Source organism: Diplotaxodon limnothrissa, linkage group LG6 (assembly GCF_057381915.1).
Source record: "Diplotaxodon limnothrissa isolate DT_005_m linkage group LG6, D_limnothrissa_male_GT1.1, whole genome shotgun sequence".
NCBI lineage: Eukaryota > Metazoa > Chordata > Actinopteri > Cichliformes > Cichlidae > Diplotaxodon > Diplotaxodon limnothrissa.
In genome coordinates this window covers 2,041,141-2,113,229 of record NC_140601.1, presented here as the reverse complement: position 1 = coordinate 2,113,229, position 72,089 = coordinate 2,041,141, and the positions used below count along the sequence as shown (strand labels likewise).

Here is a 72,089-nt window from a genome sequence, read left to right as displayed (position 1 = left end):
TAATACCGAGGTGTTCGTAGTGTTGCTTATTTTCCTAAAGCAGAGGTATGAAAAACTTGTCAGTGGCAGCTAAGATTAAATTGTTTTTGGTGTTGACCGATGTGCATTTGATGTCCAATATGACTACAGGATCACTGAGTAGGTAGTAGTGGAAAAGAGCAATAAGAGATTTCTTCACAAAACTTTGACTTTTGTAGTTTCAAATTTTTTTGATAGCTTTATGGTTAGTTTCACCTGTTAGAATATAAAAAGTTAAAATTAAGTTTTAAATGCAAAGCAGATTAACTTTACAGTCAGTTTGGTAAAAGAACTGGTTTTTATATAGCGCGTTCTACTTCACCTGAGCGCTATATAAGTGCTTTCTATCTAACACTCATATGCATTCCTACTCCAATGGATGCATGGGAGAGCAACTTGGGGTTAGCATCTTGCCCATGCAGACTGGGATCGAACCATAAAGCACTGTTTCGATACTCCTGACACATATGGGATCACTACAGGTTTCTGCTTGGGCAGCGGTTGTCCTTCTCTCCTGGATCAGCTGGAGCTTTCTTTAGGAGCCTTTCCAGCTTTGACAAAAGTCCAGCTGGGATAACCACATTTACTCAGAGCCTTCTTGATGTTCTTCTGCCTCCCTGGCCACTGTGTCTGTGGGGATGGTGTTCGCTCTGTGTTGTAGCGTCCTGATGACGCCCAGTTTGTGCTCCAGTGGATGATGAGAGTCAAACCTTAGATACTGATCCGTATGTACGGTACACGTCAGCTTTTAGATGTCCCCCATTACTGATGGAAATCTCACAGTCTAAGAAGGCTAACCTGCCACTGTTCATATCCTCCCTGGTGAATTTGATGTGTCGGTCCATCGAGTTAATGTGATCCGTGAAATGTGGAACGTCCTGAGATTTGATTTTTACCCAGGAGTCATCCACATATCTGAACCAATGGCTTGGTGGTGTTCCAGGGTAGGATAGCAAAGCTTTTCCACTTCTTCCATGTACAAGTTGGCCATGATGGGTGAAACTGGGAGCCCATGGCACACCCATGTTTCTGCCTGTAGTACTGACCCTTGCATGTGAAGTGGGTGGAATGAAGACACAGTTCAAACACACTTGGTGGATGCTGAGAGTGGTCCTGTTGCTGAGGTTGGTGTCATCCTGTAATCTCTTACGGACTACCTCCAACGCTTCTGTGACTGGGATGCAAGTGAAGAGAGATGTAACGTCTAAAGTCTTTCATCTTTAATAAAATGATCAGCGTTCTGCTCTACCAGGTGTAACAATTGAGTTTAACATCCAGGCATCCATGAAAACTGAATGTATGACATTTAACGGAGTTAGAAGTTAGCAGGGAGTTAGCTCGCTAGCTTCTATCTAAATACAATATAGCATGTCCTGACTGCGGGGTTTTGGAAACAAATTAAAATGTACAGCTCTGTTATCACTTCCAGCATAAATGAATACAGAAAACTAAACAGCAGTGACGTTTGTAGGGTTACTGAAGTTTGGCTAGCTGGTATATAATGATGTGCTACGTGACCACTAGCGACACAGCTATGTTAGCATAATATAAACAAGCTAACTTTTTTTTCCACTCGATAAAAGTTAACGTGAGTGTTCCTGGTGGTCAGGAACAAATGTAATCGCATGGTAGGATGCTGTAAAAGGACCAAACTTCAGCCAGGAGAACAACTGAGATAATCCATCCACAATACGAGGTTAGTCATTCATATACTGCTGCATGGGCTGGGCTGTAGTTACATCGTAAGGCTTTAAAAACTGAGCTTAAATAAATGATTAGCGGTAATAAAAGCCGAGGGAGGTCAACAGTGGTCGCTGACTGTTTTAGGAGCTTTTTGAGATCAAATAGAAGAAAATACAAAACATTAAACATGTTAACAACCAGAGATGGGCAGTAATGCGTTACTTGCAACAGCACTCGCTTGTTTTTTCAAGTAACGAGTAAAGTAAGGGATTACTATTGCAAAAACGGTAATTAGATTACCGTTACTTTCCCGTAGGAACGCTGCATTACTGCGTTACTAAAACCGTGATTTTTTGCGAGAATGTCTCATGACAGTGACGTAAGCGAGTGCGCCGTTAGTGACAACAGCTGTGTGCAGATCAACAATGGATCACATATTGATTGTGGGAGAGAGTATGAGCGTGCAGCGTTTAAAGCGTGGAAGTACTGACCTTACTTTGAGTTTGATTCCATAAAAAGTGACAAAAACATTAGTGTCCGCTGTGCGTGGGAAGAAAACTTCTTTTTACAGCGAAAAAAACCCCTAAACTTCCAACAAGCACCGAGTAGCTACGACGTAATGGGAAACTCACAGAGAAACTCGTGGATTCTTCCACTGACCGCGGCACACCTGCACCAGGGTAAACCTCCGCCTACCCCACTCCTGCTTTACAGGTGAAAATAGAGCAACAGGACCGCTAGTCTATGACTTTATTTATTTTCTGCTGTGTTTTACTTGCATCTATTTGAAAGACTGAGTGTAAACACAAAAAATATTTTATTTTATGTGCAGAAAATAGGTTTAAATGTTAAACTAATTTCTTCCAGTCAGAGAATGTTGCATATAATTAAATTTTTGCTTGATGCATAAAGTTAAAAGATTAAAACTAATAAAACAAGTTTTAAAAAGAGACTTTTCCATTTGATTACATTTTGTATGATGGATTATGCAGAAAAAGTAGAATTGGGCTGAAAGATCTATCGCTTTATCACCTATTCAGGTTGTAAATCGTGTTTTTAAAAAGTAACTAAGTAACTAAGTAATTAATTACTTTTGAAAATAAGTAATCAGTAAAGTAACGGGATTACTTTTTGGGGGAAGTAATCAGTAATTAGTTACTGATTACTTTTTTCAAGTAACTTGACCAACACTGTTACACAGCAGGCTAGAATATGCGCTGAGCCTCAGCACCCAGTACTTGGACATGTTTTCTTTATTAAATAATGAACCAGACCCCAAAAAGTAAACAGCTGTTATTGCTAGGCAACGGGAGCAGCATTTGGTGATGCAGCACCTGACATTCCTGACCATGTGGGCGGAGCATGCATGAAATGGAATGTTCAGTAGAACTGTGCAACACAAGCACTTAGTTCCAGCATGTTTCATTGTATCCAGACACAGCTAGAGACACATCTACAGCAGCATCTCTGTGCAGGACAAACGACAGCTGACGAAGAAACATCGAAAACTTCACTTCACTCCTCTACAATACGTTGGTTCCTTTGTTTAAAAGGCCAAAATGAATCAGGGGAGAACGAGAAGAGGATCGGCGAGTGCTTCACCTCACAATACAGTACAGCTGATTAACCTGCAAGAAGAACTTCAAATGATACAGGCTGAAAATATCAAATTAAAAGAAGAGGCAGAAAAATCAAGAGGAGAAGCTAAAGATTCAAAGTTTGAAACTGAAGTAGTATTGCAGGAATTACTGCATGTGGGTCTCAAACTTAAAGGAGAGAAGATGGGAAAACAACAGGCAGAAAACCAGAATGAAAAGATGAAGAAAGAACTGTTGGAAGCTCAAAAAGCATTGGAGGAAGAGAAAAGCACAGCACAAGAAGCCAACAATAAATATCAAACTGCAAAGAAGGAGGCAGGAAATGTGATGCAGGAATTACAGGAGGTGCAGGAAGCTTTTGGAGAGGGAAAAAGGAAAATGCAGTTGGCAACACAAGAAGCTGCAAATGTAACAGCTGAAGCTGAAACACTAAGAAAGGAATTACTGCATGTAAAGCAACAACTTGAAGAGGAGAAAAAACGTAAACATGAGGCAGAAAATGAGATTGAAAATTTGAAGAAAGAATTGTTGGAAGCTCAAAAAGTGTTGGAGGAAGAGAAAATTAAAATACAGGAAGCAAAGAAAGAAATGGAAGATACAAAGAGTCACACTGAAAACATGAAGAAGGAACTGATGAAAGTGCAAGAAGAACTTGCAGAAGAGAAAATTGAGGTGAAGGTACTGAAGAAAGAAATGACGGTGACCAAGAAAGACTGCAAAGACGCACTGAAAGAAATGCGAAAGCACAAAAAGGAAGCTAAAGAGCTCCTCAAACACAAAGTGAAACTGGCCAAACAGCAGCTGAAAGAAACATTTAAAGATGCCGAGGAGCAGCTCAACAAGACCTTAAAAGAACTGAAGGCAAAAGAAAAGCAAGCCGAGGACAGGAGGGGATTCTGGAGCAGACTGCTGAGAAAGAACTGACCCAGCAGCATCTCAATAGTTTCTTCCTCCTCTCTCCACCTTTCTTTCTCCCCATCCTTCTTCTTGGGACGTTTGTTTGTTTTTTAAAAACTCTAATCTAAATACATGTACTGAAACACACAAATAAAATTGCCATAACTTGACCTCATGTTGCCTGCTTCTTTTCTTGTGTGTCTGTGGATGTAAAACAGTAACACACTTTCTGCTCTGTGTCTTTAATTGTAAATAAATGCAATATGTTTTCATTTTAAAATGCAGTGCAAAAAACTTCTGCTCTAAATCTTTTTTATATCAAAAAGCTTTTTTTTTTGCCTGTTGTGGAAGTTTTCCATTCAAATAAAGGCTGCAGACGAGCGGTGAGCGGTAGCTAACATTCTTTAATCAAACACACAAAGAACAGACAACCAAGCTTGATGAAGTCCCTGCATGACCGCGGGACAGACGGTCAGCAGAGTCTGAGCCCAGCATGGCTCTCAGTTAAATACCTTCTCCAGGAACAAAAGGCAGTACACAGCTGTTTCACACCTTAAGCTTCACACTCCCTTGCTGCCTCCCAGAGTCCTCGAAGACACAAAAGACTCTTCCTGTGGAGTTGTCTGCTTCCCCCAACTTCCTTACTACACCCCCACCATCTGTCTTACTGTATGAGTGTGAGACATGTTTAAATCCAGTGGCACCAAGGCATCATACAATAAAATAATGTGATTAATACATAAGTAAAAGAAATTCCTATACATGCCCCTTCCTGATTTCTTATGTTTTAACATGGTTGTTACACTTACATGTTTCCAAATGTTAACACAGATGTTCAGAGTAAATACAGATTGTAGTTTTTTAAATGATGATTTCATTTAGTTTGGGGAAACAGCTCCAACTTTACCTCATGTAGAAAAAGTCATTTCCTTCTAAACCTAATAAGTGGTTTTGTTATCTAGCAAGAACTACAATCAAGCATTTGCAATAACTGGTGATGAGTGTGTTACAGCGCTGTGGAGGAAATTTGGTCCTCTCTTCTTTGCAGAATTGTTTTCATTCGGCCACTTTGGAGGGTTTTCCAGCATAGGCTGAGTTTTTAAGGTCATGCTAAACCATCTCAATCTGATTGCAGTCTGCACTTTGACCAGGTCAAAACCTCCATGTTGTTTTTTGAGCCATTCAGAGATGATCTTGCTGCTGTGTTTTGCATTATTGTCCTGGTGCACTTGAGCTTCAGGGCACATTAAATGAGACAAGTGAGACCTTCAGGTTTTCCACATTTTCTGGATTAAGGCCCTCATCGTGGTTCGATTCCCAAAGCGCTTGAAATGCCTTTGTAACCCTTTCCAGACTGATAGAGTTCAGTGTTTCTTAGCTGTTTCTTTAGACGTCCACGATGTTGCTTTCTGAGATCTTTTAGTCAATATTAGATTATTCTGTTATTATATGTTACCTTATATATGTAATCAAAGTAGTTGAATTAGAATACTGCTGTAGATCATATTATACCCTTTAATATAGAGTGTGTGAGCTGTATGTAGTTTAGTTCTCATTATACTTTTGAGTTAAAAGAACATTCACTTATTAGTTTATTAGATAAGTGTGCATCACTCTGTATCCTTGATCTGCTGTGAATGTGTTACATGCTTAATTGTTGAATCATGAAGAGAAGATTGTAAGCAGGAGACTCTGTGTCTAAAGACAGGGGAGACAGATAGACCACATTCCACACCCCCACCTTACAGAAAGCAGAGAAACAACTGCCGAGGTCATAACTTAGGCGCTGTAACAGAGAAAGAATGTGATGTTTTGGCTTTTACGACTAGCTGGGGGCCACTAGAGACTATAAAAAGCTGAGCAACCCGTCACCATTTTGAGACTTGCTGTGACCCTCTTCAGGCAGCTCTCCCCATCATGATGGTCCTTATGCTCTTAAGTGTTGAATTGTATGGAAATAAATGATTGTTGATTGAGCATTTATACACCGAGTATTGTCCCTCCTTCAGCCCAAAGATTCAAAGAATTGGGAGATTTCAACAACTTGGTGCCGTGTGACCCGGATCTTTGGTGTGCTGAGGAGGTGTAGATTTGGCCTTTGGTGAGATCGTGGGGCGAGGCGAACAGAAGGCCGGCCTAAAACAGAAAGGTAAGCACAGCCTGTTGTATTATAAATACCAAATGTGCATATTGGGCTTTCCAAATTAATCTGTTCGCTGAGTCACATGTATTTTCACATTAAATTTGTCGGTGTCTGGTTTTTGGCGCGAGATACTAACAACATAAGTTGAGGCTGAATTCCAGTGTGTTAAATAAACTGCTTCTACCGAGAAACTAATAAGATACTACGTTGAGCTAGTTGCAGCCACTTTACCTTCCACATTTAATTTTGTCTAAGACTGGCTTCTGTAGCAATAATACGTTAGAATTTATTCTGAAGACGCAGCCATTAGTTCAGTACATTGAAGTCGAGGTTTGAAGTTTGTTTATGGTGTCGGTTACGTCCTGGCTCTTGCCGGCTATGAAATAGAAGTTGATTTAAGGAAAAGCAGATGCTGGCTCACGGTGCGGTTGAACGCTGGCAACGCGAGAGCGAAACACGTCCGTAGGTTTGGTTTATGATACGGCGTGTTCCGGTGGTACGGCCGTGAAGTGCAGTAGTGGTTGGTGCTAGTTTTAGTACATTGAACAGAGGTTTGACGGTGGTTTGTGGCGTCAGTCGAGTTTTAAGGGCTGCGGTCATAAAACAAAGTAAAATTTTACTTGCCAAGAAGTACATAGAGCAAAACCTGGTTTATGGTATCAGTATAACTTCGGGGATGCAAGCATCACTTTTATGATGCGACTTTGCCCCATTGTGGCGGTCATAAGCGCAGAGAAAGGGGTATTTTGGTCTATGGTGCAGTGTGCTTCAGAAGATCTAATAGTTGAGCTCAGAGGTTTCTGTGTAAAATTCCCGCTGAGGAAAAGCGTTGTGTGTGTGTGTGTGTGTGAAGGCGCGCTCTGAGTGAGTGTGTGCGAAGCTGCGAAGCGCGCTCTGGGTGCTGTCTTGTGTGTAAAGCGCGCTCTAGGTGTTGTTTTGAGTGTGAGTGAGGCGCGCTCTGAGTGTGTTTCTGTGTGTGAAGTGTGAACACAGTGACAGTGACGGTTGATGTGTTTGAATAGGAGGACATTAGAGCAAAGACACATTTTAGGATCAAAGGTTGATGTCTAGTGTACCTGTGGAACATTTTGCCTATGGAGTGGCGACCCTCCTGTTCGTGGACGCGCGGGCAGGACCGGCGGCGTCCGGATGCCGAGGTGGTGACTTGGGGAGGTGAGGGCCCCCGCATAGCTACGGAATAACACTGGGACCGCAGCGTAATCGCGGGTTCACATTTATTCCGGACTAGAACAAGACACATTTTGCGAACAAAGGTTGAGTCTAGATAGTAAAAAATAAAAAAGGTTGAATTCCTCGTTTCAGTGGTTGAAATTGTTGTGTGCCTGTCCCCTGACGAGTGTGAAATTAAATAAAGAGGGAATTTGGAGCCACATAGAGATAGACGGGCTTAATTGGGTGTATTACTCTGTGGTGTGACTTTTTAAAAGTATAAAAAAGGAGAGAAAGGGTGAGAGGTGTGTAGTGGAGAATTGTGGAGGAGTAGAGAGAGGAATGTGGTGGGAGACTGGCGTACAGTTTACGCTGTCAAGGTAGGCGTGTGGCCTGCTTATCTGTTTAAAAGTGATGAAAATGAAATTAAAATAAATCTCTTAGTGTGTTAATACAGGAAGCTGCGGACCTGGACCAACTGCCCCCACAAGCACAGCGGTCGAAGCAAAATTATAAGTAATGGGAACCACACCCAGCACGAATCAGCAGCTGTGAAAAAGACAGCAGCGAGGAGAGAATTAGAGGAGAAATTAAGAGAAGTTTTAACACATAAAACTGGGGCCAACGGACTTGTGGAGGTTGGGAAGGCGTCCGGAGCATCACAACAAAAGGTGAAACAAAAACACACACAAGCAGAGAAATCTGAGAGAAAGGCTCCTTTTAAGGTAACGCCTAGTTTGAGAAAAAGATAAAATTAACCTGCCTGCCTACAAATGCACATACACGCAATGAAGAAACAGCTTACACTCATGAACACGTGAAGATTTTCCAGCAAGGCTAAAGCAGCGAAACTTAACATACACCTGTTGTTAAAGGATAAATACATTACTGACAAATAAACTCTCTGGGTTGCAGGACAACAATTTAACTTCAAAGAAAAAGACACTGGTCTGACCAACCAGTGAAGACATGACAAATTTAGGGGTTAAAAGATTCAAATTGTGACATGTTTTCTGCTGATTGATTGATACAAGTGATTACTGAATGAAAGAAAATTTCCTTTTGGGCTTTTAAACATGATCTTAAGAATTTTAACAGGTGCATGTTGTCCTGTCAACTTGGTGGGTTAGGAGTTGATTATATCGGGAGAGAAAAAACAAAAAAAAAGGGGGAGAGAAGGCTGACACAGGGCCTGGCCCCGGTGTTTCTCCCCTCTCGTTGAAATACAGCCAACACATCATTTTCCTGTTCGTTTGCTTTTGTTTTTGCCTGTTTTTGTTTTTTTGTTTTTTCTCTATATATATTTAATTACAGGCTGCTTTGCCGGCCCTGAAAGCCGAGGCTGACTGGACTCCTGCTCTCCCCCATACGTGACCCTGACCAAATGCTGTAACAGCTGGACCCACAACAACGACCTGAGAATGTCAACAGTGCTGCAGGAATGCGATCTCATGCAGCAGAGACGGAGAGCACTAAACCTAAGGCCCGTTTCACTACACGGGGGAAAATTCCCAGACAGCTTCAGCTGACAGAGCTGTGACGAGACGCCCCCCAAGCCCGAAGGAAAAGTAAGGCTGAGCAAAAGAATGCTGACCTTGATAACTCTGCATTTACACTGTGCAGGACAGTGATGGACCAACACGGATGATCGGGCAGCAAAAAGGGCGTGACCGGGACAGGAGGAGTAACTGAGGACAGAAGGCACCTCAGAATGGACAAAAAACACAGAAGAAGATGCAGGTTTCACCTGCGGTGAACATCGACACTGGAGAAAGGACTGCCCCAATTGGGGTCAGAACCAGGACGGACTGAATTTTGAGCAGCAGCAGCAGCAATGGTCGCAAACAAACTGAAAAGGAGGAGGGCAGGACCCCAGGGCATGCTTCAGGCAGTGGTTTACCCAGAACACCAGAACAGGAAAGTGATGAACACACACACACACACACACACACACACACACACACACACACACACACACACACGCTGATGCAATGAAGAATGCTTTGCTTATGCTGATATGCAAAATGCTGCACACAAACATCCAGATGCATAATTTTTATGAGGAGCCATTGATTACCATTAAATACTTAGAATGTGTTATATGTCACTCAGAGGGCATTTATGTAGATTTTAGGAATAAGGTCTAAAACGGTTTGGTTATGAAAACAATGTCTGTGCGTGATGTCTGTTTATGGCTCAAGGCCTTGTCTGAATTCTTTGCTGTGCTTCACACAGCCCTGATGAGGAACAGTGGCACAGAGTGAAAATGATGAATTAATAGTGTAAGTTTAGGTTGGAGTACGGCATTTTCTGTGATTGAGATTTAATTCAAGGAGGAACAAAAGGTTCTCATTCCCACACAATATTGTCCCAACAGGAAGCAAAACGTTCCTGTGAATTTCTGGTTGATTGTTTGGTTTTGTTTAGCGCTAGCTTGATTTTATCAGTGAGCTTTGGCTTGTGTTCTTTCTCGTAAGCGAGAGAGGGATAGTTTTATGCTTGGACATGTCTGCAACGGGCCCTAGTTTGTGTTATTTTAGTAGTATTTTGTTGGTTATGTCTGTTTTCATTTTTGTTACAGTGCACTGAGATAAGAAAATCTGAGAGGTGTGATCCACCGGTGGTGATATGTTGATATTTTGTGAGTTCATGATTTAACAATCAGCTCTTTAAACCAGGCCTGAAAGATTGAAATTTAAAGCGCTATGAAATATTCTTACAAAAACAGTTGCAAAGTGTGTTTCTCCATGATTGTAATTGGCTTGGGAGAAATTCAATTATATGGGACATTGATCACATGAGAAGTTCGGAGTCTAAAAGGATTGCACCGAGTCAATCCGGCCCAAAAAACAACAAGGAATTGTTTTCCTTTAAAATGATGACGTCATCTTGCTGGTGATGGATGCTCGAATAGGTTGCGCGTGAGACTCCATTATCAGCAACATCTGGTATGAATGTGTGTGGAGGTATGCATGTGAATGGACTGTGATGGACTGACGACTAAAAGTTTTGACTGACTTGATACTGAGACAATGACTGCACCAACTTTAGGATTAGTAAATGCCAATAAACAATTCACCCAGCGGACAAGAGAAGGGTGGATGCTTCGTTTTGTTTGTTTTGTTTTTTCAGGAGCAGGAGGATAAGAGAGACTGGAGGAGGAGACTCTAGCTTCACATAAGTATGAACTTAACACTTTGGTTGCTAATTCTGAGTTACTGATGGTTGCATTAAGAAAACTGTGCTAGATTAGCTGTGTTTTGATTAAGGTATCATGTTATATTATTGGGAATGCCAAATGCTACAGTGGAGAAAACTATTGATATCACTCATGACTGGAATATGTCACTAATTAACCATAGCAGGCCACTGTAAAAAAGTCAATTAAATTTTATAGAGGAAAATCGCCAAAACTTTAACAATACCTATGAATGACTTGCCACATTCAGAATAGAGATATGCAATAATAAACATTGGTCCACGTGATTTAGGTTCTCATTTGAAATAGTAAGTTATTAGATGTAGAATATAATTGACAGGGACATTTGATAGGATGTGGTACTGAAAAAGAACAAGAGCAAAGTAAATAAAGAAAATATTGTGTTTAGTTTGGATGAATTCAACTTAAAATGTACCATTACACTCAGAGGATCAATATGGAATAAAACATATGCAAAATTTGTAGGAAGTACATGACTGATAACTGTTCTGTCCTGAGCTTTTGTTTCTATAGCACCCACTTGACCACGCCAACAGTTTCTCGCCACCAACAGGGGGTATTTGCAAAGAATAGGGAGGAATATCATCACAACTGGGAAAGGTAAGCCCTGAAGGGGGTGATAACACCATAACTTTCACTTATGGTCAAATTCTCAAAATTTGACCCCAAACTTGAAAATTCTTCAAACATTTAGAGACAGAGTGGATAAACATAATGTCGCAAACCACATAAGGATGGAGCATTTGAATCAATAAGATGGTGAAATAACACGCAGTAAAATGTGGATCATGTTGATTATGTTTATTCCAGTGTGCAGAGGAGTCAATTCCCTTCACAAAGTTTATAAATTCACTTGAACCAAAATTAGGAGCACCCGGTGCTGCAAGAGTTAATAGTCACAATACCCAAGGATAAGCACAAGAGCATGACTGATATGATGGGACTGGGATTTTGCTACACTTAATTATTGCAGACACAACTAAAACTATAACTGAAACTAATCAAAACTAAACTAAACTAGCAAACAATTGGTAAAAACTGATTAAAACTGATATAAAATTGAAAATCTGAAGTCGAAGCTAAATAAAAATAAAAACTAATGAAAATTGCAAAACTATTACAACCCTGGTCCAGACTAAGATGGCGTTGGACATCTTCAGGGCAGAAAAGGCTTGGTGTGACCAAGGTGTGGTTTGGCTTGTTGTATGTACATATCAAAATGTTACAGCTCTGGATGGACCAGTTACCAGGGCATGGAAGGATGACAGACTTTATTACATGAGGAGAAGGGACATTTCCGGGATTGAGGATCCTCTGGGATGACAAGGCTGGAGCAACGGTACTCGAGAGAAGAATTTCTGATACTTTCTGAGATATGATGTCACCAACCTTCTCTTTTAATTGTCTAGCTCCGGTGAATTGACACATGGGAGTGTGTCAAAAAGGGGGAAGTTGAGTCCGAACATCAAACAATGGTTTTATGAACATCTTATGACGTTATTTCTGTGTTTAATAAATTAGCTATGGTAAAACTTAAGCTTATAATGTGTTAGACTTAGAAAGGGTTCACTAATTTTTGATTTCTTTTACACACACATAGATTATGATTAGAATAAGTCCCTGGGTCAGAGAGTCCTGAACATAATATTTTAAACCAAATTTGAATCATTAGAACAATAATGGGTAACAATATTAGATTATCAAGGCTAGGGAGAGAGGTGTTTTGGTTTTCTGTTTCTTGCAGAGAAAGGAACAGACACCAGACGGGGACACGGAGATGTGAGGACCCTTCACAGCAGAGACAGATGTAGGGACTGCCGAGACAGCAACTGGGGTCAAGTGTCATGGCGTTTGAGCTCCTTGAGAAGATGGATCCCATAAACACAGCAATAACCATGAAGGGGTTGGCGAAAACCAGGAACACCAGACCAATGAGGTTCGAGAGACTCTTGGCAAAAAGGGGGACACGGCGGTGATCCCAAAACACACAGATCCTTGTTTGAAATCGGGGCAGAATAATCCCCAGAACTGTGCAATGACTAAAGGGTGGTCTAACCCCGGAGGTCGAAGAAAGAAGCTGAGAATCACCCAACTGGAAGACACTGGTAGCTGCAGCAATAAAAATAAAGGTTAAAAGCTCCTTAGACAGAGGTTCTAGTCTAAGTACATTTGAAAGGTATAAGGTGGCATTAAAAAGGGGGTGGAAAACTGGAGCACTTTTTTTCTGCCTGTCCCATTTGGTCCTTTAGCCGTCAGAATTCTTGTCTGAAGACCAACAAGGAGACCCAATGGATTTACTTTCTCAAATGGATCATCACGGCCTTGCCGTATTGGTCCATTTGATCGACCTTTGTTGTTATTATTTATTTTATTTTCAGTTGTTACAGACGGGACAGACATGACTGGGGAATAGGAAAGGGAGAAAGAAAGATGAAGGAAAAGGAAAACAGAAGGGAAGAGGGACAGTGAGAAAGGAAACTTCAAAAGAGAATGAAGAGAAAAAAAATCTCCTGGATCATCTGTTGAGAGAAAGAGAAGAGAAAACAAGGAAAAAAAACAGAGCAACATACTAAACACAACACCATCACCAGTAGCGGTTTTTGATACGGGTGACATCGTGGTGGGGAGCGGTATCACGGGCATCGGCAAAAAAAGAAAAGAAATTGCTCGTACTCATGCTGTCCCGACATCAGCCAGCGCATATTGGGAATGTCACAGGCACCGATTAGTTTTCTGTCGCCCATTTGCTGGGAGTAAGGGCGCCCTCCGTTTGCGAGGTGCGCCTGCTGCTGGCGGAACAGGGAGGAGAGGGCGGGGCAGCGGGGAAATCTCTGGCTGGCTGGAGCAGCATCTAATAACCAACTCGCAAAATAAAACAAAGATAAAAACAAAACAACAAACACGAAAACACCAGACATTATGACACAGACTTATAATTTGTGTGGTGGATCATAAATTTGATTAGTTTTGAAGTTGTACATCTCTGTTCCTTACATTTCATGTCATGCCCTTATTAATGTTTTATTTGTCGCTTTGACTGTTTTCGAATAGAATATGCAGTGGGAATATAGAGGGAGATAAGTAGTGAAAGTTTTGCCTGGGTTGATTGTGCGTCAATCCATTGTTAATGCCTCAGGGCTCCAGTAGGTGGGTTCGCACGCCTCCTCCTTCACTCAATACAGACGAGTGAGAGTGAGAGCTGTGTGTCTGTGCCGTTCTTTCACCTCTCCTCACTATTTCCCCTGTTTAAGCAACATTTGCACCGATGTTTTTTCGAAATTCTATACACGAAAAGTGAGCGCGAGAGCCCTCGGTGCGCCTGCTCGCTGCTGAAGTCAAAGTAAACTTTATTGTCATCTCCGCTACATACAGTCCAGTATATAGAGAGATGAGACGACGAGGCTCCAGTTACAGCAGTGCAAGTAAACAAACAATAAATATAAGAAGAGTAAGAAAATAAATATAACTTTAGGACTCGGGGTAAAGGGATCAAGATCAATTTAACATTTATAATTTAGTGTTTGATGATTTAAAGTCTAACACACAATCCCTCGAAAGGGGAGGTGGGGGGGGGGGGGGGGGGGGGGAGCTGCTGCTTCCAAATAGAGCACATTTCATTCATAATGTTGTAAATTATGTATTCATGATTTGAATCCTGGGTTGTGTGAAATCCCAGAAATAAACCCTAGACAAAGTGAAACTGTGAACTAAGGTGTAGGTGTGTTAGGTTATGTTGTGGTGATCCTCATGTTGGGGGATTTGTGTTCATACTGGAGTGCAAAATTAAAACCAACGTAAGATGGACAAGAAAAGTTCAAAGCCATCAGGTGCTCAGTTTAGAAAAAAGAGAAAAGAAGAGGAGGAGAAACGAGCAAAAGATGCAGGTAAGCAGATGTGTGATTGGATAATGGCAGCTCATCCTGAACCAATCAGAGTCAGAATACTTTATTAATCCCTAAAGAAATGATGTGGGTTACAGTTGCTCCAAGAAGAAATCAGAAAACAGATTTTAATATTAATTAGTCGTTGTCAGTTGTTGATTTGTCCTGTTCTCACTGTATGACGAATTATGATGGCTGTTCGGTAGCTGTTTGCATACAATGCATACTCTCTCTGTCTCTCTTCATATGTGTGTGTGTGTTTCTCTGGTAAAATTCAGTATGGTTCCGACAACAGTGACAACAGTTTTATGTTAATGTACAATTCTTAATATGTTTTGGACTCCAGACCATCACAGACTACAGGACCACCAAACCCTCCCCCGCATCCTCTGATGTCTCCTTCCTCAACGAGCTCAACAACTTTTATGCTCGTTTTGAGCGAGGGAACCCCACAACCACAACCAGAGACCACCAACCTCTGACTCTCTCCCCCACCGAGGTAGGAGCGGTGCTGAGCAGGATCAATGTCCACAAGGCTGCAGGTCCTGATGGCATCCCCGGGCGTGTTCTCAGAGCATGTTCTGGGGAGCTTGCAGGAGTGCTCACAGACATATTCAATCTGTCCTTGGCCCACGCTGTGGTACCGGCCTGCTTCAACTCCACCTCCATCGTCCCGATACCCAAAAACTCCAACCCATCTAGCCTCAATGACTACCGCCCAGTAGCACTCATCCCCATCATCACTAAGTGCTTAGAGCAGCTGGTCCTAGCACACTTCAAATCCTGTCTCCCCCCCACCCTGGACCCCCACCAATTCGCATACCGCCAGAACAGGAGCACAGAGGATGCAGTCTCCATCGCACTGCACTCTGTCCTCTCACACCTGGACAACAACAACACCTACGCCAGAATGCTGTTTATAGACTTCAGTTCAGCATTCAATACAATCCACCCCTCACAACTCATCAGGAAACTGACAGACCTGGGCATCAGTTCCCTCATCTGCAAATGGTTACTGGACTTCCTGACCAACCGCCCCCAACATGTCCGGCTGGATAACCGCTGCTCATCTACCATCACAATGAACACCAGTGTACCACAAGGCTGTGTGATGAGCCCTTTCCTCTACTCCCTCTTCACCCACGACTGCAGACCTGCTGATGGTTCCAACACCATCATTAAGTTTGCAGATGACACCACGGTGATTGGCCTCATCAGTGACAACGATGAGGCCGCCTACAGGGAGGAGGTGGATTGTCTGGCTGAGTGGTGCGACAGAAACAACCTGCTGCTTAACACCGAGAAGACCAAGGAGCTCATCGTGGACTACAGGAGGAATGCTGACCCACATCCACCCATCCACATTAAGGGGACGGCTGTGGAGCGTGTGAGCAGCTTCAAGTTCCTGGGAGTCCACATCTCCGAGGATCTCACCTGGACGACCAACTGCTCCAAGCTGGTCAAGAAGGCTCACCAGCGCCTCTTCTTCTTGAGGACTCTGAGGAAGAACCACCTGTCCTCAGACATCCTGGTGAACTTCTATCGCTGCACCATCGAGAGCATCCTGACCAACTGTATAACAGTCTGGTACGGGAACTGCTCTGCCTCGGACCGGAAGGCGTTGCAGAGGGTCGTGAAAACTGCCCAGCGCATCGCCGGAGCACCACTTCCTGCCATAAAAGACATCTACAGGAAGCGGTGTCTGAAAAGGGCTGGGAAAATCATCAAAGACCCCAGTCACCCATCACATGGACTCTTCACCCTCCTGCCCTCTGGGAGGCGCTACAGGAGCCTCCGGACTAAGACCACCAGGTACCGGAACAGCTTCTTCCCCACAGCTGTCAGACTCCTGAACTCTGCCTCCTGACATCTGACCCACGTTAACTCATGGACTGAACATACACACACCCACAATGGACAACTGTACCCTCAAACACAATAATAACATGGACTGAACCACCACTCACAACCACTAGCACTTTATATAGCCTCTGTAGAAACTATCTACACCCTCACTTATCTTAACTGCACTACTGTATAGCTCTGTGTAAATAATCATTCTGTACATTCGATAATCTTTAATCCTACAACTGTTTACAACTTGCATAGTTCCCATTTCTGTATAGCTGTATATCCCAGATTCTGTAAAGTTATTTATTTCATATTCTGTATAGTTTTTCATATTTATATCCTGTTCATATCCTGTACATAGCTTGTACTCACTACAGCCTGTACATACTTATAGTTATAGAATATTCACAACATACTTCATACCGTGTACATTATAACATACCATAATAGACCTATTTCTGTAATATACTCACATATCTATATTATTGCTAATATATATTGTAATATATCTATATCACTAAAGCACTTCTGGATGGATGCAAACTGCATTTCGTTGCCCTGTACCTGTGCATGTGCAATGACAATAAAGTTGAATTCTATTCTATTCTATTCTATTCTATTCTATTTTATGTATGTGCCTGTGTGTGTGTGTGGGGGGGGGGGGGGGGGGGGCAGGCAGTGTTCGCCCAGAGTGGCAAACAGGCTAGGACCGCCACTGCAGGGAGGTGTTTCTGTCTCTGTCATTCCAGGAAAAGGTCGGGAGTGAGCAGAGTAGGAGGGAGACATCAGGACTGCTGCGTTGATTCCAGGAAGAAGACAGTCATAATAATAATGTGTTGTTGTTGGTAGGGCTGTTCATCACATCAGTTACAATGATGATGTCATTTATAGTTTACAAATGACAAAATGTTTACATAAAATCATGACAGTGTTTACATGATATCACCCACTACTAACATTACTTTATTTACTGTATCTTTTGAAAAAAAAAATACTGCTATTTATACAGCAAAAGACTTAAGAATATTCAACAGGAGCAGGTTTCATTGTTCCCTGGTTTTATTATCACACTGTTCACCAAACCTTCACCATCTTATCCAGGAGGGTCACCTCTTCACCCTCACATGGAAGAAGTAATCTGATTGGCATGGTGGTTTGTTTGAAGCAGGTCCCTTGTGTAGCACTGGAACTCAGTCACGATGTTTCACCCATTTCATGGGCTGGTTTGCTGCAATAATGCCAAATAATTAGCAACTCTATAAATAGACGGTAGTTCTGCAAAATTACTCAGTAGGATGTTTGTTCTAATTTGCTATGAGCTCAGAGCGCATCGAAAATAATACTAATAGGCTATAAAGAGTGATATGAACATATTTAGAACTTACCGGAATGAAAATGTCTGGAGCACCAACAGATATTTGGAGATGGAAGAGAACTGGAGCTCGTCTCACAGCTGCTATCCAGGCTGGACGCCTTCGTTTGGTAACATCGATACACGAGCTGCGTCATGTTGCTTCCGGGTTGGGAAAGAATTAAAAGATAAACCCTTTTCAAGCTTATTCTCTTGCCGGTCGTGCGATCGAACATTGCAGCTGAGCACACAGCAAATACAAACCATGGCTGTTGTGTGTGACTTCGCTCCCTTTTCACTTGCGCTTTGTTTAGACCCCCAAAATGGCGGATCGGGCCAAAATCCTTTCCATGCCCACCCCCGTGACATCACGCTCCAAAGCCCTATAACGATATATATCGGATGACGATATAAAAACATCTATCGTTTCATTTTACGCTGTCGTTTGTTTCGTGGTGTCACAAAATAAACTGTTTACAGCAATATTTTTTCATGTTTTGATGTCACTGTAGTGGCTACATTAATTTCTTCAAGTTCTCTCTTTCTCTTATATTTAATATAACCACACTACGGACGGACAAGCGCCTGTTTTTATGCGTTGTCATTAGCAACAACGATGGTAACACCATCGCGTGTCTGCTTGTTTATTTTCCACATAAACCTTTCACAATAAAGCTCAAGATCCTGTTGAGACTTTTCAAAATAAACTGAATCATATGAAAAAGTATGCAGAGAGTTTATGGATGAGAAGCAAAAAAGAGCCGTCAGGTGCTAAAAAATAAACCTTAGACTCAAACATTAGAACAGGCTTTTCCCCGCAGCACGCCGTGTAATAAATACTCACAAAGAAAATGGCGCCGTTACAACTTATGACTAAAAATGTATCGTTTCATGCATCGGTTAAAACACTCGACTCCAACTACAGGACGCCCAGCTGGAAACACTTCACACAAGTCGAGCTGCCCGAGATTCACAGAGTTTACAGAAAATGTTAAATGTTTGTGATTTATATCGTTATCGGACGATAGATGTCTTAATATCGGGATATGAGATTGTGGTCATATCGCACAGCCCTAGTTGTTGGGATATAAAACTGTATGGCCTGATCCAGGGTCATCCTTTCGGTGAAGACAGACGGCTGTGTGAATGTCAAGAAGCCTGGAGAGAAGCCTTACAGCTGTCATGTAAGATTTCAGGCTGCTTTGGACAGTAAAGGTGAAAAGAAGGCGACTGGACTTCTTTAAGTTTGTTGACCAAGAAGCTTCTGGACTCTCAGGTATCTGAAGTCTTGTGGTGGTTGGCTGTGGTTTGGGGGCAGTGCCAGGGGAGTCTAATTGGCACGGCTGCCAGCCATCACCTAATCGTGACTTCCATGAGTCAAAATCTCAGTAGGTTAGTTATGTGTGATGAAGAGCAGAGCTGCGGCTGACAGCAGCAGTGACTGCAAGCTGACAAGGACCAGCGAGTGCTGCTGAGGCAGTGTATGTAAGCACTGAAAGAATAAAGTCTGAATTGTCATTGAAGGAGTGTCAGTGTGCATGTGTTGGGTCCCACGGTAGTAATGAGTGGTTTCCCAGCATGAGGCAATGATGGACTCACGGGCAGGGCGGTTGTTTGCATAGATGGTGGTTACCATCCACCATGAACAGGGGGCGGGGCAGCAGCAGTAGCTGGAGACGCTGCAGGCACGCTCTCAGCCGCACACAGAGGTACTGGTAAACCTGGTAGCTCGGTCTGGGCCCTCGGTACAACTGAGCCTGCAGCGTCTCTGTGCACTGTGGTGTACATTCCCAGTGGTGTGCATGCTGTCTGGAAGGTCAACTGGTAAATTAGCCGGCCACTCCGTGGCACCCATTACCATTAATGGAGGTCCGGTTTGAGTGCATTGGTATGAACCTCATCAGCATATTTTAATAAAGTATACAGGAATATCGCTTTAAATGAGTTCTCGTGTATTATGCCATGTGATATCCTGAAGCAGTGCTGCTGTGCGGGATATTGGCAAGGAGTGTGATGCAGGTGCTGTTCCAGGTTATCACCTGAGTTGGCATCCAAAAAGAGATACTGACACTCGCACAAAGATCTACGTGACTGAACATTAAGCCTGTTTGGACGAGCATGACGACTCCCAGGCTGACGGGGTGGTGGAGGACCGGATTAAGACCTTAAAGTCCATGATTTGTACGTTTATTCATGAGGTTGAACGCGATGGGGAACACTGGTCAGACTGTTGTTTGCAGTGTGGGAGGTGCCCCAGGCCTCCGTGGGATTTTCTCTTTATTATTGTAGGCTCTTTATTTATAATATCTGTTGTTGTTTGTTTTTAAGATTGTTCAAAACAATGAAGAGAAGAATGCTCAGTCAACAATCAAACTTACTAGTGACTAGCAAGCAGGTAACAACCTTAATGTGTCATCACTTTCAACCACAAACACACACAAAGGCTTCTTCAAAGACTCTTTTTCTCATAAACTCTTTTTGCTCCAGCTTTAAAACAGCAGCTATTGAGACTGTAGGAGCAGAACAAGGCTCTCTCGTGGCATTAGTCCTTTATGTTATGTCAGCAAAGCTCTGTTTCACGTGAGATCACTATGCAGAACTCATGACAGGCTGAAGGGAGAGAATGGGATTTGTACAGGATAGCTTTTGCTTTAAATCCCTTGATGGATAAAACACACAAAAAACAGGTAAACAAAGTACAGACAACTGCTTACAAGAACACATATGGTACAGATAACAGACTTAAAGACATTTATAAGGTGAGATAAATACTAACAATTATTTTTAGAGCAGTTTAAATGATGAAGTATTATTATTAATGTTATTGTTATTGTTGTACAACCTAATTCAGAAAGGCTAAAGCATTGTGTGAATTGTAAATAAAAAACAGAATGTAATGCTTTGCAAATCTCACAGACCTTTATGATTATTCATAGAAAACATCAAATGTTCAAACTCTGAAGTGCAAAGTAAAATTATTTCTAAATTATATAACAGCATCCGGCGGTGTAAAAACGACAGCACTCTGTATATTAAAGTGAAGTGGGAAAAGGAGGGTAATTTGACAATTACAGAGAAGTGTTGGGCTCACGCATGCAAGATACAGTGGGCTACCACTGGGTCTAATGTTTGGCGTGAATTTTGCTGGAAAAGCATTATGAGATTTTTCATTACCCCTGCTCAACAAAGATATCGAGGAATTGGTGATAAATGTTGGAGATGTGGGGGAGATGGAGCTAACCATTTCCACATCTTTTGGGACTGTAAAGATATTCGCCAGTATTGGTCTCTAATCCATGATCATTTACAAAATGTTTTTTCATTTGTTTTTCCTTCAACTTTTGAGACCATGTTTTTGTGCAATGCACCAGTGCATAAACTGAATTCCAACGACAGAAGACTCCTGTATATCCTTCTGGCCGCAAGTAAAAAGCCTCTTACGAGAAGATGGCTTAAGCCTGAACCACCAACGATAGAAGACTGGATACATTCTGTACAAGAGATCTATACGATGGAAAAAGTGTCATTTTCTCTTAAACTTCAGAGGGATACCTTCTACGGAATATGGTCTAAATGGACAGACTATGTTAAGCATATGAGGTGTGATTTTGTGTATGATGTTACAACCCTGAGTTCTACGTAAACCTACCTGTCCTGCTGCCTCCTAAGCCTAGGTTGTTTTTTTTTTGGTTTTTTTTTTTTTTGTTTGTTTGTTGTTGTTGTTTTTTTTTTTTTGGGGGGGGGGGGGGATGTTTTTGTTTGTTTTTGTTTTTTTCTTCTTTTCTTTTCTCTTCTTTTTCTGTCTTCTTTATTTTTCAATTATAAGTTAAAATGTGACAGCAAAGAAAATGTAAAAAGGCAAACTACTGTTATGTTCAACAGCTGTCCCAATAAAAGAGATAATAATAATAAAAAAAGTTCAAACTAAGACATTTTGATATTTCATGAAAACCATAGTACAAATATTTGTGTATATATAGTTCATCAAAGTATGTTTTCCCAAAAAAGATCAGAGGAGGGCAACAACGGGTGGAAAAAGGATTGCTGCTAAAAAGAATAGCTGGAGGAATATTTATCATTTAATTCTTTTCATTTAGGTTAAATGGCAACAGCTCAGTATGAAAACAGGCAGAGTGTCTTAGAAGTCAAACCTCTGTCTACAAATTTTGAACAGTTTCAGATTAATGTTGCTCAGTGCAAAATTATGAAGGAATTATGAAAGGAGAGAAGACTCACCATCTGCAGTATATACCATCCTTACTGGAATATTCTTAAAAAACAATAAGACTGTTGAAATATTCTGTGAATCGCTACCTTATTGTGGTGGAGGGGCTTTCTGTGTCCCAGGGACTCCAGGGGCTATGTTGTCGGGGAGCTTTTGCCAGGTCTGGTGAAGGTGCCTGAGGGCGAGCGTCTGGTGGCCGGGGCCCTGAAAAAGGGACATGGGCCCATCCTCCTTTAGGCCCACCACCTGCAGGAGGCGCCATAGGGGTCGAGTGCAATGTGTGTTGGGCTGTGGCCAGAAGCGAAGGCCTGGCGTACCGATCCCAGGCTACCAAAACTAGTGAGTGGGACATGGAAAGTCACCTCTCTGGTAGGTGAGGAGCCTGAGTCAGTACCGGCTACATTAGGGGTCGGCAACACTCAAAGAGCCAAATGGACCATAAGGAGAGAGCACCTGGATCTGCAAATCTTTTTAGACACGTAAATTAAAGATAACACTGCATATACTGTTTTATGCTATGTATAAAAAATGGCTGGTGTCTTGCTTGTGAAATTTTATTTATGTACAAAAAACATTTTAAACATTTAGAACTTTGTAAAGCAAAAAACAACAAAAAGCACATGCTGAGTTGAAAGTCTTTCAAATGAAATAAAAAGTTGAACTCAAAGTACACATGCAGCAAATGAAAACTGCCGCAGACAGTTGTCGTGCCAAGACAGGTATGCCCGACAGAATCTGTTTCCCTGAAACGGGAGCGCGTACTCTGCCTCAGTTACAACCAACTGGATGTGGAAGTAGTGATGTTTTACTTTAATGAATAAGTGAAAGATGAGTGTCGTGACATTAGCGGTCTGTTTTCCAGCAAGGTTTCTCTGCCTTTTCATACAGCTTACTATGAGTTTTGCCCTTGCCACCTCGCTCTTTGCTGTACACCTAGCCTCCCAGTTCTTACTCTTTGCTAATTTCTACTTCGTCAGTCCACCACAAAGACTTCTTGGCCTCTTTCCTCTCTCCAGAGGATACAGGAAATACCCTCTTTGCAGTTTGCCTTAGCTTTGGAGATGGACTTTCTTATATGGTAACTCTTCTGTACCACCCAGAGCACGTCTGAACTCCTCCTGACCTCTGTGCAACATTCTTCCTTATTCATCTTCCACCACTTAATCCTATGCTTTGCCTTCACTCAGGTCCTCTTCTTGATCACCAAAGTCATCCTATAGACTACTATCCGATTCTTCTTGCATCATCTAAACCCTCTTTTCTTGTTATAATCATTCCGGTCAACATCTCCCTGCCACCTTGAACAGCTTCTATGACGATCAGCTGTCCTGCCTGATGGCATTATGAGCTACATCTTCTGCTAGTTCTGCCCTAATTGGCCTTCCAAATTCAGCAAATACCTCCAAAACTGTGTAGCGTCACCTTCATTCGTTTAAACAAATTACAAAGTAGTCATCACTGCTTTGACAAAGTGAAACTAGCCAGCCAGGCAGCCCCCTTTCAATTTTCTATTTCAAGATACCCCCCCAGATAAACCCACTAAGCCCTCAGAAGACACTGGTCCATTACCTCCAGCTTGAGAAATCCTAGCATGCTTCACCTTTAGAACCTCTGCTCATTATCAAGTCCCTCCACATTGCTGTCTGATTTTGGCTTCTCTCACACTACCATCAAGTTTGCTCATTGTCCGGCTTTTCTTCCCATCTCTTCTCCAGCTTCTAACCAAGGAATCCCGACTACCTGAATGAGATCATGGGCCACCCGTCATTGTTGCAAATATGTAAGTGTTACACTTACAATCCTGAAAGAACTTCATAATGCAGTCATTGCTGCAGCAGTAAAACATTTCTTTGTCACCACGTTTTCACACATTTCAGGAGATATTTTGGCCCACTTACACTCAAACTCAGGTGTGGGCCCCTGCTGGCACTGTCCTCTCATTGGAGGGCCACTTTAGTGTTCAAGCAGTACAAAAAACCAACCAAGCAAACGTGAAAACACCCACAAATATTTCTGAAAACATAGTTTTTGTTTGTTTTTTAAAATGTCAAATATTGCATAACAAGACAAAACTGCAAACATGAACACAGTGTGTTTTTCTCACTACAGGAGTGAAGTCTGGAGACAGGCTAGGGTACTCCATGTGCTCTTTATCCACGTTTTTGTTGCCGTCACAGTGTGTTTTGGTTCATTCTAATGCTGGAAGACCCATCCACGACCCATGTTCAGTGTTAGGGAACACGAGACTTTCACTACATGGTTGTGTCCATTGGCTTCTCAGTGCGGTGAAGTCATCCTGTACCCTTAGCAGAAAAACAACCACAAAGGATAACGTTTCTACAACCATGCACAGCTGTGGGGATTGTGCTCTTTGGATCATATGCAGCATTTCTCACATTCCCAACATGGCAGGTCAAAGAGCTGCAGTTTGTTTGATCAGACCTCAGCACTTTCTGCCAAGTCTTCTTAAACCATGTAGATATTCACTGGCAAACTTGAAATGGGTCTCAACAAATGCCTTTGTGAGCAAGGGCAAGTGCTGCAAGATTTTAATGCTCTGCCTTCTGATTATTCACACCCCATGAGGCAAGACTTCACAGAGATTTAAAAACAAAAAACCCCTTCAACCTGGCAATTTTGGTTCAGGAGGCCCACCACGGTCCAGTTAAATGTGTGCAGATTTGTGCAATTTCTTAAAGCAATGGAACAACTGAGTAATACATGTAAAAAGGGAAATCAAGTAAATATGGAAACATCAAAATAGCCATTATTTTAACTGAATCCTTGCATCTCTCCCTTCATCTGTTTTCTTACATCTTTATCTGCAGGTAGTCTTTATCCTTCGAGCCTCTACCAGAGGCCTGGGAGCTCCAGGGTCTGCTGTCCTACCCCTGCACTCTTCTGGATAGAGATCAGGGATGTTGTTCCTGGGCTCTACTGGAGCCACTGGCCCAGTTTGGACAGTTCAGACGACCACTGTTGCCTTCATGAGTGTATTTGTTTATCCACCTTGAGAAATCACGAACACTTCATCTGTGATTGTTGTTTTTTTTCTTACCACTGTTCCTGCTATGGCGTTACCGCCCATCTCTGATGATTACCATCACCATAGCAGGAAAAAACAGTGGTAAGAACACCCCCCCCCCCACACTAACTAAGAATAACAATAACATAAATAATATAATGTGTAACATGGGCAGTATTAATGTGTCCCAGTTTTTTTAGCTGCAGTGACAGTTGACATGGCTGTGAGCAGTGTTTCCTACCTGTGTGGGCCTCAGTGGTGCACGGACACAAAATAAACAAATGATTCGTTTTCACGCGTGTTTAATGAATGAAAGATTTACTGTGGTACAATCAAACATTCTGTTACAAAGGTCCAAAATAACAACGGTGTGCTCTTGTTTCTGACACTTGACTCCAGCTGCAGTAAAGACATTCTTCACTACAGAGGAGGCATTAAAGAGTAGAAGTAAAACGTCAGGGATGGGGTCAAATTTACAGACATTACTTTTGGTAAACAGGTTTGATGAACTTAATTGCAAATAATATTGGCAGCTTCCAGCGTCACACCTCATCCTGTAGTAGATGCAGCTGCACTACATACACGGGGAAATCGTCCTGACTTATCACCAAGACTTAAAACTTGACCTCTGACACCGACTTTGAGGTCAGATGTTGAGGTCACCAGGATTCGACCTCATCCAAGATCTTTAGTCGCTGCACCTACGTCACCTGGATCTGCAGTAATCATATTCACAAAAATACACAATCAGCCTTTCACAGCTTGTTTGCTTAATTAAAACTAGCATTTGGCTCTAATGAGTGATGAGGCTCAGCTGCATGAAGCTAACTCGTATTAACAATATTAAAGCCCAGTATTGTAGAGGTGGCATCAGCCGAGAGGAGGGAAGTAGTGATAAAATACTGAATGCTGAAGCTCCGAGTGCCAGCAGTAATGACAGCATCTCCCAGTCTCAGCTGTGAATGTGAACAAAGGTTAAGTGATCTTCATGGAGGAGAACGAGCCTGGAAGCTTGACAGAAACAGATTTCTGATTTACTCACAACAGTTTGTTCATAAGCCTTATGAATTCCTTGACCCAGAGGAAGTTTTAAAAGAAAAACGTTAAAGCAGCAAATCAAAATATCTAAGATGCCAAAGTCAGGTTATCCTTGAGTTTTCCTTTGGACAAAGCAGGAGGCGAGAAGACAAACACAAAAAGAGGCATCAAAGTCCCTTTGACTCACTGCCTCATTCAACAGCTCCCCAAGGTGAGGCATTTGCACTTTCACTTGGTTGCACAGTTCAGCATTCCAGAGCAGTTAATGGAGCTAAAATCAATGACAATCTCAGTCCTCTTGGGCTTGAACTGCCTGTGAAAACACCAAACACACACAGACTGGTCAGAGACGCACCTTTACACACAGAAAATGCTTAAAGAAAAGAAAATGCACCTTTGAAAGATTTTTATTGGCCTCCTACTCTGATAAGTTATAACAAGGTTCATGTAGAGGTTTGTAACCACAAAAATCCATAGTTCAGCTCACAGACACGTCTTGGGATCTTTTTAAGCCACATCGAGCATCATAACTTGGGTCTAGCAGGTGTTCCTGAAACGGCCCCCGAGTTGCACAGGCCTCCCCGAGTCTTGTCTGTATGATGAGCTTTCTAGAAGTGCAGGGTTACGATACTCGTTTGAAACAACTGTGATACAAACAGTGCTGTGGCTGCAGACAGACACAGCTCTTCCCCTCACTAACAGCAGAGTCCAGACTGTAGAGAACTAATCGTAGCAAATAAAGAGTCGAATCCAGAGCAGCACAGCTGCAACTCAGGCCTGAACAGAGAGGCTGCATGCAGGTCTGTACAAGATAATAAAGTTGATCATTTCTACCTTTACGATTATTTATTAGTGTGTTTCTTATTTTGTTGTGACCAGTTGTGTTCTTATCTTTAAAATGCAGGTGTGATCAGTGCATCGTTCACAGTGAGTGCTCTGGCGGGTACCTTTTTATTTTAGTCTAACAGCAGACCTTATCTACAGCTCATTAGATCTTGTTTTAACATATGGCATAGAAACTGAACATTTAACAGTGTTTCCTGAAAACCCTCTCCTGTCTGATCATTTCCTGATAACATTTACATTTACAATAATTGATTACACAGCGGTGGAGAGTAGACGTTTATCACAGTAGATGTCTTTCTGAAAGTGCTGTAACTAAGTTTAAGAATATAATCCACCCACTGTTATCATCTTCAATGCCCTGTACCAACATAGAGCAGAGCAGCTATCTGAACGCTGCTCCAACAGAGGTCGATTATCTTGTTAATAATTTCACCTCCTCACTACGTACAACTCTGGATACTGTAGGTCCAGTGAACACTAAGGTCTCTAATCAGAAGTACCTGACTCCGTGGTATAATTCTCAAACACGTAGCCTAAAGCAGATGACTCGTAATCTGGAGAGGAAATGGCGTGTCACAAATCTAGAGGATCATCATTTAGCCTGGAGAAATAGTTTGCTGCTTTATAAGAAAGCCCTCCACAAAGCCAGAACATCTTACTATTCATCACTGATTGAAGAAAATAAGAACAACCCCAGGTTTCTCTTCAGTTCTGTAGCCAGGCTGACAAAAAGTCAGAGCTCTTTTGAGCCAACCATCCCTTTAATGTTAACTAGTAATGACTTCATGAACTTCTTCACAAATAAAGTTTTAATCATTAGAGAAAAAATTACCAGTAATCATCCCACAGATGTAATATTATCTACAGCTACTCTTAGTACCATTGATGTTAAGTTAGACTCTTTTTCTCTAATTGATCTTTCTGAGTTAACTTCAATAATTACTTCCTCCAAACCATCAACGTGTCTTTTAGACCCCATTCCTACAAAACTGCTCAAAGAAGTCCTGCCATTAATTAATTCTTCGATCTTAAATATGATCAACCTATCTCTAATAATCAGCTATGTACCACAGGCCTTCAAGCTGGCTGTAGTTAAACCTTTACTCAAAAAGCATCTCTAGACCCAGCAGTCTAATTATAGGCCAATCTCCAACCTTTTTTGCTTTAGTAAAAAACAAACAGTTAAATGTGTAACTTCTTTACACTGACAGAAAAGAGTTTCACTGGTCTGGCCACCTTAGGATCAAAGTGAGCTGTTTGTGGTTGTAAAATGTAAAATGACTTTGATCCCTCTGGTCTATAGGGTTGGTGAAATCTTGATTTGGTACTTTCTTGGGATCACCAGCAGGTGGAGCTGTGGCTGCTCTGCACACCCTTGATCCTATTTTTCAGCCGTTCATCCCAGCTGAGGAAAACGACACGTTTCTCCCGCTGAAACAGGCGCTTTACTTTTCTTTACATCTTCTTTTCCCTTTAAATCAAATACATCAATCATCCTTTTCTGACCTCCATAACAATTCCAACCCTTTCACCACATTTTCACTTGCACAGTTCATTTGTTGTGCTCCCTTCCATGTCTGTCCGCTTAGTTCTCAGATCTGGTGGTCCTTTGTTTATACTGACTTATTGTAAGTCAACACGTCTAAAAGATAGCTGTTGTTGTTAATTGGGGCTATGTAAATAAGCGTACTGTATGTCTTGATGCATGCTCAGTCATCCAGGTAAATCCCACAGTTTGATTGTGTTCATCTGGACGCAGCGCTGTCAGAGGGAGAAACCTCTCGTCACTCATCCAATTTACAAATGCAACCTGAATTTTGTGAATTTGCAGAGTTCTTGGTAACTTTGTAAAGCAATCAAATAGAAATAGAACAAAAATACACCCACTTTAGCCTCTGCACTCAAGAAATGTTTTATTGCAACTGATATAAAATCTGAAGTTTAAGATTTGGATGCAGTTCCACTTACTCGTGCTATTGGATTTAGCATGCATCTATTGGGCAGTCTCAACTACAGTCACAGTATGACAACATTCACAGAGATTTTTCTCTGTACTGAATGAAGGAGGAATTGTGTGAAATTTAGGTGAAGCACCATCATCACAACAACTTTTAAGAACAAGCACAAGCTTTAGTTTTGCTATTTGGCCATAATATCTGCAGCAGTGGGATTCTGCAAGCATGGAAAAGCTTCCTGATACATCCTGAGTTACAACATTCTGAAAGTGTCCGAGACAGACTACTGCAGAAACGTAACCACCGCCTGGCCTGAATTCAGTCTCTGGTCCGGAGTAGTTTGGCCGTACTTAAGGCAACAAAGCATCAGTTTCTCCTTCTAGACTAACGTGTAACTTACCTGCACTCGATCTTTGCCATACTGAGCAGCCTTCTGGAAGCAGTCATTTCAGGTGTGTCATGGTACTTATCAGAAAGATACACCACCTCCTTCAGACCTGGAGAAAGTGAGGGAGGGGTCATAAATTAATCTTATTTGATATTACAGAGGATGGAATATTGCAAATCAATTAAGGTTAATTGATTAAACACTAAGTAACAGACACACCGATGAGGGTTTAACACTTTTTAAATATACACGCTTTTCTGTTCCAAAGGACTGACCCACTCTGCAGCCTGATGTAGCAGTGAATCACATTCTTAAATGTAAAAAAGGCCATCTATGTCCACTGTGAATGACCATTATTGAACAGAGGTGGTGGCCACAACCCACACTCACACTTTGCACCAGGTTACATCGTGTATGTCAAGTTTATTTATAAAGCACATTTAAAAACAACCAAGGCTGACCAAAGTGCTGTACAAGAAAATACAAATATAAAATACAATAAAACACAAGTACATAAAACACCTCACTGATAAAACAATAAATTAAAACAATAAGTTAAAGCAATAGGTTAAAGCTTGCTAAAAGCCAATGAGAAGAGGTGAGTTTTAAGAGCAGTTTTAAAAGTTCCTAGGCTTGTGGAGAATCACAAGCGTGAACCTTTAATCTGACAAGTAAGTCAGGTGATAGGATGTGGCTCACCTGAAACCCCTGGAGGTAGTAGTAATAATAATAATAATAATAATAATAATAATAATAATGGATTGCATTTATAGCACTTTTCGAGACCCTCAGAGCGCTGTACAATTCCACTGTTCATTCAGTCTCACATTCACACTGGTGGAGGCAGCTGCAGGTGTAGCCACAGCTGCCCTGGGGCAGACGGACAGAAGCGAGGCTGCACCACCTCCGGTCAACACCAGCAGGTGGTAGGTGAAGTGTCTTGCCCAAGGACAAAGACAGACAGAGCTGGGGATCGAACTGGCAACCTTCCGGTTACAAGATGAGCTTCCCAACCCCCTGAACCACGGTCGCCCCCTACGCCCTCTTATCACACCTTGGCTCATATGATAACACTGATGACTAATAGATGGTCAGCGACCACTGGGGTTTAAACACTGTTGGTTTGAAAACAGCCTCTCGTCCTCTTGGATGAGAGGCTGTTTTCATCTTCAAAAAACCTAAAGAAGTCAAACTGCCTTCCTTTCAAGCTCCTAAGACGACCACATCCTGGGTGACCGAGTACCTGCACAGACAGCAAATCGCATTGTTATTATAATTTATGTCTTCTCTGAGCAGTCTAAATCATCTAGAACTAAATGAAAATGTGAATAACTGGGTGGTCTTTGAAACAAATAGGGGGAAAGATGTTGTTCTCACGATGTGGTCAAGCATGCTGCAAACACTGGTACTTAGAAAATGTGCCAAGAAGAGGCAGAAAAAAAGAAAGCTGACTGAAACAGATGCCACACACCTCAAACTTTTAAGTACTGGGAGAGAAAAGAAGATTACTGCTACGAAGAAGTCTTAACTAGTCTGAGAAGATTTTCAGAATGACCATAATCAGACAACTGAATGAACAAGGCTGAAAAAGGAAGAATAGCTGCTAAGAAGCAGCGACTGAGCATTAAGGAGGTCAACAAATGTACAGGAAGACTTCAGATCTGTCAGGGAGCTGCAGGTGACTGCAACTAGGTACTGTTCCTGTGCCCACACACACACGCACGCACGCACGCACGCACGCGGGGTTACATTTCTGGAAACAACATGGGGAAATTTGTGAAAATTGACATTGTCTACGACAGCATCTTGTTGCATCATGGAAACCCTTCTGGACTGTTGTGGGCACCAACAAGACAAAGGCCACAAGCAAACTTTAAAGCGACGCCGAGCTTAACTAACCAAGAAAAAGTAACTTTGATTCGGACAGTCCGTCAGTTCAAGTACTCAAGTGTGGACTTTAATTCCACTGCACACTTTTGGGATTTGGTGGATTTGGATGGATCACACAAAGTTTCATCCAAAGCAGGTCGATGGGAACAGCTAGAAACCTTTTGTAAGTCACTAACAAAAGAGCATCACAGCAAGTACAAGAGCAATGCCAGAAAACATGCAAGCTGTTATCAAAGCCGAGAGAGGCCATAAAAATACTGTTTCTAACAAGTTTCTTTGTAGAATAATAGCTGGGCACAAATGGAAATGTGCTTTAATCACAATTTTTTAAATAGTTTTGACTCTACTTGACAACATATTTTAAATCAGTCATTATGGGATGGAGGTGTGGACTTTTAACTGAATATATAACTCTTACAAGGGACAAGTCACAGAAAGACAAATACAGTCGTCTGACTTTGTTGGGTGTCTGCTAGATTTGTTATTCAGACAAACTGGTGATGGCTAACCAATCAGACCATAATAATCCATTATTATTATTATTATTATTAAAAATGAAGTGAGTTCTGCCAACATTGGCGGCTGTGACTCCTAATATTATTACCTGGACCTTCATGAATCAGTATGAATGTAGAAACAGTTACAGTGTGTGCTGTTAATACTCACCTGCCTGAATAATGAGCTTGGCACACTCATTACAGGGGAACAACGCCACATACATGGTGCAGTCCTTCACATCAGCACTGTTCTTATTCATAATAGCATTCAGCTCTGCGTGGCACACTGTGAGACACGACATCGAAACAAACCTCAGTCACTAAAACACACTGCAAGTTTGATAGCACTTCATCATGTAGCCTCTGCTGCCCCCAACTGGCCAAACGTTTGAAAATTGTTCCACCCACTTCCATGATCACAGGTGCATAAAATCACACACAGATAAACATCTGTGAAAGAATGAGTCGCTCAGGTGTGAGGGCAGATGAACAGATACTTTTGGCAGTATGGTGCAAATGTAGATAGGATTTGGTTTACTCCAGACATTCTCCCACACATAAGGTGGATGAAAGCAGGAGTGCTTTGTTACTTTAATGCACCAAATACACCATTTTAAAACAAGCTGTTGTAGAAGAAAGCAAAAATGACAGTGTGCATTCTCACCATAAGGGTATTTAGTGTCAAGCCGGTCATCAGCAGAGCGAGACCATGGCAGCAGGTCATCATTACAGCCATTAGGCATACCATTGTAACCGATGCCCACTATCTTATTCTCCTGGTTCACTATACATGCTCCCACCTGTGAGAGACACCGAGACAGAGGGACATAAAGAGAGGGACACACACAAAGAACTGATTCCTTTATTTATAAAAACAAGACCATCAAATTAAAATTATTATACCACCACGTCCTATTTTACAATAATGCATGCCCCAAATTCGCTCCCTGACAGACTTTCTAATATTCAGCTCACCTTAAATTTGTGTGTGTTTTCTCTTTCTTTCATCTGCATATTTAAATTGGGAGGAAATACAATTTTTGGGGCACGTTCAATTTTTCCCTGTTTTTCTTTCCTTCAGAGTCTGAGTAACTGTGTTAAATAATCATTACATCAACAGTGAACATCACATCTGAGCAGGCCTAAACCTTGTCTCCCTGTTTTTGGACAGCAAGAGGAAACAAACTAAACTAGGATTGTGCGAAGACAGCTTGACAATGAAGGTGACGTTTGACCGTTTTCACATTAAACTATTGCATTAGAAACGTTCCTGCTAATACATTATATTTTAACACAATGGGAGATTGTGCCTTTCGGCCGGCCTGGGAGCTCCTCAGTGTCCTCAGACAGCTGGGGAGAGATGAGCGAGCAACCACACATTCTCATGCCAACATGCAAATGACAACAACAACAACAGTAAACTCATAGTAAAAGACTCTTCTAAACCTGAACCACACCTCAGTTCTGTACACCAGAAATTTGGATATGAACTCATAGTAAAGTATCTGTTTCAGCCCTGACACATAAGCAAACGCAGACGTACCTGGGAGCTCGGGTCTTTGCTTCTTTGTGCTGACAGAAAAGCCACAGCCATGAAGTACTCTGGCCACTCAAGGTAGTCCTCTCTTTTCTTGGTTTTGCCACTATAGAGAAAAAACCCAAGAGATTTATGAAGTTATGTGAGAGAAAACAAAAACTGTCCAATTCTGGTTTAAGGGACTTCACAGCTTTGTGAGCCGTCACTCTGGTACCTCACCATCAATGTTACGATTCAGTTTGTGTTATCTGATGTGTACATTCGTATGTATTAATTGATGAGCTGCCAAAACAATCATTTACATATAAACACCACAGAGTCTCCTGAGTAGAAGCTCAATGTGCATAACCTTTAGTAAAAGCTTGAACATAATGGTTTTCAGTATCAGCACTTGTAACAAGACTGATACTATTCAGATATACACCAATTAGTCACAACATTAAAACCATGTCACTAATACTCTGTAGATCTTCCTCCTGCCCCAAAATCAGCTAAGCTGTCAGAGTATGGAAAGAGTGGACACAGTGCCTGTTGTGTCTGGCACTGGGATGTTGCTCTGGCTGCCCTCTGCAGCAGTTTACAGGGATGGTAGGGTGCCAGCGTTAGTGTCCAACAGACAATGACAACACTGAGAGTTTTTAATTATATTAAAAGATGAATAAGAATTGTATTACTATTTAGTATTGCACATTATTTTTTTAATTAACATTATGAATAATAAAAATAATATTTCCCCCAAAATGACTCACATAAGCCCCCTGACAAACAAACCTCTGTACTGAGCCACAAACGATAACACAAACTACTGAGAGCCACGGGGCTTATGTTTGGAGAAACAAGGGCCAGATGTGCAACCAAAGAAAACTGTCCCAGCAGAGAAAAAGCAGAGGCGGCAGTGTTAGGCTGTGGGAGATGCTTCCTAGTGTCTGGAAAGGGGGAACTCATCGAGGTGGAAGAAATCATGAAGACAGAAGGATAATGGGAAGATGATGAAAGCTTTAAGCAGTCAACAGCAAAACTGGGTCTGTTGTTGCAACAAGGACCAAAACATGTGTCGATCTCGGAAAACTCCACTTCAAGCGAGACTAAACAGATAACCTGGAGTACAGGAAGTGTATTTGGGACTGACGTCACTCCCGATTATCGTGTTTGAGAGAATAAATGTAGAAAAAACGGGATTTAATTTGGTTCTCGGCAAGGTAGAGCCGTGCAGGTATCACTGGGAGCAGCATAATACTTTGCGCTTATCAGGAATAGAGCCTCTGCACACGGTGAGTCAAAATCCACAACAGTGCAGATTAAAGGTTCACGCTTTTACTATTGGATCGGTAACTTGGGGTATGTTCCGACCTTTTATGCAATTTTTTTTTGGCATTCCACAAAATCTCTCCAACTGGGAACTTCCGGCGATGCAGGAACGCACCATAAAACTCGAAACGTCACTAACAGCCCAGTGAGACAGTTTTACGACCTCCGAGCATTAAAAATAAATGTGAAAAACACTGTGACGGACTGATAAATGAAAGACATTGGCTCAGGGTGGAACATATACTAAAACACTACGTAACAGCGCACCACACGCGGACAGACTCAGCTGCTTCTCGGTGGAAATCCGAGCCTTTCCCGTCACGTGTAGAGAAAGGTTACCTGTTTAAACTAGAACGCTGTTGGGTTTCTTCCATATTGTAACAAGTAACTGGTATAAATCCCTCTGACAACGGCAGCCTTTGTTGATACCGCACGATGGTCGCTACGACACCGTGAACCACGTCACAACACAGGAAGAAATCTCCCGCGCTTAAGGCCGGACTGTGAGGAGTTTTTCTGCCCTGACTTTTGCTTCAAAGGACTGCAGCTTCTTCGGTCACAGTGGCGGATCGAGAAAGTCTTACAGGGGTGGGGCAGGGTGGCATATACGTCTTTGGTAAAGTACGTGAAAATCACCTATATGTAAATGGAGCCAACAAAGCACTTTAAAACTATTTATTATATCATTCTCTCCACAGCAGGCTGAAGAGCCTCCTGTAGACCCGCCCACATGTAACTCACACTGGGTTGATTGTGTTAGAGGACAGGACAGTGCTCTTCCTTGATAATTATTCACACAATGACCATATGACACATTTATAGTAAGTTTAACATTAATGACGTTTCTTATTGGCCAAAGGTCCTTGTACCCCCTCAACTGAACTGTACAGATCCACTTCTTTGAACTATGACATTCAGTCATAATGAAAACGATAAACACCCACATCACTAATTATTTGAGCTCAAGCTCTAAGAACATAATTAGAAGGTTAACAGCTGCCATATAAAGAGCAGCACTTGTGAAGTACACTTCATGTCTGTTTGGCACTAACAGGTCATTCATCAGCTTGTGCAGCTACACTATAGAGATAAAATTCAGGTATTTGCAGTCAACAAGCTACAAGGGTATAAAAGTGGCTCATTCTAAGGAGCTCTGAATTCTGAGCACGGTAACGTAATAGCATGGCACCTTTGCAACAAGTCCCTCTCTCCTATATTCTGTGACCAGCTGTAAGTAGTATTACTGCAAAGTAAAAGAGTTCAGGAAGCCCACCAAATCTGTAGCCAAACGTTAAAGAGGGAGGGTCACTGACTGATGAACTCATGGTGCACCAGGACCTTTATTAAGACAAAAGTAACAAAAACATCATGTGAAATCACAATTTTCCATTTTAGTGCTGGAACTGGTGACACCAGCAGACTCTTGTATGCGAGGCTCTCCCAGAGCGCTCTGTTTCTGGTGGAATGCCGTTCAGTCGGACGCAGGTCAGGTGACTGATAATATTCAGTCTTTACCCTAAAAAGCTCTTTGTCTGAATCGTTGTGCTGATAACTTTCTGTTGATGCATTGAGCTGACTGTGAGTGCTCCGGTTTACATCTCTGCATGAATTATATTGATGCTGTCAAACCTTTTACTCCCTTTGATATCTCTGTCTGTTTGTTAAGCCTCACTATTTTTCTCTGATTAAACTCATTAATGGGTGGATATGTACCTGTATAATAAGTATACAGTATACTAAAGTATAGTAAAGCTTTAGTGCACTAAAGCTTTGAGTGTTATTATTCAGTGTGTTGTGGATGATTCAGTGTGCAACAGACTGGAGGTGCTCTTCAGCCTGCAAATCTCACAGTTAAAGAAGTATAACTGCATCAAAACAGCTTTACACTGAAAATCAGGCTGCTTCTACTGCAGAAGTACAATCAGGTACTTACAAGTTGGCAACGTTTTGTATCCCGTCAGTAGCCCATTTACACTCTTCCTAAACAAACAAACAAACAAACAAACAAACAAACAAACAAACAAACAGAAGGTTAAGAAATAAACACTTCAATTTGGACACCTTGGAAAGTTTTCTGTTTTCAAATGACACAATCTCAAACAAACACACACACACACACACACACACAGGTGATGGCAAAGCTGCGTGTAGCCACAGCCACCCTGGGGCGCACTGAGGAGAGGCTGCTGGACACTGGTGCCACCGGGCCCTCTGACCACCACCAGTAGGCAATGGGTGAAGTGTCTTGCCCAAGGACACAAGGACCGAGACTGTCCGAGCCGGGGCTCGAACCGGCAACCTTCCGGTTACAAGACAAACTGCCCACTCTTGAGCCACGATCGCCCAAATAAATAAAATCCAGGAATAATGTTCTCAATTGGTCAGTAAATGGTGATTTCCTACCAAGTTTGGTCTACAAAATAAGTTTCTGTAGTGATAGCAGAGATAAGCCAGAAGTTGTCCTCATACGCCCAAATATGGGCCTTGTACCAGGAAGCAAGTTTAACATACCCAGGGTATCTTTTTGTTCTGGATTCACTGACACTAACATCAGCAATCACGGTGAATGGTCACATGAAGCTGGTTATCAACCTGTTAAGTTACCCTGGCTTTCCTAATCTAGGTACACGCGCGTGCAAGGGGTGACACTGGCAACATCTGACCAATCCCACTGAATACTGAGCAGCAGCTTTAAATGTGTCAGACAGTAAGACTGGAAAAAATCTACTATAAAGAAAGAAAAGAAAAGCTGGCAAAAATGCCAACAGACTTATTCCATTAAATGAACGTTTAAATTAGCATAAGACAGTTTTGTATTTTTTAGCTGCATTCCCAGATGGTGTTGAACAGTCTGATGGAAAGCATAAATATAAAAACATAATTAAGTGTAAGTTTATATCAGTCGCAAATAGAATAAAGTACAAATAGGTGTCCTGAGACTTAATTATAGGCAGTGATTTAATGATTCCACAAAATCCCAGAACACTCCATGTTAGTGACTGAGCAAAACTACAAACATCTCAAATGAATTTTCCTAAACGACTGTGTGATTTCTACCATATCATGTTGAGGTTTCTCTTTAGATACGTGTCACTGTGACTCGCAGCCAAAGAAGTCGTGGAGGTGCCAGCAGGTCTAAATGAATGGTACTTAATTGCATAGACAGCATAACAGAACAGAATTTAAAATAATAACACAAAATTTAAAGTATGGTTAACTCATTCCAATCATGAGAAAGCTTGAAAACATAAGGTTTTCAACTCAGCTTAATTACCTTTTTTTCCAAATTACTCAGTGCACAAACAGTCAAGAAGGTCACATGTCTACACTTTGGTCTATTACGACTACAACACAGGACAGATAAGGAGCAAATTACTCACCTTTGAAGGATCAATTGTGTAACTGGAAGCATGTGATGAGGTAGATGACTGGCATGGCTGTGTATTGTGCACCTAAAAAAAGATGAGAAGGCAAAAGGAGATGCAACTAAAATGGCCATTTTTAAACCATTTGGGTAAACTGGTTGCAGATTACCAATCATTTAGAAAAGGTGGTTTAATTTAATCTGAAAAAGCCGATTCACGAGGTCCTGATTCGATTCAATTAAATTTGGACTCAGATATAAAAATATGGATATGCACTTATAAATGATCAGAATTATAATATATTTCCTGTCTATGTATAAAACCAAAGCTGACACTGTGAGACTTCATCAGAGGTGTGAGCATCACAGCAGAGGCCTTTGTGTCAAAGTGACTGAGGATCAAACAGAGAAACATGAAGCAGATTTTCCTGGATTGGCTTTTTATAGCAGATAATCTTAAAAATATTCTGCAGTAGAACAAAAACGTAAGAAAACCATCAATCAGCATCTGAACATGACCTGATGCTGCTGAAGTGAAGCAGAGCAAAGTTAGAGGTTTGATTACAGACACAGCTGAGAGTTTTGCAATTTGGCATCAAGTTTACATTTGTTCGATATAAATTTGATTTGAATCAGGAAATCAATGTTTTAAACCCACCCCTAATCAATTGCCACGTATCAACAGAATTACAGGGAGAAAAGCAGACGTCACAGCATGTGCACACACCTACCTCTGTATTTCTCTGTTCGAATTTTGTTTCCAACAGCAGGACTCTGCTTATCAGCTTTTCCCAGCTTTCTCTGGATACGGTGACGACTTCTCCCACATTCTGGAAAAGAATATGATAATTACAGAAAAGAAGCGCTCGGGTTATTCTCTTTCCTGTTGTCTATCAGAGAGAAGACTAAAACAAGACTAAAGAAAGGGCAACATATTTTAAATAAGTAGGGAGTATCTTAGCTTTGTCTGTTTTCCTGCCTTGCTCCAGGCGTTTCTCCAGAATACTGACCTTGCTGAGGCCAGACACTGCATAGCTGAGCTTTTGTTACCATCCCTGAGTTTGGACCCAGTGTTTTCAGTTGAACGTTTTTCAATATTGATATTTTAAGCGAAGTAGATGAGCGCTTTCTCATCTACTTCAGTTCTGGGTTTTAGTTTATTTTGCATCCTTAGGGTCCCCAATGAATCTTGTTTCCACTGTGGTCCCTGTGCTTCTGTAGCTTTGTCTGTTTGTGATTCCATGTTTTGTTACTTCCTGTACTTAAGTAGGCTTTTGTCTCCTGTGCTTCAATGTCCAGTTTAGGTCCAGTTGCCTTGTCATGCCTTATTTGTTCCCTTTGTGTCCCTCTGTAGTTACTCTCATCTCCTCAGTCAGTCATGTGTCCATGTATTTTGACCTTTTGTCTGTGTCAAGTAAGCATATGAATGCTCAGTTGTTCTCCCAGTGTCTCCCAGTTTGTTCCTGCCACTCTTCTTCCTTGTCCTCATCACCTGCCATGTTTCTATTGTCTCCATGTGTGTTCTTTGCTGTGTGACTCCTTTGCTACCTAGTGCCATGGTTTTCTCTAATTGCCTAGTGTTCTGTATTCCTGGCGCCAGTGAGCTCTTTATTTTGCATTTCTGGAATGTCACATGCAATAAAGCCGTTTTTGAGTTCAGGTTTTGCCTCTCGAGACCTGCATACTGGGTCCAAAACCTGTCTGCCATATACACCACTCATGGTGTTGACATGTGTTCAACCTACCCTGAACATATCCTCAGACTTTCATGCCTATTAAACTTTGAGACGCACTGAATCTTTTAAGATTTTTTGACATCATTTGTTAAAGAATGTCCAGTATATTGGACATGATACACCCACCCTGCTAGGGAAAACAATGTGCATTTCCCGACTGGTTGTAAGTGACTGCGGGAGGTGACGGTAGCAAAACTTCAGAAAGTGTGACACAAGCTTCAAAGTGAAAGAGCTGTACCCAACATCTCTCAAAGCACAAATGGTCTCAGTTTCCAATTTGCACTTTCCACAGATTCATTATAGCTTGGAGAGTTGCCAGCGAGTGTTTATAAATAAATTTGTTACTTACGGACAACTATGGCAACTATGGGGCGATCGTGGCTCAAGAGTTGGGAGTTCGTCTTGTAATCGGAAGGTTGCCGGTTCGAGCCCCGGCTTGGACAGTCTCGGTCGTTGTGTCCTTGGGCAAGACACTTCACCCGTTGCCTACTGGTGGTGGTCAGAGGGCCCGGTGGCGCCAGTGTCCGGCAGCCTCGCCTCTGTCAGTGCGCCCCAGGGTGGCTGTGGCTACAATGTAGCTGCCATCACCTGTGTGTGAATGGGTGGATGACTGGATATGTAAAGCGCTTTGGGGTCCTTAGGGACTAGTAAAGCGCTATATAAATACAGGCCATTTACCATGCTTGCCAACAAATCAATCACACGGTGCTGTTTGCCAACTGGTGAGCGAATCACAGGTCTGTCTGACCGGGGCTTTACCAGAGATGTTCCCATCAACCTCGAGTAACCACTTGCAATTGGTCAGGGAGTACCCAGTTTCCCCCTCACAACCGGTACTTGCCAGATGGCCACTGACTATCGTCAAAGCCTGTGTGATTTGGGCCTTATTCATTTTATTCTAAATTATCATCACGATTTTCACGGGTGGAGACAAGTTAATGTCACATGGTTAGCAGTCACGTGTTAGTAAAATCTCAAATAACCAACATCTGTCACAGGAGTTCACTAACATGGAGGCTGTTGTCCTTATCCTCTTTTCCTGGCAGCTCTGCAGCGTCACTGCTGGAAGAATCAGGGGAGTGTACGTCACCAGAGGCACATGTTCCATTATACAAGGACAATGGTTCAGTATGGGAGGAGTTTGTGGGAGATGTCATAGGATTTTCCATGTGATGTATGACAAATGACTTCCTGGATACCTAAAATAGATAAAAACACAACGATCAGCTGTTAATGTTACATTATTATCGTCACGCCTCTCTGTAAACGTGATCCTCCAAACATCTGTGAACGGCTTTCAGTTAACAAAGACATGACTTTCTTTGAGTGCCTGTCGCATTGAGTAAACTGCATCACTGATGTACAGTTGTGTACAATGCTATGCCATTCTCTGGACATCAGCTGGTCATGTACGACTTCACACCAGACTTGGGTGCCAGAGCATTCGACTCTGGGCTACAGGACTGCTGTATGGTAACCGTTTCTCACACTGTGAGGTGGAACTATGGGCTGTGACTGATGAAGCTTCCAAAGTCCACAAGAACACACAAGTACGCATATTGATAAATGGCCCACGAGTGGGGTTGAGCTGTACCATACAGTGGAAGAAATGCATATGTACTTTATTGTTACCATTTTTTAAACTGGCAAAAACAAAAAAAAGCACATGGGTGGCAGTTCTGTTTTATTTTTTAACTGGCAGGTCCACTGGCACGATTATTCAGCAGCAACCACCCCATCTCATGTCCATAATTTGTCTCTTTTTTCCACTGCTGGAGAATATCAAGGCAGCTCTCTGATGTTATGAAATGTATTGAATGCCAATGAAGTAAATGACAGTGTATTTGACCACTTTAGCACCTCTGCTGTTTTCTGTGTGGCTGCAAACTGTGGTACAAATGGTATTTCTATTTATCACTGTGAGAACAAACAAGTCTGACTTTTAAAAGTCAACACACTTGTATTTGGTTCAGAAAAATCATCAGAAACATTCTTAATATTAGACTTTTTTGGCCTAATATATTCATCCTATACTACATATGATTTGTGGTGAGTATGTAACAGTTATAGTTTAATGTAGTAACTAATAATCAGTACATTACACTGCTGTGTTACACTGTTACTCAGCTGAATTGTGTGTGTCTCAGTGGTTTGTCCTCTGAGCCATTCAAATGTTTTGGGGGGGTTTTTTCGGGGCTATTTTCGGGGCTTTTCTTTATTTCTTTCACTGTCCTTTCTTTACTGAGACAGGACAGTGAAGAAAAGACGGGAAAGCTGGGAACGAACAGGGAGAAGACACAAGAAATGGCCTCAGGAAGGATTCAAACCTTTGCCTCTCCAGTAGGCGTGCAGCATATGGGTCACCTACTTGAACCAGTGAGCTATACTGGTCCCTGTGGAGATCCTGTTCAGAGTAGTTAACAGTATTTTTTTACTCAGGAATAAAACATTGAGCAACTCTCTGTACCTTTGGATATTATTATATCTTGTGACAAGTCATATATTAAATGTTTGCTTTGAGAAACTTGGAGTGAGAAATGACTGGTGTAACACAGTGTGCCACTTGTGACCCAGCAACAAACACAAACTCAAACACACTACAGAAACTTCTGGAACAAGCGCTCTCCATTTGAGGCAAATACATGGAAATAAAAACAAATGGCAGGTTTCGTACCTTCTTCAGCTGGCTGTGTTTCTGCAGGACCAAATTAATAATGTCACAGATGACAGAGATTTTCCTTTGAGAGAAGCCCCACTGCAGGAACTGCTGCTTGGTCAGCAAGGGCTTATACTGGAAGATATCTCGTAACACCTTGACAGACAAAACGGAGACAGGAAACACACTCACAAAGCTGGACACATTGTTACAGGACTGAATGGACTTTCTTATAAAGCACTTTTCTACTGTAAATGGGATTAAAAGTAGAGAGAGCGGGCTCGCTGTCTGCTCTTTGGTCAGATGGAGGCAGTGTACACAGTACGTGCTACAGCCAGTCTGTGTGTACTCCTGCTGTTGCTGGTCCACGATGAAGAGTGAAGCACATACTGACAGTGATGAAGAGTGAAGCACATACTGAGCTGAAGTGTTAAAAACAAAAAGATCTAAACTGCAGTCTTTGCTGTGCTTTTCATGCTTTATTTTTTGGTGTTTGCTGTTTTTTAGCACTTCTTTCGTTCCCAGTGAACGTTATCATTATTGGATTAAAACACACATGACATTATCGAGCAATGCTACATTAGGCTTGTGTTTAGGAATGGGCACGCTATAGCTCTATTAGCTATCCCTTGTGTAACATGTGTTAACACTGTATGTAAACCCTTTAATTTCATATCTATTCTTTACATACCTGGTCAACAAACCTTTTCTCTGCACCCTTGCTTGTGACCATGGCTAGCTTTCCTTACTTTGGCTTGCCTTCCTTAAAGTGTAGCGTGTGAAAGTATAATATCTACACATGTGGAAAATACTGGCAGTGACCAGTGGTACCGCTCAGCATCCTCGTAGATACACCTACAGCATCAGTTTCAATACCCTACATCACCCTGCTCTCAAGTGATCTCATTCACACGATTTTCAGAAACCGTGACCTCTGACCTGGAGGTAGACATCACTGATATTCAAACTTGTCCAAGGTTTTGGTAGAAGGGTGACGACAACACCCCACCAGCTTTTTACTACTGAGAGGTAAAAACTACTGACAAACGATGTTGTATTATTTTAAATGTGTCTCACATTATCCTTACAAATACCAAGCTACAGCCACAGACAGCTTTGTGTCAGTGTTTAGCCTCCTGCTTGCTGCAGCGCTCTGACATCATCAGATCTACTCTTCAGTGCAATGAAATTATAAGAGCTGTTCTTATCCATACACCTTTTCCTAATATTTAGCATTTCTTTATATTTATTTTTTTCCTTTCAGTAATAACTGCTTTCCTCACACAACAAAAGGCTAACTGTGTGATTACTGAACGTAACATAACTCAATGAATGAAGCATGACAGGATTTGGAAACAAACAACAAGGTGAACCAGATAAATGTTCTGTGTTGTAACTAATGTGGGTGAGTTCCTCATGCTTTTCATTCCCTATACCAAACATACTGTTTCTTAAGTCTGTTTGTGTGCATCCTTTATTCCTGTTGTTGCATCCCCGTAACAATGTTTAATCACAGAAACAGGCCTCACACAGAGTAACACAAATAGACCCATTTTCTTGGCAATGGTAGGTCAACACTTTTAGGTCAATACCATCTTTGAACGGTTGTCATATAGTGCTCTGCAAAACTCTTAAGCAATCCTTCATTTCTTTCTTATTTTTTATTCCAATAAGCTTCTGTTCATTTCTTAACAGTGGTCTTGAGTAATAGTTCCTGAGGCCTTTTTCTTTGAACGTTGGCGGCTTTTTCATTCATTTCCACTCAAGTCCTTGTATCTGACCATTTTCAGAAGAATGGTTTTTCTTTGTTAAGCCTCTTAACACCAATCTGTAAATCACTCGAGCATAAAAAGCGGCCTAACTCGAGGGATGAACCAGTGCTTTGTCAACATATAACAGAAACAAAGAATCAAACTTAAATTGTGTCTAGCACAGACCTGACAGAGGCATCTAACCCGAGGGCGCAGACCTCAGCACTTTTGAAGCACGGAGAAACAAGGGGCGGCTCAATCAGTATAACAGTTTTTGCGCATTAGCAAAAAGACAACACTCTAAACACAGGAATTTGTTACCTTATAAACGGCCTCTGTAAAGCGGAGGTCAGTTTTACCCGTCAGCTCTAAACCAGCTGCCATCAGTTGCTCAGCAAAAGGTGGAGAGAAGGAGGTGAGAGTGAAACTCAGTATTGGCAGAAAAGCTGATGGATCTCCTTTGGACAGCCTGGCAGAGTAACACACAACAGCATTCACAGCATTAGAGCAGATACAGAAATCCATCTGCTGTGCTGATTACACATTCGTCGCTTTTCAGAATCAGGTCGTTCAGAACATTCAGATTTACATTTTGTTCTTTTTTTATTCATCTGGTATATCTGATATGTATTTACACAGACCTGACAGAGGTACAACCATCTGTATTATGTGCAAATTTACATTCAACATAAATACTTACAGAATATGTACAAATTCATGCAATCATGCAATCCTGCATCTTCCCAAAATGGTAAATGTAGTATTATGGGGTATTACAGGCTTTTGGTTGTTTTGTTATTACATTATTAACATACATTCACACATACTTAATCATGTAGAACAAGCCAAGTATTTTCTTACTATTTCTTACAAATGATTCCAAGAACCGTGAAATGATGGGCGGTGCTGCCAAAGCTGCAGAATACACACATGTGCTCTGATACCAATTCACAACCTCTGCTTAACTGGAACCCCGGTGTGAGGCTGACACTTGGTCTGCATGGCCTTAAGTGGCAAACATTTATCTTTCAGTCTTCACAAAGAGCAGCCAGTCTATTGCCAGAATTGTGAACAACCTGCTAAGGACCAAAGTGCTGAACAAAAAAAACATACTGGAAAAACCTGGAAGGTGCAGAGATATTTCTCAGTATTGGGTGGAGCATGTTAGAAAAAAAAAAGGGCAAAAAACCCCCAAAACAAAACAAAAAGAAACATTGGACCTAACATTCATTTGATGCACAGGCAGGGGTGGAAATTAGCACTCGCCACTGGCGGGTTTAAATTTGAACAGAAAAATACGTTCAATTTGAGATGCGCCTGGGTTTCTGCTATCTAAATGCCACTATGCGATCCGAGCAGATACTAAAATGTGACGTCGTCAGACTGGCTGGTCAGTAGCGTCACACGATGAGTCATGAGAGCGTCCTGTTCACAAAAATTAAAACTGCCATTTTTGAAACCCGGCAAGGGGAGAAATGGCTACAAAAAACAAGTCGATCCGAGGAGGTGCTAATGGAAAAGGGGCTCTGGAAGGAGGAGGAAAATTTCAACAGTAGCTTTTGAAATGTAGATTTACATTTCTGGAGTTTAGTGGGACGAGTCAAGGGAAGAACCCAAAGTTAAACTGTGATTTTTTTTTTTTTTAACGAAAACGTGAAACAAGCTGACAATGGTGAGCTACACGACTGGCTTGTTTTTGATGAGAGCAGCCAGTCAGTGTTTTGTCTTTCGCCCGTGCATGCACACACACACCCCTACTATAAGCCTACAATGAGAATAAGCATGTAACCTATGTAGTTAGGTCAGGTATTATTTACATGTATAATATAAGATTATGCCACATGCTGACTGCCTGTTGTAAGATTTAATCATTGGGATTAATGTGCAATGTTTGACTTGGTTCTGACCTATTGTGATAAGCCAAAGAAAAGGCTAGTCAGAGTGCTGACTGGCCTTTGGCCAAGACTTTTGTCGGTACCCGTCCCTGCAGCTGTGTTTGGCCTGAGGACGGGTGGGAAAGTTACCCAGCAGCAGGGGCGGGGATACTGGTCCTATATTAGGGGACCAGAGGACACCCCAGCACTCCCTTTTCTCCTGCTGCTGTCCATCTCTGGGTCGCTCTGCTGTCTGTGCACCCCGGGATTTTTGCTTTGCTTGCTATACTCTGTATGTATTTTCTTGCTGTTCATATGATTCAGTGTAAACTCTGTTCCAAGAATTCTCCTCTTTTCCAGCATCTTTTTGACTGCCTTGATTTTAATTGGATCTAAAAAAGTTGGATCTCCACATCGTCGGTGGGATAAGGTTATCAGGATGGCTTCAACCACACTACGTAGAACGTGTTAAAATCTGCAGGGTTCATTTTGTGACAACAGTGATACCTAGTGTTTAACTGGCAACATCAAGGCGATCCATTCAAGCTCAGTTAAACTAAGAGGCTCCACTCACAAAGATTATTGTGCAGCTTGGGGGGAGCAAGTGTCAGGTAAAGAGTAGGGGTGGGGGAAAAAAATCGATACTGTGTAGTATCGTGATATTTTGTTTGCTAATAATGTATCGATACAGGAACAGCAGAAATCGATATTTTGTAACAAAAAAGGTTTTTGTGCTCTGATTTCAGAGCATGTTGATCCTTTTTCTGAGCAAGAATCCTGACATTCCTTCACTGTCCAAATGTGTTTAACTTGTTTTTTGGCAGCAATAAACATGACAGTTTACTTATTTTAATTTAAGACATGTTTTATTTTAATTAAGTTTAAAACTTTTTTTATTTAACGTAAAATTATATTTTGTTTTAATTTACTTTCAAATTCTTCAGTTGCTGCAGGGGCTGCATAGTTTTCATATTGCATAGTTCAGAATAGCTATAATTGTACCAGATGGTTGCATTCAGTTAAGTTGGACTAGACTGTAATACAAACCGTTCAGTTTGTCAACAATAAAACTGACTGAGATGAGAGAAAGACTGAGTGTGAGACTTTGATATTAGATAAAATGAATATTGATAAAGTTTTTTTAAAAATATTTTTCATGTACAGAATCTGAATATCGCAAAATATTTCAAAAAATTGCAATAATATCGTATCGTGCATTAAGTATTGTGATAATATCGTATCGTGGGATGTATGGTGATTCCCACCTCTAGTAAAGAGTGGGCTGTCTTTCTTTATGAAGGCTGATGGATTGATCCACGGCTCCACGAGCCCACCTGTCAAAGTGTCCCTGAGCAAAATACTGGAACGGCTGCATCCATTGGAATGTTATCTAGCATTTATGAATGGAAATTAAGTAATACGCTTATAATATTCATAATAATATGCTCACTAAAAAAGACAAATATTACTAGCAGTAATTGGAGAAACGCTACAGAAGAAAATGTTTAAGAAAGCACTGGCAATTCACAAAATATCACATTTCTGCAATGAAGAGAAGGAAGGAATAAGTCAAAGAAAAGAGACTTAAAACAAAATCTATTTTATTCATGAGCATGAGAAGTTCACTACTCTCTGAATTAAATCTTATTTATTAGCATTGGCTATGGGTGCTTATTGTCGCACTCAAAGTAAATGGATGGAGCAACGCAAAAGGAACACCAACTGGAAAAAAGAAATCAACCACATACATAAACTTAGAACGAACAATGAAAATATCTGAAAACTCAACAAATCTCTGTCGTTATTGAGGGATTTTACCAAAAGCTACAGTCTGAAAAAACTTAACCTTTCTTTACACAGATTAAAATGAGGGCACAAATTATTGACAAAAATCAATGGAAATGATGTGATCAAGAATTATCTCTGAAAGAACTCAAACAGTTTATCAGTAAACTGAACAAGAAAAAATCCCCAAGTGATGATGGACTCACTGGAACATTTCAGAGGCTCTTTCAAGATCACATCACTGACTTATTAAATGTTTTAAAGGAGGCCACAGAAGCTTGTAGGTTTCTTTCACCAATGTGTCGGGGCTTAATTACACCTGAACCTGATAAGAATCAAATGATACAAAATGATAATTGGAGGCCAGTTACACAAATTAACAATGATGTCAAATTACTATCTTATATTTTTACAGAAAGACTTCAATTCTGTTTGGATGCCATTATAGTTGAGTGTTAATCAGGCTTTGTGCAAGGAAGACAATGATGCATTTGAAGGGATCGTCCATCTCAGGCCAGGAAGTTAACAGATGATACAGCTATCTCCTCGAAAGATGAGTTTCAGATTAAAAAACTGTATTAATGCTTTCTCTGAAGTATCAGGTCTTACTTCAAATAACAAAAGGTGTCCTGTTCCCTCTCAAAGAAGCTTGTATCCATAAAGAAATTGAAGGTATTCCTGCCAAAGAAGTAGTAATGACCTTATCTGGGGATTCATATTTGTCAATATCAGTCTGAGAGAGAAATATCTCATTTTCAGCATCAAATTCAACCTGAACTGGATCAAACGTGTCATTAGAGACAAACATAGATTCTGGTATTTAATACCAAACCTTATTTTTAAACATAGAGGGACAGAATCCCTTCTTATGTAGCGCTTTACACAACTTGCCTCATTCGCTGCCATTTGCACAAACACTTTTTTCTATGCTCTTTCTACACAAGTGCTTTCTATCTAACATTCACACACATTCATACTCCGATGGATCATTGTGAAACTTGGTATTAGTATATTGCCCATTCAGACTGGAGGAGACAGCGATCAAACCACCAACCTTCTGATTAGAAGGTGATCTGCTCTTCCTGCTCACCCAAACAAAACTCCAATTCCGTTACAAGCATTTTCATGCTGGCTTCATCTTTACAAACATAATTTTTCCCGACATAAATCTCTGATTTGGAATAACAAATGTATTAAATACAAAAAAATATTTTATATCATAGACTTCATTAGGGCAGCCCGGTGGCATACCTCACAGCAAGAAGGTCCTGAGTTCAAGTCCATCACCTCGCCGGGCCCTTTCTGTGTGAAGTTTGCATGCTCTCCCCGTGTTTGCGTGATATTCTGGGAGTTAGCGGGGTTAGGTTCATTGGTAATTCTATATTGCACATAGGTGTGAATGTAATTGCAAATAGTTGTATGTTTCTATGTGTTGGCCCTGAGACAGACTGGCAATCTGTCCAGGGTGTAGCCTGCCTCTCACCCTATGGAAGCTGGGATATGCTCCAGCCGCCCCGCGACCCTGAAAAGGATTAGCTGAAGAGGATGGATGGATACTTAATTGTACTTCATATCAATATTGATTACATCCACCTTTGTTCTAGCGTTCGTGTCACATACAAATGATGTCACGGGATGGTCGACTGCATTGCTATAACGACCTCAGGCACATTAGGCTGTACTCGATAGTACATGTAATGGAAACATCAAATGGTATGCTTCTCTCCAATGAAGAATTTTGTCTACATCTCAATTTAGCTATAAATCATGACGATGATGCTAAAGTATTTGGCTCAATACCATCAGGGGTTTGTATGCTTTTTAAGAATAAACCTAATATCCCTTCATACCATATGCCGTTGGTATCTCCAATACAAACTGTCATTGGTAAGATATGCTTATCTAAGTATTCTGAAAACAACAATAAATCTATTAGACCTTTATTTCAGAATAGCATAACCAGGGCTGCACATAAGTGGTCCGCGGGTGAGCATTCGCTGTCAAAATAAAAAATGCGCACAAGATAAGAAGTTGCAACGCGTGTTTGCGTACATAAGATTTTCTGGAGGAGGACAGACATTTGTTTAGAACTCTTAAAGATGTCGAAGAAGCTCCTTTAAGCAATTACTGTGGTGTTCCTCCACCTCCAAAGAAATGTCAGGAGTCCGAACCACAAAAGAAGCGCGTATTCTCAGAAAAGTGGTTGCAGGAGGTGAGCTGGCTTCAAACAAATGATGAACGCACAGAGATGTGGTGCAGAATATACATATATATTCTAAGTTTGGAAACTACCTAATCAGTTTTTAATTACCAACAAAGTTAAAGACATTTCTTATAAGGTAATACACAGAATTTACCCATCTAAAGATTATCTTCAAAGCAAATTCAAGTTAGACATTGATGCAAACTGTAGCTTTTGTAAGACTTGTAAGGAATCTGCTATGCATCTTTTTTGGTTTTGTCCCCTTGTACAAAACTTCTGGCAGAGATTACATGTCTTCATCTCAGAAGATGGATTTAAAGGTTTTGTACTATTTTGGAAACATGTATTATTTGGTCCCCACAAAAACCAAAGACAATTCAACATAGATATGATTAACTTGTTAATCTTAAAGGCTAAATTTCATATTCACAAATCCAAATGTTTAGGAAGACATCCCTCCTTTTCTATGAGTTTTTGCAATATCTTAATTCAATTAAGAAATCCGCTAACCCAAAACTATGGTTGTATGTGGAAAAATGAAGATCCTTCAATCACCGCTCTTTGGTTTAATTAGATAAACTTCTCCCCCTAGCGTATGTGTATTGTATGTTCTGGCTAATGTTTGTTTGTTTCTGGTACAGTTTCTGTAAGTACAAAACCTTTAATGCAATACTGTTTCATTTTACTTTGTATTGTACCAATCTTTAAATAAGGATCTTATTTAAAAACAAACAAACAAAGAAGATAGGAATGGAAAACGATGGCGTCGAGCCGAATAGGCACTCTTGGGAACGAGCTTTGTACCCTTTAGCAGTAAAAATGCTACAACTGAAGAGCCGTGGTTTTTAATCAAAGTGTTTTTCTTACACAAATTACTAATAAAACATTGTAACGCGAATACTGTTAGTTTGGATCTCTTTAGTAACAAGGGACTGGCGGTGGTGACGCTTACCCATTGTAGTCGACGTATCCCGGGTACTTGATCACTCGCAGGAGAGCTTCCAGTTTACGGAGATAACCTTGAACATCTCCAGTAGACAACATTTTAAATAGATGTAAAAGAAAGAAGAGCCCGTTGATACCAATCCCCGCTTTATTCCCAAAAAGGTACGAAGGAGTTTCTCTGTTGTGACAACGCCAAATTTAAAGAAGCCGAATTGATTGTTTAAAAAGTCGAAGCTCTATTAACACTCCTTTATCCTCTTTTCCACAAAGAGACATAACTCGTATGAATCATTCTTCTGCCGCTTTTCCTTTTCCTTTAGCTAGTTTTGTTTCTCCCGGGTCGTCAACAACGCGACGCTCGATTGGCTCTTCTTCTTCTTCTTCCTTAGTTATTAACGGCAGCTTGCATCCAACAATGTTGCACTACTGCCATCTCTTGGGCTATACTGCTACATCATTTCCTTATATGCTCCTGATGACTTTGGTACTTCTCAGAAACGAAATTCCTTTCCCTTCATCATGATTTAACTGAGCAACCACATTCTCAAACTTCAATTCCCTGTTAGTATCCATTTCTACACTCGATATTCTTCTTTGATTGACTTATTTCCGGCAGCTAATAAGCACACGTTCTATTGTTTCTATAGCATTACACCGATTACATAAACCAGCTAGATGTTTCCCCATGTTGAAAGGAGTGCCATTCAAAGAGCAATGACCTGTTCTTATTCTATTTATTATTATCCCCTCCGGCCTACTTATTCCTCTGTCTTGTAACTCCAACTGTATTTTATACAGTTACCTTTTACCTCATTACTCCACACCATTTTTCATAATGTACTATTTTCCAAACTAATATATCTACTAAAATATCTACTCTTGTAATAGCTTCCTTAGCCAGCTTATCTGCTCTTTTGTTACGCTAAATACATACATACATACAATTCTACACCACATATACTAAAAACTAAATTGATGTTCTTTTTTGAAATCTTGATATTTTATTTTATAATTCAGGAGCCACTACTGCTACACCAGTTGTTTCAGTTTTTGGCTCTTTCGATCCATCTGTATAAATCTGCAAGTAATCACTCTACTTGATCTCTACTCTGTTATAAAATTCTTAACAAATATCTGTTATATTTCTTCTCTTTTTAATATCTGATGTCTACAGTTGTGTATTTCCATGGGTCCTAATTCTGTGCTATATACTTGAAATACTCTACCAACCCACCCAAAACTATTTTTTAATCCTTTCATTTTTCCAAAACACTTTCTTAACAGGATGACGCTTATTATGAGCTTTCAGGTGTATCCAATAATTAACCATTAACCACTGTCCCCTGATCCGACTTGTAAAGCAGGCTGATTGGCTCTTGGGTCTGTGCGCGTTGCCTACGTCATGCAATAAGTTGACGTCAGTGACGCAGACGCTGGTTCTGCTTTTGTTTTTTTTTTGTTTTTAAAGCTTATTTATCACATTCATGTTAAATACGTAAACTTTAATCCACTGATAAAGACAAACCGGGGGAAGACACATTTTCTTTCGATTCAACCTTTTTTGTCTATATGACGCGATACAAAAGGTGGGAGGGCCGACAGGAAGAAGAGAGTGGAAACATAATTCAGTTGGTAGACTCCTGTATTGAAGGGCTCTGCTGAACCGGAGGACCTGTTGTTCTGTTGTTATCTGTACTCGGCTTAATGAAATTACTGCAGTATCCGTTTGATAATAAGGAACTCGCGCTTCCAGCTGTCATTGTGCGCAGGTCAGGTTGTCAGAGGAATCATTGAAGTCAGGTTGGTAGCGCCACTTACGTTTCTGTGACGAACTCATATGTTCTTTAATATGTAAATAAAGAGAACGCATTTGTGTCCTCGGTGCACTTAAACTATCTTGGTAGGCTAACTTGATGAATTGAAAGACTAGCATAAGAGTGAAAGACAGTTCAACCAATGGGTTAAGAGGTTCAATGCTACTGTGATTTTGTGGCCAGTGGTATTGAAGGGAGGGAGGGCGGGTCTGCAAGTCAAACTACCGTGCTGGCTGGAACTTCCAGCGTTGATGTTTACAACAGTGTAATGGAAGTTGTTTATGTAAAACAGCTGACGTTTGACCGGCCTTCAGACTAGCCGCTGTCTCCTTGCTGTTGGCACGCAGGTACCGAACAAGCCAAATTTGAAGCTAGTTAGCAGCATGTGTGCTCTGTGGATCTGACAGTGTTTGCTAAATGTAGGCCTGTGTCGGTGATCGTTATTTATTCTGAAGCAGTTAGAGTGCTGTCAGATTCTGGTGGCTGCGTAGGCTTTTTAATACATGAAACGGGACACAGCGGCTCATTACTTTGCTTCAGTCTTAACCCTTTATAATCTCGATTTTTTAATAACCAGGTTTGATCTAAAAAGTATGACCCCTGTTCATAAAGTAAATGGTCAAATGTTGCCTCGAACAGTGCTCACTGTATACATCCATTGATCATGTATTTAATGTCATGTCAAAGTATGCAAAGAAGAAACATGCGTGTACAAAAAAAGATGTAGTCTACTACTTTATTTTTCACACAGGTAAGTGGAAATGTAGCATATTCCTTTATATCATCTAAGTGTCTCCCTCCTGTTACAGATGGGTCAGGCACTGTGGAGGCTGCCTCCCAGACAACAGCAGCAGCTTCAGGAAGAGCTCGCTGATCGACTGGCTGAGAGAGGAGGGGGACGACAGGAGCAAGGTACTCTGCTTCAGAGCAGGAAACAGAATTGACTTGGAAATGATGGAAATTCTATATTTCACTGAAATTTTGAAACTGAAACGTTCTGGTGTAATTTATATAAATATTCCCGGTGTTAGACTGCAATCCAGGGTGCGGCGTCATTTATAGATGTAGCCAAGTTCTCTGAATGATATAGATTTAAATTACTATCTCCTATTTGTAATAGTTTTATATGTGAAGATAATGAATCAAAAATATACATTTTCTTCCGCTCAGTCCAGGGTCATGGGGTGGGGATGCTGTCACAGCTGTAACAGGGGAAGAGCAGGGGCTCACCCTGCACATGTCACTGATCTGTCAAGGCTAACACAGACAGATAACCTGTCACACTCATGGCCGATTTAAATTCACTAATTACACGTCTTTCGAGTGTGACCAGAGAGGGGAGCATGCAGACTCCACACAGAAAGGGCTCCTGGATTCAAACCAACGGCTTTCTTCCTGTGAAGTGATGGTGCTAACCACCACACCGCTGGACAGCCCTAAAGTCAGCATATATTTATTTATTCCTAAATCTGTATATATTATTAAGCATTAATGAGTTTCTTATGCCATGTACAGTAATTACACATGCTGTCATTTGAACTGACAGCTAACTGCATTTATCCTCTCCTCTTTAGGTTTATTTTTAACTTTTGGCAGTTTCTACCAAATCCACTGAAAACAATTAACCAGTGGTGAAGCTTAGAGTCAGAAAATGATTCATTTTTCTCCTCGAGGTGAATTTCAATGTCTGCGACTGAATAGAAAAACATTTTCTTCTTTACCCAGGGAGAGATGCAGGCTCGCAGAAAAGAGCTCCACAGCACTGCTATCGGCCTGACATCTATCATCTGCTGAGAACACGCAGTGGCGGTATAAACATACAAACACACACGATGCAATCTGTATTAACAATTCATGCCTGTCGGGAATCCAAACATCTGTGACCATGTCCCCAGGGAGGAAAAAGTCCTTCATTCTCGTTTACTTACATTTGGGCTTCACTTCTCTTCACTTTCACTATGAAATAATCCACTCAGTGAGATCATGTGAGATAAGGATTTCTAAACTAAAACAAGGAAATAGGTTTCTGTAGCATCCTGTCCTTTGAGGCTCCATTTTTGTTTGTGTGTTTGTTACATTGTCCATTCCACACATCAGTCGGGTCCCCCTCTGACACGATCGTGCTTGGGTAAAAACTTGTGATGCACATGTACTAACTTGTTATGTTGTAAACTGTTTGGAAGAGGGACAGCTTTATTGAATAAAACCATGCTGATCGCATCTTGCAGACATCTGCTCTGTCAGTTGATTGCACCACTTGATAAACCTAACTAAACAAGAAACAATCAAACAGTGTCAGTAACTACAGCTTGTTGGTCCAACATAAACTAATCAAAGTCTATTGGCAGCAACCAAACAACCCAATGACATCATACTCTGTACTAAACATGTAACTTTAGACACTTATTTCTTAAAGCCAACTTGACATATAATGTTAAATCGATGCCTTTATTAATGTAGTGTTTCATCTCCACTTCAGTACTGTTTAGTTGCTTCTTTTAACATTTTGTACATAATCAGAATAGCTGTAGTTAATAGGCTATTACTTTTGATTCATATGCAGGACGTTAAACCTAAGAAAGAGATAAATACTTTCATCCAACTTGATTATTAGCCACACAGAAAGGCTCCATCCGGGGTTTCAACCTGGATCTTGCCATTAGGTGAGGCTGGTGGGCTGTAACTATTCTATTGTAGGAAAGGATTGTATGCTGTCCGAAGGTTTCCAAGAAATTTGGGTGTAATTAGTGAGAGGCATAGCTGTTTGGCCATGAGTTCTGCCATGAGTTCTGCTTAGTAAATGAGTTTTTTAGCATGTACTTAAAATCAGGACAAAGTACGCGTACAGTGCTTCAAGTCAGTTTGCATTTTGGAGTCCTGGTACTGGGGTCTCTTAGTTGGCCCCGAGGTCTGAACACACTGCAGCTTAAGAAAATGTATGCAAATCGAAAAACAGAGCAAATTATGAAAACATCTTCATCAATTTCACAGCTCATATGTTCTAAAAGCACGCAGTGCAACCAAATACAGAAAAATGCTACAACTAAATCTGAATACGTCTGTCTATTTTGTCTCTCCTTTTTTGGTAGGTAAGGAACCTCATGGTTTTATAGACTTGGAGATGCTGCCACCTGAACTGGGCATCACCATACTGTCATACCTGAATGCTACTGATCTGTGCCTGGCTGGATGTGTGTGGCAGGGTCTGGGAAATGATGAATATCTTTGGCAGGGGTAAGGCACTTCACCTCGGTTTTTTCTTGTGGTAATTACATTTTTACTAGAAGTGTTACAAATGTCTATGTTGTTGTTTTTTTTTTTTAATAATCCATGTCAATTCCTCCAGGCTATGTAAGTCCACTTGGGGCCACTGCTCCATCTACAACAGAAGGCTTCCTGCTGGTTTCTCATATAGAAGACTATACCTACAGCTAGATGAAGGCAGCCTGACATTCAATGCTAACCCACAGGAGGTAATATATAAAGTTACACCCAGGATCTGTAGTAGAGACGCATCAACTGTGAATATTTCTTTTGTTTCCATCAAATCTCCTGCCAGCCAATATGTTAATTTTTCCAGGATTTCAGTGTAAGAACAAAATAACTTAATCCCCGTCCTTCACCTGACCTAATGATTTAGTCAAAGGGTCAGTATTGGTTGATGCGCACATCTGGATTTGGGGCATCTGCAGTCTGTTGTCTAAACCTTCAGTGATAACAGTTGATACAGTTATACACTGGAGGAAATAAGTATTTGATCCCCTGCTGAATTTGTAGGTTTGCTCACTTACAAATAAATGAATAGCATCTGTGTGAAGGGAAGCCAATGCAGGAGAAATATTTATCTCTCTTTCTGGTCCCTGTCAGTACTCCTGCTGGAACATTTTGGATCAATTGAAGGCTTTTCAAGGAGCTTTTAGTTTTTAGCAATAAATGCATGAACTAGTTTTTCAGCGTCACTCTGAGACAGGATATTTCTAACTTTAGAGATGTTGCACAAATGGAAGAACGCAGTCTTACATATTTGTTTAATATGTGCGTTGAAGGACATGTCCTGGTCAAAAAGGACTCCAAGGTTCCTCACAGCGTTACTGGAGGCCAAGGTAATGCCATCCAGAGTAAGAATCTGGTTAGATACCATATTTCTAAGCTTTTCAGGGCCGAGTACAATAACCTCAGTTTGATCTGAATTAAGAAGCAGAAAGTTAGCGGCCATCCAGGTCTTTATGTCTTCAAGACATTCCTGCAGTTTAACTCATTGGTGTGTGTTATCTGGCTTCATGGACAGATAGAGCTGGGTGTCATCTGCATAGCAGTGTAAATGTATGCTATGTCTTCTAATGATACTGCCTAAGGGAAGCATGTATAATGTAAACAGAATTGGTCCTAGCACTGAACCCTGTGGAACTCCATAACTAACCTCAGTGTGTGAAGAGGACTCTCCATTTACATGCACAAACTGGAGTCTATTAGATAGATATGATACAAACCACTGCAGCACAGTACCTGTAATACCTACAGCATGTTCTAATCGCTCTAATAGGATATTATGGTCGACAGTATCGAACGCTGCACTGAGGTCTAGCAGGACAAGCACAGAGATGAGTCCACTGTCAGAGGCCATAAGAAGATCATTTGTAACCTTCACTAAAGCTGTTTCTGTGCTGTGATGAGCTCTGAAACCTGACTGAAACTCTTCAAATAAACCTCTGCAGATGATCTGTTAGCTGTTTGACAACTACTCTTTCAAGGATGTTTGACATGAAAGGAGACTGACTTATGATTGGTGATGGCTAAAAAGTGGCTAAAAGTGATGGCTTTTTAACTACTGCCAGCTCGAAGGCCTGTGGTACATAACCAATTGAGTCGATAGGTTGATCCTATTTAAGATTGAAGAATTAATTAATGGCAGGACTTCTTTGAGCAGTTTTGTAGGAATGGGGTCTAAAAGACACGTTGATGGTTTGGAGGAAGTAATTATTGAAGTTAACTCAGAAAGAAAAATCTCTAAATAAATATCAATGGTGCTGAAAGTAGCTGTAGATAATGTTACATCTGTGAGATGATTATGGGTAATTTTTTCTCGAATGGTCAAAATTGAGTTTGCGTTTTCCAACAGGGGTGGACAAGGCTAAGCATCAGGCTTTCAAATGAATGAAAACTCTGTTTAGGTCTTTGGTTGATCAACAAGCTAGAGTGGGAGATTGCTAGCATAACAAAATAAACTAGCAACCTGACTGCTCATTAGTTTGGTAACTCTTGTAGTTCAACAGCGCAAATGACGGCGCTGGGCTGGGGTCAGCATTTACTCAACGTTAGTGTCATTGTGGGTTATTGGCTAGCTTAGCTTTAGCATGCTGTCTGTGCAGGTGCATGTTGTGTTAGCAACATTGTGCTGTTGTTTCTGTCCTCAAATAGTCTCTACTTTACCATTGCGCTCGTGTCCCTTTGTGCGAAAAAAATCGAAGTAATGTCCGTATCCACACTATAAACTGTGCCACTATTTTCCTTTCCCCAACACACGGACTGAAATCAGCTAATCGTAGTGAGAGTGCAAGAACCAAGCTGTCGTTACACTGTCACCACGCCTATATAATAAATACTGCATGAAAATTGAGTGTTTTGTAGATTGGGAGACGCTGCCGCTCACAGTAAAAGAATTTGTCGGCTACAACTTGTAGTTTTCTCTTGGGAAGCATTTGTTTTAGAGCTGCCTCTCTGTTCGGCGGGCTTTCTGTGTCTGACCCTGAGACGCAGACGTCCCCCTTCCCTGAGTCGCTGAGTCAGTGTCTAGATTCTAACTTTAGTCCTACAAGTCTTTGCTATTTCAGAGCATCATTTTCCTCTTTGTGTTTGTAGGGTATCAGTTACTTCATGTCCAAAGGTATACTAGTGGATCACCCCACTGAGCTGGCAAAGTTTATTTTCTACACCAGACGGCTCAACTGGAAGATGCTAAGGATTTATCTGGATGAGAGGTTAATACACACACACACACACACACACACACACACACACACACACACACACACACACACACACACACACACACACCACTCTTCACTTGACATTCACAACAGTTTGTTAAGCTGAAAGGTTGACACTTGCAGTTCATAGGTCCATGAATGTTTAGAGACAGTCACATCATAATAGATTAGTTTGCAGTCCAGTGTGATGGTGCTCAGAGGGAAAATGTTTACCTACTGTGTCCAAATACATTTGGTCCTAACTATCCCCAAATATATAAATATGCCTTTACTGCTAACTATTAAATGTATTTTCATGTTAGTATAGATATTTTAATATGTTTGTCTGGAACAAGTCTCTCTTGTAAATGACAAATTGAATCTCAATGGGATAAATAAAGGTTAAATAAATAAAGATAGTATCTGTATGCTATTCTGTGACTGCAGCTTGTGTGACTGTATGTTTCTGTGTGGGCAGACGGGATGTCCTGGATGAGTTGGTGAAGCTCCATAACTTCAGTAACCAGTTTCTCCCCAATGCTCTGAGGGATTTCTTCAGACACATCCATGCGCCCGAGGAGAGAGGAGAATATCTGGAAACCCTTATTACCAAGTTCAGCCACAGGTTTTGTACCTGTAACCCTGGGCTTGTTCGAGAGCTGGGCCTCAGTCCTGGTTAGTACTTAGTGTTCCTGCTTTAAGTACAGGAGTTAACTTAAGTGTCACCAGTGTGTCTGGGCCTCGAGATGGCTCTTTGATAGAAGATAGTCTTCTTCCTCTTCAGCTGCTTCCTTTAGGGCTTGTCACATAGGATCATTTCACCGTATCCCTCGCATCCTCCTCTGTCCAACCAAGCCCGTGCATGTCCTCTCCTCTGTGGGCCTCCTCTTTTCTTCATGTCTGACAGCTCCAAATTCAACATCCTTTGTCCAATGTGTCCACTATCGCCTCTCTAAACATGCCCAAAACCATCTAATCCTTGCTTCTCTGAATTCATCTCCAAACCATTCATCATAGCAGGTCTCACTATCATCTTGTAAACCTTCCTTTTGTCACAAATCACCCTGACGTCCATCTCCACCCACTCCACCCTGCGTGCACTTGTTTACCTTTCTTGTGCGTCGCGTTAAACGGTTGACCCAGCATATTTAAATTCATCCCCTTTCACTCTTTCTGCTCTGTGTTCACCGTAGCACCCGCCTGCCTCTCACACACACAAGTGTATTCTGTCTTGCTCCTGCATAGCTCCACTGTTGCAAGCTCTCTTTCACCTGCTCTCATCTGCAAACATCAAAGTCCATGGAGACTCCTGCCTGACCTTATTTGCCAACTTGTCCATCACCATAGCAAACAAGAAGGGGCTCGGAGCTGATCCCTGATTTAATTCCACAACCACCTGGAATCCATCTGTCACTCCGACCGCACACCTCACCACTGTCTCACTTCCTTACTATCCTTCCCCAGCTGTTTATGCTTCTGATTTTCTGACTTCCTCATACACATTTCCTAGCAGCTCCATTTGACCCTCTCAAAGAACATCTCATTTGCATCTGTAGAGCTCTTTCTTGGCATGAAGATGGCTCACCAGCTTTATCCCTCTGTAGTTGCTGCACATCACTCTTGTTTTGGAAACACTGTACCCTTCCTCAGCCATCCTTTGTTAAATAGTCTGATCAAAAACTCCTCCAAAATAAGACACGGTACGTCATTTGAACGACCTGCCTTTCCACTCTTCATCTGCTTCATAGCGGCCCTGATTTTGTCTCATTCACTCTGTCCTCCATCCGCCCTCCTCTCTCTCATTTTCTGTGTTCATCATCTCCTTAAAGTACTCCTTTTATCTACTCAACACACTATCTTTACCTGTTAGCACATAGCCACTGCTATCCTTAATCTGCTGCACATCTTTTCCATCTTAATAATCTCTCTGCCTTGCCAGTCCAAGTCCTTTCATAATGTCCACCCTCACACACAACTCTCTGTAAAACCTTTTCTTTGGTGCTAGCATTAAAGAGATGCCCAGCAAACACTAAGATGCTAACATTCGTGGATATTTTGTTTTTGCCAGAACTGTTAAACTGATGTTGTCATTGACAGCGAACCGTCTTGTATTTGATTTCTGAAACAGATAAATGATAATAAGAGTAAAACTGGAAGCTTCAGTTTTTCGGATTCAGAAATGTTGAGGGAGTGTGATTTTCATCGTCCTGCTGTAGTAACAACAAACTGTAGTATGCAGACATGACATGAAAACCTCATTCACTGCCACATAATAAGGATGTCAGAAGGTTTTATTCTTTCCCTGCATTTACCAAAGGCTTTGTTAATGTCAGCAGAACACAGAGAAACCAATGCCTCTCTGGATTATTGCTAACTCGTCTGAACTGCTTGTGTGGTTAGGAATTGTAGCAGGATCAGTCTGACACTTTAGAGCCCAAGACTAGAGAGGGATGGATTACTGCCTTTTCATGGATGTGGTAATCTAACCACCTGTCCCCTCTGGAAAGTCTTGGAAACAAGAATGCTCTAGAGCTATTTAGTAGTAGAAATCACTCAGATTGACGAGTTTTTCCACTTTCTGTTCCTCTCTCCAATTCCAATCTGGTGCCTTCTCTCTGCAGATGCTGTGTATGTGCTGTGCTACAGCCTTATCTTGCTCTCCATCGACCTCACCAGCCCACACGTGAAAAACAAGATGTCCAAGAGGGAGTTTATCAGGAACACACGACGAGCAGCACACAATGTTTCGGATGACTTCGTAGGCCACCTCTACGATAACATATACCTGATCGGCCACGTTGCTGCGTAGCTCCAACTGTCAGCTGACCGTACTGCACTGAAAAAATAAGAACCGGCCTCGTGTCTAAAAGTATGGATCACCACAGAAATGGATTCGAACAACTTTTCACATCTAACGAGGAATACGACGGCTAAATCTTACTGGAAAGATCAGAAACAAATAAAATTGTCACTCCACTGCGAGAGACACTGCGCTACCAAAAATTAATGTTGACATGTGAAAGAACCTAATTTCTTTAAAACCCAGTCACTGCAGAGGAGGAGATTTGAAGCAGAGCCACGAAGACACTGCACTGATTGAAAGGGACTACTGACTGATGGTGGAGGAAGAGCAGGAAAAGCTTCGTCTTCAGTCTGTTTTCAGATGTCAGGGTAATTCTGCTGATTCTGTTTAGCTAAGCGCTGCTCGTCTCTCAGCTGCAGGACGAAGCCTGGCTCACTCTTGTTGGTAGTGACACACGAAATTAAATGGAGCTAACACAGTATCAAACATACCATCAGTTTAATAAGAAGATTAATTGTTAAGCAGTTGAGCCCATGCTATAAACAGTAGGCTTGATCAGCCGTATGGACACTATGGCTAGTAGATCAGTTGTAGACTGTTTTTGAAACTGCTTTGCTGAATAAGCCTAAATATGTCTCAAAACCCTCCGAACTATAATTTAACCACTGGGCTCTCATCCTGAGGCATAAGAGTCAGTACACATGAACACTAAACGATGCCATGTAACAGGGTTTTACCTGCAGTATCTGTAACAAACACAAGTTATGGAGGCTATAATACTACTGTGGCAACGCTGAAGTCAAACAGAGGATTCCTGCTGCAAGTCGGAAAGATTTTCTAATTATATTAATGAAAGAAAATTGAGACACTCTATCCACATGTAGTTTAAAATGAATGTGTGAGAATCTTGTTCTTGCAGGAGGGCTGCTGTTGTAAATTTTAAATATTGCAAATTGCAATACAGTTGATTGTTAGTAACAGCTAATAAACATGCATATCTTTAGTTACTTTTAGTTGAAAGTGAGTATGTGATTTAAGAAAACGTGTCATAGCAGTGGCTTGGTGGTGATGGAGATGGATGCTTATTAAGAGAAAAATAGCTCAAATCAAGTGTAGAAGGAGATAATGTTAGCCAAGAAAAGAGGAGTTTTATTGGGTCTTTGGGGATTTGCCTCCTGAACAGGGGTGGATGCCAGAACTCTGTAAATAACATTTATAACAGAGTATAACTATGATTTAGGGCGTTCATAAAACTGTGTCCTGAACAGAGTTTAGCCCAACTGCTACAGTTTAGTTTTATTTCCTGAACAAAAAAGTCTTCCACTTTGTTCTGTGACATTAATCACATGTAGTGTAATTCTGTTTTACAGTAACACCACAACCCCTGCAAAAGCAGTCCCATGCTTTCAGAGGTCAGTGAGTCGGTGCTCTCAAGTTTTATTTAGCTTTCTATTTATATAACTAGCTGCACGGTGTCTGAGCTGTTATTGATGGATTTGTAAGGTAGCACTACAATAGGGAGGACATAGATTGATTGTGGATACAGATACTCATTCTACTTTTTACTAAAAGTAAAGTTTTAATCAGGTGACCTGAACCATCTTGTAGATGTGCTGCAATATGCTTCGGGTGCTGGGGGGCTTCCCATGATGCACGGAGCACTTCTTCTTCACTCACCTCTCTGTATTTAATTATGAGCAGTGATTAAACTCTGGTTCTCTCCTGTAGCGTGCTTCCTGTCCTGTCTCTCTCTGCTCTCTCTTCTTCTCTTTATTCCCCACCACAATACTCACTCTGTGCTCGTAGCTTCTAACAGCGAGTGCCAACAGCCAGAATGTAGCTGCAGCTAAAGGGATCACAGCGTTCACTTAATGTAACCATAGCAACAACACATTTTCTGTGGTTTAATTAAGGGTTTGATTTTATTTGATCACGGTGGGGGTATTGTAAAACAGTCAAAAGATACTGGTTTTGTTTTCTGTCCAACTCATTCTCTTCTTTAGATCATTATCACTCAGACATTTGACACGAATGTTTAAATTATGAAATCTTTATTGTTGTTTTTTTCTGTGTTCTTATGCTATGAAAGTCAAAATGCACTGAGAACTTGTTCCAAGGATGTGTCTTTATTTTCCTGACGAGTTTCAACCAAGGGAGAAACTTGTGGCATTCCCTCAGAGCAAGCGAGACAAGCAATGCTCCTCTTGTCTAAATTAAAACGTACGAAAGTAAAGCGATCTCTCTCCTTTAATATCAGACGTGCTGTCGTGAATCCTTATGCTACGCTAGCGTTCTCTGTGTCCATCTCGTTAACAACGACTGAAGCTGTGCAAAGCTGAGATGCCGGCAGCTGCTTTTCTGGTGAATTGCACATGCACAGCTAAATGCACTGAGATCAGTTACAACCTGTGCTTGGTGTGAAACTCAGCTAGCATTACCAAGTAAATGACATTAAGTGATTTATCAAAGTCACAGATGAGTTGCCACCTTAGCAGGCGTATAACAGAGTAGATGGAGTATGGAAAAGTATTTAATAACTTAAAAGTAAACCTCTTAATTCAGCAGATTTTAAAATTATTATTCATAAATTTTACCTTTAAAGAAATTTTTTTTTTTCCAGCGATACGTGAACCAATCATGAACCAGACACACATTGGGTTGTCAGACGTAGACTAATAGAAACCAAAAACCCAACAAACACTTACACAGCTATGAAAAACCTGATGGGGATCAGATAGGAGCAATGCTCCACGTTCTCAAGCTTTCTAATCGAGCAGCAAGCTGTCCGCAACTAATTAGCATTAAGAATAAATGAGAGAAGGGCGAGAACATGATAATGGGACTGACAATAAAAAATGCAACAGGACAGTGAGTGTACAAAGGCTCCGAGGTCACGTGCAACACGTCTTTGTGTATAAAAACTGGTGAGAACCAGAAAAGGTTAGGTTTAGATTCTGCAAGGTCGTCATTTTCTGTTAAGCAAAGCTCAGGCTTCAGTTAAAGTTAACCTTAGGATATGTGGTTGTTAAGTTCATGACTCATTACACCGGCTTCTTCCTCAAACTCAAAAATAACTGGAGTGTGTAAGAGTGTTCGTATTTGAGGTAAAACATTCAATCTCGACTCCAGATACTTGATGTGTGTGATTCAGAGACAGACGCAGAACAACCTGTCCCCTGCTGCTATTTGTTTTATGCATTGCAAATGATTAAAGATCGGGGGCTACAGACACATTCCCATCCATACATACATGTAGGCACACTTACTGCTGTGCATGTGTGACCATATTCATACAGTGCCAACACAACTGATTGCTAAAAGAAGGAACTTAATGTTGTCGTCAGCTGTGTTACTACTGGAAATGCTTGAAAATTGGACCCTTTTTAAAACGTGGATAATACAGCATTTAATTTACAGAGAGAATGAATTAGGAATTTGCACTATTTTTCATGAAATTAGTGTTTCAGTAATATGTCACTGAAAACACAAATGTACCCACATCAGCTGTAATATAAGCACATGGTTGTCTTGAACAGATGCGTATGACACTCTAAATTATTTTGTTTAAAGCCATGTTTACTTATTTTCGTATTACATGAGGCACTGAGTTTGTCAGACTCCAGTTATAGATTATACCTTTAGAAGGAAAGACATGTACAGATGATGTCAGATAATGTGACATCGTGTGGTGTAACGGCTCCGCTTTTGCTGATGATTTTGACCCAAACGTGTCTCGAGGCTTTGAAACGATCTGAAACTCAACTCCGTGGTGACATCTGCTGGCCAGTTTGGCTATCGCCACATCGTGATTATGCTGTCCGGTGAAACGATGATGCAGACAAGCCCAGTGCAGACTGTAATGATCAGTGTGGTTCATCAAGTATCTCCCTCTGTTAATATTTGTGTTGATCAAAAGAAATGAATTCATAAAGTAAAACATACAAGACTGTTGTGTTTACTGTAATAAGCACACAGGTTTCCAGCTGTTTACGGCTTCGTTTTTTGCTCACAGCTCTCAAACTTTGATTGATTTTTTATTACTTTTAAGTTTTCTGGGAGTTCCTGTCATCAGGTTTGTTCTACACACTCTCAAACAAAGCTACAAGCTGGCGTAGTGTGACTTTTTAATTATTTGCATAAATATACACACTACCAGTCAAACGTTTGGACACAGCTTCTCGTTCAGTGTTTTTTCTGTATTTTTGTGTAGATACAAACTGAAAACATCACATATATGAAGCAAGAAGCGCCTTGAGGCGACTTTTGTTGTGATGTGGCGCTATATAAATAAAACTGAATTGAATTGAAGATGGGATTATATGGGATTATAAAGATAATATATAACTCTAAATCTGTTTTATATTTTAGATTCCTCAAAGTAGCCACTATTTGTTTTTCAATGAGCTTCATGATGTACCTGAAATGGTTTCACTTCACAGGTGTGCCTTGTCAGGGTATTTAAATGAAAATACAAAATGAGTTTTCCTTTTTTAACTTTTATCACATTTTCATGGGCTAATTCTGACCATGTGAACACAAGGAAAGCGGCGGGGCCAGACGGCATCACCGGCCGTCTGCTGCGCTGACCAGCTAGCAGGTGTGTTCACTTCCGTCTTGCCCAAGAACAGCAGACCCTCATCCCTGAACGATTACCGGCCAGTTGCACTGACCTCGGTAGTAATGAAGGCGGTCGAGAGGCTGCTGAAGAACATCATCTCCCCCTCCATCCCAGACACCATAGATCCGCTCCAGTTCGCCTACTGACCCAACAGATCCACAGAGGACGCCATCGCCCACGTCCTGCACACCACCCTCAGCCACGTGGACAAGAAACAGGGTAACTATGTGCGAATGCTGTTTGTTGATTACACTTCAGCGTTTAACACAATAGTGCCCTGCAGACTGTTCACAAAGCTGAGGGATCTGGGACTCAACAGCCATCTGTGTGCATGGGTGTTGGACTTCCTCACTGGCAGAACTGGGTAGGTAGATGCCTCTCTAACATCCGTCGGGGCAATCGTGACTCAAGAGTTGGCAGTTTGTCTTGTAACCGGAAGGTTGCCGGTTCGAGCCCCGGCTCTTGGTCGTTGTGTCCTGGGGCAAGACACTTCACCTACCGCCTACTGGTGATGGCCAGAGGGGCCGATGGTGCGATATGGCAGCCTGGCTTCTGTCAGTCTGCCCCAGGGCAGCTGTGGCTACAACTGTAGCCTCCACCAGTGTATGAATGTGAGAGTGAATGAATAGTGGTATTGTAAAGCGCTTTGGGTGCCTTGAAAAGCACTATATAAATGCAATCCATTATTATTATTAACAGCATCACCATGTGGACAGCATCTTCACACAGAACATGACATCGTGGTTTGGGAACAGCTGTGTGAAGGACCAAAAAGCTCTCCAGAGAGTGATCCGTACAGCAGAACGCTGCTGCAGGATTGCTCTTCCCCCGCTTCAGGACACCTACACCAGGAGATGCCGGACTAGAGCAGATACTGAAGGACCCGTCCCATCCAGGCAACAAACTGTTCCAACTTCTGCAATCTGGTAGAAGGTTCCGCATCTTCCGGGCAAGGACAGAGAGACTCAAGAGGAGCTTCTATCCCCAAGCCATCCGGGCCCTAAACCATTAACCTCTTACTGCTGTGGATGCTCTGTCTTGTAACACAACCACAGTGAACCTTTGGCTTTCTGTTATTTATGAGATAATTGCACCAGAAGCATCATAATGTCATAGTATAGTAATGTCACTAGAATCAGAACAAATCTTTGACTGGTCCTTTTTCATAGTTTTTTCACAACTTTGGTTTTGGAAAGTCTTTTATTCATTGGATAACAGCTCTATATAACTTACCCACCAACAGGTCATATCACAATGTTTCACCCTGGAGAGAGGGACCAGACAAGGATGAACACGGTCACCCATATTATTTGCAATTTTCCACAGACATACTGGTCGTCACAATACACGAGAATTGGAATATCAAAGGTATTTAAACCTTCCTATTGGAGCACAAAATTAATTTATATGATGGAAATGTATTACTGTGTCTACAGGACAAGCTCAGTAGTTTGTAGTTGGATAGAAGTAGAATAAATAGATTCTAATAACGTTAAACTTTCAGACCTTACAAACATATTACCATTTCAATTCCCAATTAAATCTTCTTGGGAGGGAAGGTTGGGATGGTTTTAAGGTAACTGGTTTTGTCCAACATAGGCTGGACCAGGGGTAGGGAACTCCAGGCCTCGAGAGCCGGTGTCCTGCAGGTTTTAGATGTGTCCTTGACCCAACACAGCTGATTTAAATGACCTCCTCAACATGTCTTGAAGTTCTCCAGAGGCCTGATAATGAACTAATCATTTTATTCAGGTGTGTTGACCCAGGGTGAGATCTAAAACCTGCAGGACACCGGCTCTCGAGGCCTGGAGTTCCCCACCCCTGGGCTGGAGTGTGCAGTCTGCATGTATGAAGCCTGGCTCATTTTTGGTGCAGCATGTTCTGGGGTTTAAAAGCCACAGAGATGCAGTGTTTGTGGGAACGGTGCTTGTTCTGTGTTGTAGCGTCCTAATGACACCCAGTTTGTGCTCCAGTGGATGATGATGATGATGATGGAGCACAAACTGGGTGTCATCAGGACACTACAACACTCTTTCAATGATGAGGATGTACATCCTGGACAGGGAGGAACGCTGGTTTGAGCGCGGAGTCAAGGAGGCCATTTACATGAAAGGGGAAAGACCATCTCTGAATCAACGAGGGGCCCAAGGGTACATCTGTCACCATCTTACAATGCTGTGATTGCAGCCATTCAACTCTCTGTGAATGGGACTCATGGCCATTGATCAGTGGTCATGACAATTTGCATATTAATGACCTGGAACTGACCTCACAGCCCATTGTTCATTCAGTGGGCTGGTTTCAGTCATTGTGCAGATGTGCTGTTTATAAGGTTGGAAACCTGCAGTCAGCTGAGGCTACGTCCACACTAGCCCGGATAAATTTGAAAATGGTGCCCGTGTCTGAAAACGCTCCGCGTCCACACTATCGTTTTCATTCGTTTTCACAGTTGTGCGTCCACATTGAAATGGCCGAACACGCTTACGTTCCAGTCCTGCGCATGCGTGACATGCATGACGACTCGACCTGCCTCATTTCTTTCTGCCGCTTATTTACTTTCCGGCTCTTTGAAACGTTGCGGCAAAATGTCGAGGAAAAGCACCGAGTTTTTCAAATGGACTAACAATGAGGTGGAGTTGTTGCTGCGAGTAACACAAAAGTACAAAGTTGCAAACGCAAGTGTGCATTAAAGAATTTGAAGAAAAGATATCTGGAGCGCAACTGCTGTATAACGCCCTCCGCTATCTTAGTTTAATTGGTCACATGACTGCATCACATGACTAAAATGCGTCATCACTGTTTTCAAAAAGGCCCCGGGTTCGCTGTCCACACTGGGACCCGAAAATGGCGTTTTCAAATGTGTCCACTTTGGAGAGCGTTTTCAAAACGTTGCGTTTTCCTTGACCAAAGACGGCGTCTCAGTGTGGACGGGACGCCAAAACGGAGAGAAAAAGATGTGTTTTCAATCAATAACGTATTAGTGTGGACGTAGCCTGAGACTGAAGAAGTCACTTGGTTTTATTTTCTCTAACTCAAAGTATGCTGAAGTGAGCATGAATGAAGTTTCAAAATATGGTGGGTTTGAAGAGAAGCATTCAAAAAAAATTATTGAAAAGTTAAATATGTTAAAAAGCCGGAAAAAAGAAATGTAGCACACTTTTCCAGAAGCAGCTGAACGTTTTGATATCAGAACGGTTTCTGTACCACAAAGAAGTAGCTTAAGTACAAAATGATAACGTGAACACCTTATAAATAAAACTGAATCAAAATGAACTGAATTCAGTGTTTTCAGATTTTATTTCTTTGTCTGTTTTCCGCTGCAGCAGTTTCACGAGCATTACTTTGCTTTTCTTGATTTTAGCATTTTTGTAAAGTTTCAGACGAATCCTTCACAGTGCATTTTTGTGTCTGAACTACGTTTACTCTACCTTATCCTACAGTTTTGCTGTAGTTGTTATATATACTGTAAGGCAGCGGGTACATTATAGTGCTTGAATTCAAAGACCATAGACCTTTGCATGACCCAGCCCCCTCCCCTTTCCCCTCCTAATGTCATCTATGCCCTTTGACCCCAGCAGGGCTGCCAGACCATCAGAATTTTTCACTTGTGTTGTTCCAGAGCTTTCTAAGCAGCTGCTGTCCAGGCTTTGTGCTCTCAGCTGAAGACTATGCTGTTCATGTCTCAGCTCTTGTCAGATGTTGTACAACACTCAGCCACAGCTGGCAGAGCCATGCAGCCTGAGCAGAGAGCCTCACAATGATGATTTATTAGTTCAGAAGAAACACAAGGACACAATCACTGTTGGCTCACGTTTTCTTTTTGTCTTCTTCAGTTAATTTACTGCTGCTAGTGCAGTTCTAGGACAGCAGAGAGCTGCTAGCTTATGTTTTCATCACAGACAGGAAGGAAGGAGGAAATTGAACGAGGTGAGTTCTGAAGATTATGTGAATGGACAAAGTTATTTTATCAGCTAAAATGTAGAAAGGAGTTGCTGATATCTGATGAGGGATCCTCTGATAAAGTTTATTTTAATTAAATATTTTTATACCAAACTTGAAACAGAGCAACACTGCTGGATGTAGAAGAAGCTTCCCATCACAGAAACAATGAGCGTACTTAACACTGTGTTTTCAGTGTTTTCACAGCAACCAGTTGTGTTCTTTGTTTTTAAATCTAGCTTTCTGCACTTTCTTAACTCTGTGAGAGGTCTTTAATTATTAGTGATTCATGAGTCACTGGTAAGTTCAAAACACTCCGATGTGGAAAGTGTTAAAATGATGTGACTGCTCACAGCTGAGGAAAACCTACAATATTCTGATGACAGGGGAATAGAGACGTCTGACATGGAAAAAACATTCATCGGCTCCAAGCTATTAGATTCAGCAATACTATAGAAAGATTAGTGTGAACGCTGATTAAGCATTGACAGTAATGAGATCCAAGTCGTTTTTGGCATCTTCAACACTGTTCAACTTAGAAAAAACGTCGATTCTGCTTCTTTTGAACATGTGTGCATATATGTTCTAATGTATTTCAGTGTTTAAATCCTCATTCAACCTACTTCTCTTTCAACTCTACTTGCTTCCACATACGTTCATCTATAGACACCATTTAAACTTTAAAATGAAGCCAAGACATTGAACTACACAACTTTATAATAATAATGGATTGGATTTATATAGCACTTTTCAAGGCACCCAGAGCGCTTTACAATTCCACTATTCATTCTCTCTCACATTCATACACTGGTGGAAGCAGCTACAGGTGTAGCCACAGCTGCCCTGGGGCAGACTGACAGAGGCGAGGCTGCCATATCGCGCCATCGGCCCCTCTGGCCAACACCAGTAGGCGGTAGGGTAAAGTGTCTTGCCCAAGGACACAACGACCAGGACAGAGAGCCCAGGGATCGAACCGGCGACCTTCCGGATACAGATGCGCTTCCCAACCCCCTGAGCCCGTGTGCATGGTACGCACTGTTGACAGCTACAGTGAGAGAAGCAACTGGCAGTGTGGCAGAAAGGATTCATCTGAAAGCTGCTGCTGTGTCCACAGCTTTCAGTCTGCAGCCATTCTTTGACCCTCAAAATGTAGCACCGTTTCTCTTCTTTCCAGTGATGAAAGTGATGAATCTCTCAAAGCTAACAGATGTGAACAGATCCGATTGGAGGGAGTACCTTGTAACTGAAGCATAGATGCACAATGTATTTTCAATGAGGAGATTGTCTTAACAGCAGGAAAGACCCTAGTTTTTAAATTGCTCAACAGGAGCAATTTACCAGGAGCAACACCAGTGGACTTGCTGGTTAAGGTCTTGCATTTAGATGGAGTTTGAACCAAATTTACCAGGGATTTGCTGCAGAGTGACAGTACGTCACTATTTCCTGCAGTCCAACCGAAAGCTGTTGGCAGGTACTTTCAGTTGATGAATTTTTCTTTGGCAGACAGGTGGTTTAAATCTGGGCAGTTGATGTCAGTTGATGGTTTTCAGATTTGTCTTTTCTGACTGGATGATTAGAATTTCAACCATTTATCTGTCTGTAGTGAATCCCCCACATTTCAGCTCATCTAATGTAATTCCTCTTTTTTCAGTCTGTATAGTTGAAACATACGTATTTTAAAATAAAATACAACACACACACACACACACACACACACACACACACACACACACACACACACACACACACACACACACACACACACACACGCACAATATATTAGAGTGAACAGAACATGCAAATATTTTGGTTTTGAGTTTGAGATTTGACATAATTACAGACTTAAGTGATTTAAAGTATGTGAGCTTTCAATATTCTGATTCAACAAGTTTCCCCCAAATTTGAAGGTTACAGCTATTGAATTCAAATCATTCAGCTATTCAGACTACACTTTCTTCAGGAAATGAAGTGGCCTGCTTGATAGCCTAGACGATCTAGACTCTCAGGAAAGAGTCACTTTGATCCACAGTGCAAAATCTATGAAATGTTGTTGTTCACAGTTGCTACGCAACCCTAAATCGCTCGTGTGAAAGTGCTGTATTTAAAAGCTGTCT

At 41.4% G+C, this 72,089-nt stretch overlaps 2 protein-coding genes across 3 annotated transcripts; one reads left to right on the top strand and one right to left on the bottom strand.

The window, feature by feature from the left end:
* Positions 1-26,328: 26,328 nt before the first annotated feature.
* dctd (dCMP deaminase) lies at positions 26,329-50,934 on the bottom strand. The gene is made up of 12 exons (XM_085355448.1): positions 50,843-50,934; positions 44,350-44,497; positions 42,296-42,433; positions 40,632-40,820; positions 38,617-38,715; positions 37,902-37,973; positions 36,455-36,501; positions 33,220-33,319; positions 32,341-32,476; positions 31,846-31,962; positions 29,302-29,398; positions 26,329-26,413 (listed from the first exon to the last, which is right to left on the bottom strand). Exons 1-12 carry the CDS (start codon positions 50,932-50,934, stop codon positions 26,329-26,331), a joined length of 1,320 nt encoding a protein of 439 aa, XP_085211574.1.
* A 1,487-nt stretch (positions 50,935-52,421) lies between these two features.
* On the top strand, positions 52,422-63,690 carry fbxo8 (F-box protein 8). 2 transcript variants are annotated; one of them, XM_085356702.1, is made up of 8 exons: positions 52,422-52,635; positions 53,459-53,561; positions 54,375-54,458; positions 55,739-55,883; positions 55,996-56,122; positions 58,509-58,627; positions 59,094-59,290; positions 61,237-63,690. In XM_085356702.1, the coding sequence occupies exons 2-8, from the start codon at positions 53,459-53,461 to the stop codon at positions 61,422-61,424; spliced, it is 963 nt and encodes a 320-aa protein (XP_085212828.1). In that variant the 5' UTR covers positions 52,422-52,635; the 3' UTR covers positions 61,425-63,690. The 2 variants fall into 2 exon arrangements, with proteins under 2 accessions (XP_085212828.1, XP_085212827.1); XM_085356701.1 differs by lacking the exon at positions 52,422-52,635 and adding an exon at positions 52,884-52,996.
* The last annotated feature ends 8,399 nt before the right edge of the window (positions 63,691-72,089 follow it).

Excerpts from the sequence above, each read along its gene's own strand:
- dctd (XM_085355448.1), bottom strand. The coding sequence starts at position 50,934 with ATGTTGTCTACTGGAGATGTTCAAGGTTATCTCCGTAAACTGGAAGCT. Across the intron at positions 38,716-40,631 it reads ATAAGGACAACAGCCTCCAT|AATGTGGGAGAAGTCGTCAC; the intron begins GTTAGTGAACTC and ends ATTCTTTTCCAG. Across the intron at positions 31,963-32,340 it reads TGACACTAAATACCCTTATG|TGTGCCACGCAGAGCTGAAT; the intron begins GTGAGAATGCAC and ends CGTGTCTCACAG.
- fbxo8 (XM_085356702.1), top strand. The coding sequence starts at position 53,459 with ATGGGTCAGGCACTGTGGAGGCTGCCTCCCAGACAACAGCAGCAGCTT. Across the intron at positions 54,459-55,738 it reads GCTGAGAACACGCAGTGGCG|GTAAGGAACCTCATGGTTTT; the intron begins GTATAAACATAC and ends CTTTTTTGGTAG. Across the intron at positions 59,291-61,236 it reads AGAGCTGGGCCTCAGTCCTG|ATGCTGTGTATGTGCTGTGC; the intron begins GTTAGTACTTAG and ends TTCTCTCTGCAG.